This window comes from Chinchilla lanigera, unplaced genomic scaffold (assembly GCF_000276665.1).
Source record: "Chinchilla lanigera isolate Chin_1 unplaced genomic scaffold, ChiLan1.0 scaffold00003, whole genome shotgun sequence".
Taxonomy (NCBI): domain Eukaryota; kingdom Metazoa; phylum Chordata; class Mammalia; order Rodentia; family Chinchillidae; genus Chinchilla; species Chinchilla lanigera.
The window spans coordinates 8271261-8342188 of record NW_004955404.1 but is presented as its reverse complement, the minus strand read 5'-3'; the positions used below and the strand labels follow the sequence as shown (position 1 = coordinate 8342188).

At 42.1% G+C, this 70928-nt stretch overlaps 3 protein-coding genes across 6 annotated transcripts in view; all 3 read left to right on the top strand.

Moving 5' to 3' along the window:
- The window catches only part of Bivm (basic, immunoglobulin-like variable motif containing), a 31159-nt gene extending 16265 nt beyond the window's left edge, over nucleotides 1-14894 (top strand). For 2 of the 3 annotated variants that reach the window (XM_005374026.2, XM_013515915.1), the window contains exons 7-10: nucleotides 8264-8396; nucleotides 10222-10308; nucleotides 11615-11711; nucleotides 13214-14894. In XM_005374026.2, coding sequence (XP_005374083.1) covers nucleotides 8264-8396; nucleotides 10222-10308; nucleotides 11615-11711; nucleotides 13214-13507 — 611 coding nt within the window. In that variant the 3' untranslated portion in view covers nucleotides 13508-14894. The remainder of the gene's footprint in view (nucleotides 1-8263; nucleotides 8397-10221; nucleotides 10309-11614; nucleotides 11712-13213) is intronic. The other variant, XM_005374027.2, reaches the window with a different exon arrangement.
- A 5789-nt stretch (nucleotides 14895-20683) lies between these two features.
- Ercc5 (excision repair cross-complementation group 5) lies at nucleotides 20684-47683 on the top strand. Its single transcript, XM_005374021.2, has 15 exons — nucleotides 20684-21164; nucleotides 26564-26739; nucleotides 28077-28192; nucleotides 28789-28875; nucleotides 29904-29964; nucleotides 32415-32558; nucleotides 34280-34487; nucleotides 34798-35913; nucleotides 37862-38106; nucleotides 38412-38531; nucleotides 38669-38882; nucleotides 40090-40234; nucleotides 44486-44686; nucleotides 45288-45372; nucleotides 46948-47683. Exons 1-15 carry the CDS (start codon nucleotides 21077-21079, stop codon nucleotides 47536-47538), a joined length of 3597 nt encoding a protein of 1198 aa, XP_005374078.1. The 5' UTR covers nucleotides 20684-21076; the 3' UTR covers nucleotides 47539-47683.
- A 5863-nt stretch (nucleotides 47684-53546) lies between these two features.
- Nucleotides 53547-68252, top strand: LOC102028261. 2 transcript variants are annotated; one of them, XM_005374020.2, is made up of 5 exons: nucleotides 53547-53795; nucleotides 54759-54838; nucleotides 63978-64144; nucleotides 64805-64922; nucleotides 67369-68252. In XM_005374020.2, the coding sequence occupies exons 2-5, from the start codon at nucleotides 54817-54819 to the stop codon at nucleotides 67770-67772; spliced, it is 711 nt and encodes a 236-aa protein (XP_005374077.1). In that variant the 5' UTR covers nucleotides 53547-53795; nucleotides 54759-54816; the 3' UTR covers nucleotides 67773-68252. The 2 variants fall into 2 exon arrangements, with proteins under 2 accessions (XP_005374077.1, XP_013371361.1); XM_013515907.1 differs by lacking the exon at nucleotides 53547-53795 and adding an exon at nucleotides 54361-54522.
- The last annotated feature ends 2676 nt before the right edge of the window (nucleotides 68253-70928 follow it).

Below are 70928 nucleotides of genomic sequence, written 5' to 3'. Positions count from 1 at the left end.
AGGGGGAGGAGTTTGAGGGCATTAATAGCAAGTGTCTTTTACTGTGATACATTTTTTATTTGAACACTCACTGTATTTTCTGATAGCACCTCATATTGTTAAAGAAAAAACTATTGTAGCACTTCATGAAATAGAAAGATGACTTTGTCAGTATTGTTGCAGTAAGGTATTGTACTAGGGATGAGAGATCTGACTCAACCACATACAACGAAGACAGCTGGGAATTTGTAGTTGAGGAAAAGAACCGGATGTGAGGGAGATCTGGCTGTGACATCGGTCGCCCCGTTGCTCGCCAGGGTTGATGTGGCTGATCTGGCTGGCTAGGTGGCTGTGCCCTTCCTCCCTCAATGCCCCACGTTCATCCCTCCAAAAGCTGCATGCTCCAAGAGGACAACAGACCCCGTTGGAGGAGGACCGGTCCTCGGTCCAGGGTATATGAGTAGCTATGCTCCCCTACTAGAACCTCCAAACAAGCTCTCAAGGAAAAGAGGGACGGGGTCAATGGATGTAAAATTGCTAAGAGGGGACATCACAGGTGGGAAAATTCTTGCCAAAATGATATAACAGGCTTTCTACATCAGACAGGCCACAAGCTTAGACATCAAGGGTGTGTGTGTGTGGCAGATGTGGTAATGGGTTTAATTAAAACTCACAGGGATGAAAGACTCAGTGTAAGCTGACTCAGCAGGATTCTTGCTAAAACTAGATGCAGAAGCCCAAGGTTGAGGCCTTATTGAGACGAGGGCTCAAAGTTTGGTCAAGGAGAGAGTTATCAAAAGAGGATACATCGTTTACCAAAGTCAAGGGCAGAACCTAGAGTAGGGTAGCTTTCTATTGATCTATGTCAAGTAGGTTTATGACAGTGGCAAACTTGGAGAGTCCACGTTGGTTTTTATACATACAGTACTAGTTTTGTGACCTTGAGCATGTCATTTATTGAGTCCCTGTGAAAGCCTTTTTTCTTTCTCTATTTGCCGCAACTCTATTGGACACTGTGAAGAAAAGAAGACGTTTGTCATACACTGAGCATCTTGTGTTAGGTGGAATAAGTGGAAGCTTTTTATTCTTCCTGACTGAATTCTGTGTGTTCTCATGAGATCTGTCTGTTCCTGTGGAAAAGACAATTTGAAATATGTGTTGGTATTTTTAAAAAATTTTTAAGGGGGCTGGGGATTTAGCTCAGTGGCACAGCACATGCCTGGCAAGCGCCAGGTCGTGAGTTTGATGCCTGGTACCGGAAAAAAAACCAAAAAAAAAAAAAAATTTTTTTTTTAGGAAGATCATTAGTATCGCAATGATAGGGCTATGAAAAAATTTTTAAAAAGGTATATTTTCCAGATTGCGAATTTTCTCTTCAGCTGTGTCTGGTTTGCTTTTTATACTTTCTGTTAAGTTTGAGATTAAAAAGAAATTGTTTCAATCATACTTTTTCATTCAAAATATCTATCTTGCTGACCATTTAAAAACAGGTGCAGACTGGAGGCTGGAACTGGCTTGTGGTTGGGAATTTGCCAACCTTAGATCTAGTTCATGAAGCCTAAAGACCTCAGCATGGTACTTAAGGACTGGTATTATGATACCCATCCCAGCCAGTTCCTGGTGGGTCACACTGGGCTGCTCTCTCTCTCCTCTCTTCCTCACAAAGTACAGGTCATTTTTAGCACTTGGAGCCCTGCTTAGGGACCCGCCTGCTGCATAGCTGAATGTATGGAATGTGGAATTGCTTACTTGGAAAGATTCTCAATCATCTGTTCATCTTGGTTTTAATGGGAGGGAGTATTTTTCTTTTGCTTGCCAGGCAAGATTAAATCCTTCCATCCCCTTGTTAGCACATTTGTGTGTGCATCTGTTAGGATTTCATTTCCTTGTCAGTTACTCTTGGCATACCAAATGGTTTCTTCCAGAAAAACCTGAGCGCCCTCCCTGCCTTGAGGCCAAGGCCCGGCTTCTGATCATGTATGTATCATACTGCATGGTACTTACATGCTCATTAGGAGTTAATTTAAGGAATCCTAGGTTGAGGAAATGAGGCAGGAGGAATTCGGGAGATTGGGGTTAGGAAACTTATAGAAGAGCATTTTGTTTTTCTCCATCCAAAAAGCCAGCATCCTTTCTTGGGAAGTGCTCCTTGTCCTGAAGTAGAGAAGGACCTCTCTCTTTAGCTGATCTTTTCTTCGGGCTCCTTCCCGCTCTCTCTCCCTGCACACTCTCAACCATAGTCACCTGCACTTGCTAGCCCTGCCTTCACTTTGCATCCGAACATGTGACGTCCTGCGGTCTCTGGGAACCTCTTGGTTGGTCGCTTCTCAGATTTCTAGATGTGATATTTTTCTGAAGGCCGAGGCTTACATTTAGCAATGACTTGACCATTGCCTTCCACATTACTGGTGTTCGTTATAAGGTGAGAAATGCCTCCGAATCACTTCTTAACCGCTTCATGGGACTGCTCACTGGAGTGTGGGAAAATGTATGTTTAGGAGAGCAGAAGCGATGCAGTGGTTGTCACATGTAGTGTCGGGTATGACAGGAAGCCCCTACATACGGTTCTTGGGCTTGTGTCCAAGATTGCACAATGAGTAGGGCCCTGGGAACACCGCAGCAAGACCGCTTATTTCTTTCACTTGCTTGTCTTCTGCTTGCCGACCCTAAGAGGATTTCAGTGGAGAAGTTCATGGTTTCCTGTTGTATTAATACTGGTAGCATCAGGACAGAGTGGGAGGATAGATGAAGAGGTCAGTGAAATGAAAGAAAATCAAGGGAAGCATGAACACCCAGATACACTAGAATACGAAAGAATATAGGATATCCATGAAACTCTCGGTATAGAGAAAACATCAACTATATAAGTTTAGCGAAATTCTTGAAGTAAGAAAATAAAGCTGGGTATGTTGACACATGCCTGTAATCCCAGGACTCAGGGAGGCTGAGGCAGAAGGATCACAGGTTTGATTGAATCCAGCCTGGGTAACTTAGTGACTTATCAAATCATTTTCAAACTTAAAAATTAAAGAAGAGCTAGGAATGTAGCTCATTGTGAGGACCCAGGGTTCAGTCTCCACTACCACAAAAAAAAGATGGAAATATAAGTTTTATTAATAGAATTCAATAAAATAGTAAGAGAGCTCTGGAGAGAGTTAAACCACTATTAGGAATTTAGGAACAACTTGGGAACCACTACTTTGGAATTTGGAAAGATTCTTGACCAAATGTCCTGCACAACTTTAAGGTTTTATATTATTATATAATAATATATTATACATTTTTATATTAATACATATTATAGAATATATTATATATTATTATATATTCTATATATGAATTATATTACAGATTCTTGTTTATAGATCTTTTGAAGATCTGTACTTTATTTGCTTTCTTTTCCAATAGTCTGGAACCTTCCCGATTCTTCAGGAGTTACTTAAATAGCGTAATGATTTGACATACGTGCTACCCAGTTGCCTCAGTCATACAGGATGTGTTAGGGTGTGTGGCGCTGGGTCCCACTGACCCCTTCACGTTTATATTGGAACTTCCAGCACACATTGAATGTTTTTTTCATGTAAGGAGTGGGATAAATTATCTAGTTCTCTTGCTTGGCAAGGGTATGATGATGGTTTCTGTAAATTACCTCAAATAAGTTTTAGTAATATGTTTTTTCCAGTTGTAATATCTAGTTGTGCCGGGCGTGATGGTGCACTCCTTTAATCTCAGTACTCAGGAGGCTGAGGCAGGAGGCTCACTGCAAGTTTGAGGCCAGCCTGAGCTACATAGCAAGACCTTGTCTCTAATTAATTAATTAATTAATATCTAGTTACATTTTAATTTCAGAATACTTGAACTCCTGCTATCTTTCTATCTGTATTTCCTGAAGGGTTATTAATTTGCTCACTACACCCTAACTCTGTGGTCTTCTTCTCTATCAGTGCTCTCCACCTTGGAAGCATTTCCTGGCCTCTGCAGGGAATGTAGATGCCTCTTAAATTGTAAAGCACTAAATATTTATCTGTCATTTGGCACCTGATAAATTCCATTTTACATGTTGTCATTTGAATGTGAGTGCCCAGCCCCGTGCCCAGGGGGACCACACCAAATAGCCCTTGGGTGCCATGCATGGTGCTCATGAGCTCACACATGGAAACGAGCATGTTTTCTCTCCGTGTGGAAGGGAGAAAGACTTGCAGAGACAGAATTTCTTCATTTGGCTCTTGGATGTCCAATAAACTCAGCTCCCTTATGGAATAAGAAACAAAGTCTAGGGATTTTGATAAAATTTAACTGAAAGCTGGCTGCTATGTTTTTTACGGTGGAAGTGGATGCTAGAAAGTGACAAGATTAGCTACCCATTTGGGTCATTTGAAATTATTAGCCATCAGCACTGTGCCAGGGAAGTCCAGATTCACTCTTTTATCAGCTAGCTTGGAGATTGTACTTACATTTAGACATGTAATTTTTTGTTCTTCTAGTAGGCGTTACAGTTCACTACTTTCGCTTAACAGAGAACACCAAGCCTTGCCTCACCCCTGCTAATTCCCACATCCCCTCCCGTGACCACAGCTACCAGCAAACGGCAGCACCTCAGCATATAGCAGGTGCACAGGGCATTAGTATTGTTTCCCTCGTGCGCTGGTCCCTTCACTTCCTGTTCATCACAGTGCCAGGTAAGACGTGGAATGCCAGGTCACACCTTTCCTCCTTAGGAGCTGTCTAATGCTCGTCTTCTCTCAACCGTGCAGCAGGCTAACTTCCTTTCCCTTTCACGCCACTGTGAAGATCATGGCTCTGCGACTGGTTGTGGTTGCCTTGTCACTTAAATTTCTGATTTCTTAGATATATTCTGGAATAGACTGAACTTTGTTCTGAAGTTAACTTCCACCAGTCACCCATTTATATGTCCCCTCATAAGCAAAATCACTTTCTCACATGATTACCTTAACGAATTAAATGTTGTATTTACTGTCTTTTATTTCAGAGGGTGATCTTTTTGTGACTTTGTCCTGAAATTGTGGGGGTGCCCTACGGTAGGCTTCTCTCTACTATTGTACCCTGTGTTCTAAATTAGGTGGTTTGCTGTTCCCCGACCGCATCCTTCCGTATTGCGTCCTTCCGTCTGTGGTTTTGCATCCTCCTCCCAGCCTTTCCTCTGTCTGGCTTGTTGAAATCCCACCACTTCGTTAAGCTCCATCTTGAATGCTCCCCCTTCTTGGTTCCTCAGACCCGACGTGCACTTCCTCCTTTGAATTCTGTCCCCCTTCTGTGGCACTGTCCTATTCCACCTTCTGGTACAGTCATTTGTTTCATCTTCCCCGCTAGAACTCGTCTTTTGCTCTCTTGCTGTATCTGACATCATTACTAGGTGCTCATGAATTGAGTTACACAAAATTTTCCTCGAGTAGGAGAGCACTGGCTCTCAAAATGTGGTCTGTGGACCACACTGGCATCAGCTGGTAACTTGTCAGAAATGTGAATTCTTGGTTCCCTGCCCTAAACCTACTAGGTCAGCCACACTGTGGGGGAGGAGTACTGACAGTTTTTCATTTCACAAACCTTTGTTTGCAACTTTAGGAATCTTCCGAAAGATGGTATCCAACCTCTTTACCAAGAGTGTGGGTTTCCACCGGTAGGATAAACAGTGCTTTTCAAATTGTGCTTAGCTAGATATTGCGGCTTCTGTGGGCCTCAGGGGCCAGCAGGGGTGAGGGTGGGCACTTGGATTCCTCACTTGCCTTTTGGCCTCAGCAGCTCTGCTTTGATCCTTTTTGTGGACTAGACTGCTGTGTCAGTTTTCTTTGGCAGAAGGAGGTGCATGTCAAGCTTGAAAATTACTGATCCAAATTAGCGCAAACCTCTGGCCATGAGGCAGGGGCCTAAATTGTAAATAAAATTTTATCAAAACACAGCCATACCTGACTTATAGGCCTACAATATCTACCTTGTGGCCCTTTAAAAATAAGTTTGCTGACCTCTAATCTAGGCCAAGAAGATGATGTTATATAGTGTACCTTGAAGTAAGGAAAAAAATCCCTGAGTATTTTAAGCCCATATACAGTATAATATGTATTATCATAAATCCTACAGATCAATATTGCATCTATCATATATGGCAGTAAACCCATGAAGGTTATTCCACAGAAGAAAAATTACCTAAATCTCGTAGAAAAAGAAGTGGTAAAAGGATATTTGTAGCAGACAGATACTGTGAATATTAATGAGAATTATCTCATTTGCCTCTGAAAATATTCTAGGACACTAAAGTAATTACTATTCATAGTCACATTAAAGAAGTTTTGAATTACATTTGATTTAGGAAAGGAAGAAAGTGTGAAATACAAAAAAATTTGTATTGAAAAATTATGATGGGAATTTTTGTTTTCTTTTGTTTTTTGAGACAGAGTCTCACTCCATAGCTCAGGTTTGCTTTGAAATTGCTATGTAGCCCCAGGCTGGCCTCAAACCCGATGTCATCCTTACTCCACTTCCCCAATGCTGGGCTTGTAGGTGTGCACGACCCTGCCCAGCCATGCTCAAAGTTCTTTTAATGAAAATTTCAGGGCTAAGGAGATAGGTCAGTGGTAGAGCGCTTGCCAGATATGCATGAGGCCCTGGATTTGATCCCCAGCATCACAACAAACAAACAAATAAACAGAAAAGATTCACTTAGCAAGACCCCGTCTCAAAATTTAAAAAGTGAAAAGGACGGTAGCTGTAGCTCAGAGGTACAGTTCTCCTTTGTTCAATCTCAGTGCCATAAAAATGTTTTACAAAAAATTTTTCTGTATCAATTATGTATATAAGCATCTTTTGTAATTATTGCATTTGTGAGGAGTCTAAACTCCACATTTATATTTGTTCATTATCTTTGGACCTACCTACAATCCAGTTCAATTGTGGTGATGAGATATTAATGCCTTTTAAAACTGTAATTCTTAAAATATTCCATTTAGAGTTGCCCACGGGTGCCAGTTTTCAGGCTGTCAGGAATACAGCCAAAAACTACAGAAAGACTTAGCCGTTATCATTATGAAGTAGAGATTTTAGTGGAAAGGATCTGACTGTTCAGGGCACGCAGGTGGCAGACCGCGAAGTAAGCAGCTATGCAGAAGGTCTAGCTGCAACTCTGGAGAAAGAGTTTAAGCCAGGAACGTTATTATCAGCATGGGCAAAATCAATTGTGTGTGGCTGGGGGGACCTGTCTCTTGGACAGCCATGGCTGTTCTTAGTGGTCCTTTGCTCTTTCAGGGCCAGGAAGTCAATCATTGTAACTGTAATTTGCAAGCTTTTATCTACGACTTTTAGGATTTCTTATTTTAATGGGCCGCTTGTTAATGAATAATTTAATTTCTTCCAGGAATGCAAGTTAATGAAACCTCAGTTAATGGCTTTGAATACTGATTGCTAGTACAAACTTGTTTCTTATGGTAATCCTTTTGAAATTACTTGACAACTATTTTAGCTGTGGGAAATGGACAAGGAAGAACGGTTTACGGAGGTTGTAGTACTCCAGCCTGGGTCTGTAGAGATGTTCTTACCACTTTGTGAGCCGCTTTTTGGTCTACGTCACAGTTGTTAGAAAGTGTGTGTTAGCGGGGGAAGTTGCCATTTTTGAAGCTTATTTATAGCTCTTTAAATTTATACATATATATCAGTGGTCTTTAAATTGGGTTGTAATACCCTGTACATATTATACTTTGTTTTGATCTAACTTAAAGTTCTTACTTTTTGTATATCTTTCACAAAGACTTACTGGCATGTAGCATGTTAACACAGCTTACAAACAAGGGCCTAGGGGCTGGGGATTTAGCTCAGCAGCAAAGCGCCTGCCTGGCAAGTGCAAGGTCGTGAGTTCGGTTCCTGGTACCGGAGAAAAACAAACAAGGGCCTGTGTTGAGATGCTTATTCAGGACTTTTAATGACAGATGTGCACACTCAAAAAAGATTCAGACTAGTGCTATAAACACAAGATATTAGGTTTTATGTATAATAATTAAATTTTTATAGACAGCTTTGTGTATTACTAGAACATTTTGGTAAACATGGACATATTTAGGTTTTTTTTTGCTGTTTAATCTGATTTGTCTGAAGGGTAGAGCTGAAAATAAATTCATTAATATTTTTTGTACGGATCAATGGCTTCCTGTTTTCCCCCAGCGGTGCCGGTGTGTCTCAAGTAACGTCTTTTCTGTCTTCCGGTCCCTAACTAGTTCCCTGTGTGAAACATGGCCAGCGCTTTATGGGCCCTCTGTTTGTTTGGTTTTGTCTTTTGAAGCTTCCGGAGCCTTGTCCAAGTTAACACGTGGATTGAAAGATGAATCGCTGGCTTATATCTATCATTGCCAGAATCATTATTTCTGCCCAATAGGCTTTGAAGCAACCCCAGTTAAAGCTAATAAAGCATTCAGGTAAGCATCTGTGTATTTTATGTGGGTACTCTGCCAGGAAAATGTGCAGTAGAAAGAATATTAAAAATGCTTGAAATCTCCTGGAAACTGGAAAGCTTGATAATCTACTTTCCTTACATCAAACTATGCTTTAAACATTATCGCTTACTCTTTTGCAGAACTGCATTTTGTTCATTGTGCTTTAACAAATAATCCACTTACAAAGTACTGTTGAGTCATGATGTACGACAAAGCCATTTAAAGAATCTCTTTTATGTCTGTTATAAAACAGTTGCGAAGGACTTTACATGCTGTAAGTCAGGGTCCCCATGCAGGGTCTCACATGAACAGTGTGTCAAGGAGATTGCCACAGCTGAGTAAATAAAAAGCATCTTCTCTTTTTGGGGTGAAAAATATGGAACTTATCAGGGCTCCCACTTTGTCCTGATTTTAAGGGGGCTCAGAGCCAATTTTTATTCCTAATGTTGGGAACTATATCACTTTCACGTTATTTTTCTTTTTTTGTTTAACCCAGTTTCTGTTTTATGAACTACGTATCAGTACATACATGCAGACTGATCTTTTTAAAAGAGACAGTTCCAAAAAGAAAACCTAACACTTGGAATACTTTCTTCTTCCTTGGCAAGCTTTTTCTTTTTGTGATGGTTTGAGCAAATGCCAGGATGGTTAAAAGTACAATGAGAGTGGGGTTGGGGATTTAGCTCAGGGGCACAGCACCTGCCTGGCAAGTGCAAGGTTGTGAGTTCGATTGCCCGTACCGGAAAAAAACCAAAACCAAAAAAAAAAAAAAAGAGTACAATGAGAAATGTTCTAGTTAAGAGTGGGTGGAAACAAAAGCCACGAATACTTTGTTACTGTCAGGCAAGGCCGTCTCACCCTGCTGAGGTTCTGGTTTGGTCACACATGCATTGGTGGGGTTATTGAGAAGAGGAAGGAACAGGTCAGTGGTCAGTACTGCCTCTTCAGGGGAGGCCGAAGTCCAGTTGGAAGAACATGGCTTGGTCAGATAGGGTGAATTCTCTGCGTCTGGAGGCCACGGGTTCTTCGAGTGCCACTCAGTTTCCCGGGAGGGTGAGGAGAGGTTTCCTGAGAGGGGAAGGAGCAAGCTGGGAGAAGCAGCAAGCTAGCTACTGTAGATTTGTGAAGGAGGAGAAGAGGGAAACTACTTGGTCTCTCCAAATTCTGAAGTGCTTTGTCCATTTCTCTGGAGGTGGAACTTCAAGTGAGGTACATTATTGATACTTTTAGCTTCTCATCCTGGGGCCTAGCCTTATTTCGGGCATCAATCAAACATAAACATAATTATACTTCTATTTTGTTCCTTAGAGTTCCTCACCAATGCTTATGCCTAAGAAGCACCTGAGATTTAAAAAAAAAAATGCAAATCCGAGGCTCATTCTTGACCTATTTAAGACTTCCTGAGATGGGACTAGGGCATCAGTGTTTGGAAGTTCCATCAGAGCAGTCCTGTCTTAGGGTTGTAGTTTTTGGATACCTTTTGAAAGTTCTTGGATATACAGTGAAAAATAGAAGAGTAGCTTAAGAGTGTTGGTAGCATCTAGGATTTTTATGTCTTGTACGTGAGGATCTCTGGGGTGGTATATAAAAACTTTTTTAGCCATAGCTTTCGAATAAGGAATTCAGGCTTACATTAATTTACGGGTCTCTTTAATGACCTCGAGAAGTTTGCCCAACCCTAAAGTCTAGTGTCTGTTCTAGAATAAATGTCAGATGTTAGTATGTCTTTTAGTAATATATAGTTGGGGCAGTATACTCAAGGGAGTAAGTGACCTTTACATTTACTGTGAATGTATTTTCTATTTAGTAGGGGTCCTCTCTCACCACAGGAAGTAGAGTATTGGATCTTAATTGGAGAATCAAGTAGGAAGCATCCTGCCATTCACTGTAAAAAGTACGTTAACTTTCCTTTTCTTTCTTTCATTGACGTAAGATTTAGATGCAGTGAAATGCACAGATCTTGACCAGTGTCAATAAATACATGTATCTGTGTAGTCATTACCCCATTCAAGATTACCACAGAAAGCACAGAGCACCCTCATTCTCTGTTCCTACCCATCCCCGTAGGCAACCTGTGTTCTGATTTTTTGTCATCATAGATTTGCTTTGCTTGTTCTTGAGTTCCACGTAAATAAAATTATATTAAAAAGCTTTGTGTCTATTGTTTCATTGAAGTAATACAGCTAGGACTTTGCTTTCCCATTAAAATTTCAGAAATTTGCCAATATCTGCTAAAAATCTGTTGAAATTTTCACTAAAATAGAATCCATGAGATTCATAGTTTAGTTTGGGGAGAACTGACATTATAACAATATGGAATCTCTGAATCTATGGACACAGACCGTATCTCCACTTTTTTTTTTTTTTTGGTTTTTTTCCGGTACCAGGAACCGAACTCACGACCTTGCGCTTGCCAGGCAGGCGCTTTGCCGCTGAGCTAAATCCCCAGCCCCGTATCTCCACTTAATTAGAACTTTCATTTCTCTTAGCACTGCTTTGTGGTTTTCAATATAGAGTCATAAATATCTTTTATTAATTTTTCCTGTGTGTTATATTTTTGGTGCTACTGTGAATTTACTTTTTTTAAACTTTAATTGTCCACTTCTTGCTGTATAAAAAAGCCAACTCATTTTTCTATATAAACTTTACATCTTTACCAAATTGACTTATCAATTTAATACTTGTTTTGTAATAGTCTCGGATTTCTGTACAATCAATATATTGATGGAGATATGTTGACTTTTAATTCTTTTACAAATTTAGTTAGCCATCATGGTGCGTGTCATTAGTTCCAGCTACCTAGGAGGTTGAGGCAGTAGGACTGGTTAAAGCCAGCAGTTAAAGGCCAGCCTGGCTAACAAAGCAAGAGCCCATCCCAAATAATCTACTTGATTATAATTAAGTAGAAAATATGGCATGCTGCTGCTTGAGCCTGCAGGATGTTATCAAATATATGGACATGTATTTATTTTATAGGAAAAGTAACCAATTGTAAACAGAGGAACTTGACAATAGCTGGATAGACACAACTGTCATAAAACAAGTTTTTAAGGCTTAGTGGATGAAACAATGCTGAGATAAGAGAATTATCTCCAATTACCACTTGATAAAATGGTAGCAACTTGCTCTTTTGAAAAGTTCCATTACACTAGTACTATGAACCTAAAGAAAATTGTGCTGTATCTTCTTCTTAACTATAGATGGGCAGATATTGTTACTGATTTAAACACTCAAAACCCAGAATACCTAGATATCCGGCACTTAGAGAGAGGACTGCAGTTTCGAAAAACAAAGAAGGTAAGAACACCATTCTGTTTGAAGGCATTTCCTACAAGACCAAAATGCAGTATTTTACTCAGTACTCTTTAGGTTGTAAATTACAGAAACCTAATTTAAACTATTTGAAACAGACAAGTGAAACTTATTATAAGAACGTAGAGCCATTCAGAACTCAAGGAAAGTAGCCTGGAGTTGGAATGGTTTGGTACCTACTACTGGAATAATACCAGAAGTCAAGAAGCTAGTAATCTCTCTTACTCTTATAGAGGCTACATGTTGTTCTTAGCTCTTCTTTTATCTGGTTTTTGCTTTCTTTTTTTTTTTTTTTGGTATTGGGAATTGAACTCAGGACCTTGCACTTGCCAGGCAGGCACTGTACCACTGAGCTAAATCCCCAGCCCTATCTTGAGGATTATGATCCTTAAACTTACGATTTCCTTTCAGATGAACAGACTGAGACTGATCTGTCTTGATTCAGTTTCACAATCTTAATCCAAGTAGGGCCAAATTAATGGTGGCCATGTGTACAGATAAGTCTGTAGGGGGAAACTTGCAGAGAAAAGTAGATAAGTGGTAGGCACAAAGTAGATGTCTGATTCATACAATTGTATTAATGTAAGAATATGATTTTTTTTGGTACCAGGAATCAAACTCAGGACCTTGCGCTTGCAAGGCAGTTGCTTGTACTGCTGAGCTATATCGCCGGCCCACTAACGTAAGAATATGAAAAGAATAGAGGAAGAATGATCTTGCTGTTTGAACTAGGCAGATGCAGTAGTGAGAGTGTATGTTGAAAATGGGTTGTAGAGAGGCATATATGGAAGACAGAAGTGCTTTGGTATTCTTACCTTCTTTGTTATATTTTGTAGAAATTTTCAGGAAAGATGTATAGGATAGTGAGCTCTGATAATGTCTAAACAGAGAAGTACTGCTTTCAGGCATGTAAAAGAGCATTAAAACAAGGGAATTCTGTTAGCTTTCCATGGGTATGGCAAAATACCTGATGCAAATAAATATGAAAGGAGGAAATATTTATTTTGGCTCATGGTTTCCGGGCTTTCTGTCCATGGTCAGCAGGTTCCATTGCTGTGGGCTTGTGGGAAGGCAGAGTGTCGTGCTGGCAGGGCAGAACATCATGGCAGAAGGGCATGACAGAGGAAAGCTGCTCACCTCATGGCAGTCAGGAAGCAGAGAAAGAAAAGTCCAAGAAGAAGGGCTAGGGACAAAATACAGTCCTCAAGGTCATGGCCCCATGATTTAACTCCCTTTGACTAAACTCTACCACATAAGTTTCCATTACCTCCCAGTAATACCATCACATGATGATTTTGTCAATAAATTAAAGCATTGATGAAGTTAGACCCTGCATGATCCAGTCACCTCCTGAAAGCCCCACCTCTGAACATAATATAGACTTTGGAGGGATATTATAATCAAAGCCATAATAGGAGTCCATAGGGACCCACAAATTTATACACATTTCTTTTATTTTCTTCACCTAATTCTTGTTTTCTTGTTAGGTTGGGGGAAATTTGCACTGCATTATAGCATTCCAGAGACTTAACTGGCAAAGATTTGGCCTTTGGAACTTTCCATTTGGAACCATTAGACACGAATCCCAAGCTCCAACACATGCGCAAGGAATTGCCAAATCTGAGAGTGAAGAAAATATCTCCAAGAAGCAGCATGGGCGTCTGGGCCGGTCCTTCAGTGCAAGTTTCCATCAGGACTCAGCTTGGAAAAAGATGTCTAGTATCCACGAGAGAAGGAACAGTGGCTACCAGGGCTACGGTGATTATGATGGGAATGACTGAATATGGCTGGGTACTGACAACTGGGGTTATCCATGCAGTGATTATGTACAGGACTACATTATGACAGTAGAAGATTTTACTGAGTCTACATTAATAGGAATGGATTTTGTGGTAAAAAAGCATAACCTTGTAGTTTGCTAGTAAATAAGCTTATATATGATTATGATGAGTGATTTCAGATATATAAGCAGATAAGCACAGATTATTGCCCTTTTAAAATGAAGAGTATATAAGCAATCTGGACAAAACATTTCATCAAATCAGATAAAATTACAGCTGCTTCTAAACAAAAACACAGATTCATTTAGCACCATCTAGATTTGAAATACTTAAGCATGAAGTGATTTCTCATGACTTAATCCCTAGACATTTGGTACAGATAGTTGTATTCCTAAGATCAAGATGTAAAGCACCATTTGCTCTTAAAAAAATGGGGGCTGTCAATTCCTAGTTTTTGATCATGGTTAAATCTCATTTTAAATTATTTTGTGAGTCTAGTAGTTCTTTCATTTATAGTATCTTACTTGCCTCATATATTTCCTGACTGTTGCAGGATTCTCAATAAAGAGGCAAAAGAGAAAAGACTCAAGAGAATGATTTTTTTCTATTGGTGCAAATGGGTAACAGCTCATTGGTTCAGATATTTTTGACATTGTAAACTTGGTATGTTAAGAGTGAATATTGACAAGAACCATTGGTCTTGAAAGACTTGTGTAAGGTTGAAATAGGAATAGAGTGAAAAAGCAAGTTTTCCATACTCATCCTTATTCCATGCCGTGAGATCTTCTGATTGGTCCCTTCACTGGAGTCCTATGCTAACAACAACATTGAAGATGCATCACGAATGCCCAGGTTACTCAGAGGGCAACTATCCGTATTACAAATGCTGAGCAGTTTCCTTTTTTGAATCATATAGATAATTAGTTTGAAGTGAGTGTTAACTATTTCAGAAGTGTGGATTTCATATACTTGAGCTCCTCTCTAGCTGCTGTCAGTTTTTCTGCTGCCAACCTGTTACTCACAAACAACTTGGATCTCTTGTTCTTTCATTTCAGGGCCTTGTTCTAGGACTCAAATCAGTAACTTGGTAACTACAAGGTGCTGAAAATGTTGGTAACCATATTGCAATACACCTCGAAGAGAGGATTCAGATTTTTATTTTTAAAATGTGTTCCTTTTTTTCTCTTGAATTTTATATCCATTTATCCACTCATGTCTAGCCTACAGAAAGGGGTATATATTATGAAATGGTCATTTTTCTGAAGAGAATATTTTGCTTGAAATGCAAATGACTGAAAGAGATTTGTAGGTGGTTGATTTTGTTACTTCATACTGGAACTTTTAAAAAGTTTTCATCAAATAAAGTTTTGTTTTCTACTTTTAATGATGTGGGTGTTAATGTGCATTTGTTTTAGGTGGGGAGTAACTTTATAACTTTGGAGTATATAATTTTCAATTCTGCCTTTGTAGGAACCAGCCTACAAGTTTATCCCCGATCGAGGGGTGGGGGGTAGGTGAACAAGAACAAAGGATAAAAGGGGCACAGAATTAATGTAGAATGTGGAGTCAGGGAGCTTCTTGTCTCTAGTGGACAAAAGACCTCTGAGCATCTGGCCCACCTCTCTATTTATTTATTTAGACGTGAGAGCAAGCAATTAGGGTATCAGAAGATTCATCTGCCTCTTGTTATCTATAGTATATGACCAGGTAAACAACAGAATCTCAGCTGTGTTGACTCTTTCCTGGACTTGCAATGTGCCAGCATGCCTACATGCTATTTTTCTCCTTTGTGCTCACGGAGAAGGTCAGTTAGGCCTTGATCCTCATTACTTGGTCTCCTACATCTCTCCCTTTTTGTCTTTGTAATAATAGCAGCAGAAATGAAGCAAAGTGCAGTTGCACCTGTTTCCTATGTTGTTGGGTTCCTCTCCGAGGTGGTCTGCAGACTATCAACAGAACAGTAAGACAAATTGTCATGAATCCTATCAATCCTTACACGCTTTGATATTAGTCATAGCAATGAGGATGTTACAAGCATTCTCAACATGTTTTTCTGCCTCCTGGATCGTTTTCTTCAAATGTCATCTGGGAGAAGGCTCTCCCTGATGAGGAGAGCAGAGGAGTCAGGTTCCACCATGGGCAGGTGGGAGGCCTCCTCTATGGTCCCATGCTCCTAGAGGGCATCCACGCTGTCCACTTCCTGCAATGACACAACAAAACTTCCATGCCAACAGGGTAACCGGTCTCCTTTCCATTTCCCCGTCACCAGGGACCACCATAACTCTTGTCCTTTCTCCTTTTACCCTACGCTTTTGTACTTACTTTTGACCAATGTAATTCTGCCAAGGTGCTATCTATATCACCAACATGATTCAAACAATTAAGTGTAAACATTGTAAGATCAAAGTGAGATTGTGGCTTATTATGACCTATTCCCCCTTTTTGTTTTTGTAATTGCTATTGTAATGTAAAATACGCATGTTCAACAATTGCTTGTCCTTGTGGATTGGAAGGAATTCCACTAGAATGATTAACATTCCACTGTTGTAAAATTTTTTGAAAGCTTTTGCTTATATAGGCAGGACCATTATCTGTTTTTATTTTCTTACAGACTTCCATTTTTTCAAATGCCAAGAGATAAATGTTAACTGTATATGCCCTGCAGTCTCTCTTCCATGGCAGGTAGAATGTCTAAAGTCAGAGTAAGTATCTGTACTAACATGTGCATACTGAAGTCTGCCAGATTGGGACTTGTGCCACAACTATTTGCCACAGCTCATCCACCTGAAGGCCTCAGGGACCACAGTCCTCTGATGGAATTGATATAGGTAAACCTTGACATTCTGGACAAGATTGTACAATGTGGTGTGCCTGTGATCTCAAAAGTTTAAAGGCAGAGGTAATGGCATGAGTGTTCTGATGGAAATAAGAAAGGGAAAGTCCCACCTGTTGAAAAGTCAAGGTGCTGAGTCTATTGGCATAATTTCATTCTGCTAGTGGTCCAGGAAGACCAGAATATAAGCATATATGACCTATATAGAAAGGGGCGTCCTATTTTGAGTGGCTTTCTGTAATTGTAAACACAGACTGAATAGAGGTAGACTCCAGGTGCCTTTTTTTTTCTTTTTGAGACAGGGTCTCATTATGCATTTCAGGCTGGCCTTGAGCTCAGAAGTCTGAAGACATTTTTTTTTTAATTTTAAAGAGAGTAGTAAAAAATAAAAAAGAATAATAGCAACATATCAACATCACAGACATAAACAAAACAAAGCAAGAACACTAAAGTGATACAGGGTTTCAAAACAAAATGATAGGAATTAACAGTGGTTGTTATATCACCTATTGTTATCTTCAACGACATTGCTCAGATTACCAGATGTAAGAATTGAGGATTGTTCAAACCATTAAAGAGAATAAAAAAATAATTATTTTTTTTCCTGAAGACTTTTTATAAGCTGGTTATTGAGACAACACCACCCAATAGGTTGGCCTTTATTGTTCACTACTTGACCAAGAAGTCCAGTGGGAGAGTGTGGAATGGGCAACAAAATCAGCATAAGAGGCACAGTTAGAATGACCTGGAACACTCGTCTATTTGCCAAAGTGGTTTCTATCACCCAGAGCTCTTCAACTGCTTTAGGTGTAAGAATACAGGGAGAATTACAATTTTGATCTTGTAATGTTTTACATAGATTGCTTAACTAGTATGTAGGTATTCCTAGTTTTGGGTGAATCCAATTAATGACTCCCAATAAATTCTGGAAATCATTTAATGTTTGTAATGAGTCTCTTCTAATGTTAATTTCTGGACTTGAACTGCTCATTCTGTTACCAGAGTTCCCATGTAACTAGAGGGGGAGATAGTTTGAATTTTCTGTGGGGCTATGCATAATCCATTTTGTACCAAAGCCCATCTAGCTTCTGGAAAAGAAGAGTAAGTTGTTGCCAGGAATTGACAGCAAGCAATACATCATCCAAACAATGTATTATATAGGCTTGAAGGAACCTGCCTCTAACCAGATCCAAAGCCTACCAACAAAATACTGATACAGCGTGGGACTGTTCATCATCCACTGTGGCAAAACAGTCCACTGATATCAGCACATAGGCTTGATAGTGGCAGGAACAGAAAAAGTAAAATGAGGTTGGTCTTGCAGACTTAAGGGAATGGTAATAATGCAGTCCTTAATATCAGTAACTACCATAGGCCAGTCCTGTGGAACTACAGCAGGAGAGTGCTGCAAAGTGCCCGTAGGATAAATATATGCAATAGCTTTTAAATTCTGAAACAGCCTCCACTTTCCTGGTTTCTTTGTTACAACAAAAACAGGAATATTCCAAGCGCTAGTGGAAGGCTTAATATGTCTCACCTTCAACTGTTCTATTAATGCTAGTAAGCAATTCAGCTTCTCTTTTGGTAGGGGCCATGGATCCACCTAAATAGGAACATCAGTTTTCCATTTTAATGACAGTACAGTTTTGAGATAGGGAGGAGCCACAATGATCCCCATTAAAATTTGTCTCATAGCCAGGATCTTCCCTTTCATTCCTCTAATACATTTCTATGGGTCTGGGATTGTCTGGTTGATTTTTTTCCCCTGTTCTTGTCCTGGAACATATCTCATACCTTGCATCTTTCTATCCACATGTGGGATTGCCTCATTAGTAATTTGAATCTGCCATTCTTTCAGTAGAACCCTGCTCCACAACTTGACTGAGATCTCTGCAATAAAGTGCTGAAAGACTCCCATAAAGCTATTAAGACTTACATAGGGCAGAGGTGCAGGACTCTGCATGACCTGCCTGGGTGACCCAAGTCCCATCAAGGAGGTGGCTGCTGCTCAAGTAGACCAGGCAGATGACCTCTGAGATGAAGCCATCACTAAAACATCTGCACTGGTATCCATTAATCTTAGAAAATATTTTCCTTTAATTTTCACAGCATACCTGAGCTGTTGGCTTGTGATGCCTTGAATAAAAAATACTTCTTTATGTGATGTACTGCCAGATCTTTTTTCCCTGAGATCTGTTCTTGACCAGCAGCTGTAGCTTTGACTATAAGTAAAAGAATCAATTGGGCAATATAATCTCCTTGTCCAAAAACAAGACATCATAAGCCTCAACCACAACCTGTTTTTCTCTCAAGTGGTTTGAATCAATAACCTCAAGAAGTACAACACCCTGTAGGTTCAACCTACTTTTTCCTAAGACTAACCCTACAATATCTAAGGGAAGATGTCCCCAGATTCCTGTGTGGATTTTAACAGTTTTAATTTTTGTCTGTCAAGTTCACCTGTTCAGCAGCAGAAACGTATAACCTTGGGCTTCCTGAGGTTCTGATGATAAGGGACTCAACAATCCACTGGAGATCCGCTGAGGATTGGGGCTGTAACCCTGCATGGGAAATTGTTGTTTTTTGCGCCTGGGGCCAGGCCCACATCCTGTTTTCTGCCAGTGGGAAAATATTTAGAGTTATTTCAAAAATATTTAGAGTGACACTGATTAGTTCAGTGACCTTCCCTCCAACACCTAGGGTACAGGCCTGGCAATTTCCCCGTGGAGGAGGGATGGCTGCTCCCCCTTTTGTCTGGGGCTGAGTACACTGTTTATGACCATGCCCTGTTTTGCCACAATTAAAACATTTTTGAAGAAGTTTGATGTTTAAAAATTAAACTAAACATAGCTTGAGTAGACATAGAGGACTTATGACTTTTGGTACCCACATCCCAGCATACTTTCAAATAGTTTCCAAGATTTTTTAGTCACTCAGATGACCCCTAACCTATGTTTACAGCTCTTATTAGCATTCTCAAAAGCCAGCTGCAACACAGCAATCTCTGCACCTTGGGCATATGGTATCTGTCACTGGACAATTTCCTGTAATCTGGCTAAGAAGTTGGCATAAGGTTCCCATGAGCCCTGAAGAATGTGTAAGGATGGGTGGGAATACCTTCCTTAGGAATAGTTGTGCAAGCTTGTGTCATCATGAGAATCAGTTGCTTATAAGCTTGCTCTGGAAGAGTCAATTGCTGGACTAGATGTGAGTATGGACCTGTTCCCAACAGCATTTCCTTAGTAACCTCAGGATGTTCTGCTCCTTAATAAAGTAGACAATTATTTTACTTTCAGTAAAATACAACTTGAACAATTTCTGTGGATTACTTTATACATGAGCGAACTGCCAAAAATAAATCTCCCAAAATTGTAAGATTCATTACTGATCAACATGGCTACCATGAACCAGCTATTTGGACACGGAAATGGTTTTACTAAAAACTGTTGATGCATTTCTATTACAAAGGAATACTTTAAAGCGACCTTTTTACTTAGTTTGAATCTAGTTTCAATAGTGTAGGGTAAATGTGAACAAATATACGTGCTAATACTATCATTTTTTGAGTAGCTATAGTGTTTTGCACACATTACCTCTAATCCTTACCTTAAGAATCTGAAGGATGGGGGGATAGCTCAGCGGCATAAGCGCCTGCCTGGCAAGCACAAGGTCCTGAGTTCGGTTCCCGCTTCCACAAAAAACAAACAAAAAAACTATAGAAGTCTGCAGTGTTGGTTTTGTGCTGTTACAGATGAAGAACAAAACTTTGGGCAAGTGTGCTTTCAGCAGTGCCAAAGACGATAATTAGATACGGCCGAGATTTGAATCTTGAATCATTACAAGCCAGGTTTTCCTGGAACTACTCTCGGAATTAATTTCTTGTAATTTCTGACCCCAAACTGTGGAAATCTACGTTTTAAATGCTAGGTAAAACTAAAGAATATTTCAAGGGTAAAACTTTGAATTGTATTATTATCAAGCTACTATATGCTACTGCAGTAAACAATGTAAAAAACACCGAAAAAGAGTCCCAACTGTTGTATCTTTACGTGTAACACAATACTTAGCCGCAAGTCTTCACACCTAGCAGCGCAATGGGTAGACGTGATACTGAAAACACGGGTAAAACTCGTCACTTCAACAAGAAGACCTTGTGTACATGCTTTTTTTACTCTTTTAACAGCAATCAGCGTGCAGCAAGGTGACAGCTCACACATGCCAAGACGCAAACACCGACCTCTCACTCCTTACTTGCACAGCGCCGCAGGCGCAGCGAATATACGTCACCACGTAGGGCGCGACTTCCTTCCTGCGCATGGTGTTGGACGGAAGGCGAGAGGTGCCAATCCGTAGGGATTTGCGGACCAACCGGGAATGCAACTGGTCTGAGCTGTTTCTAGCTGTTCGGCTAGCGAGCGCTGTCCTCTCCTCCCCGCCTTCTGTCAAGCACGCAGTTTAAACGCTCGGGCTGCAGCGCTGGGCGGGGCCAGGCTGTGCTCCTCCCCACCGCCGGCCGTCCGCGGCCCGCTCTTTCTTCCGGGAGGCGGAGTCATCGCCCGGGCAAGCGCCCGGGTTCCCCTTCCTGATGCCCGCGCCGAGGCCGGTTGCCCCCGTAAGGCCGCGGGTCCTCTTGCTTCCCGGCCCGGCGCCGTCTCCCGGGCCCTGGGCGGCGGTGCCCCGTGCGCAGGAGTTAGGAGAAGCGGCTCCGCGGAGCTCGTCGCGGGCAGCCCCGGCCGATGGGGGTCCAGGGGCTGTGGACGCTGCTGGAGAGCTCGGGGCGGCAGGTCAGCCCCGAGGCGCTGGAGGGCAAGATCCTCGCCGTGGGTATCCTCCGTGAAAGGAGTCTGGGGTAGTGGCCGGCTCTGTCAGTGCCGTGAATCTCAGACTTACCCCGGTGGCAGCTCAGCAGTGTTTTGTTTTAAATTATTTTTATTAGTATGTATTTGCAGTACATAATGATTTCATTCATCTCGGGTATTTGGTACAGGGATGTAACATAGCTTAGCACATCTTGGTTGTTTTTACTTTCCTTTCTCCTTCCCTTCATCTCTGGGTTCTCCTCCCGTTTGCAAAAGATCTGTCCTCCTGCTTGCAATCTTTTATGAAGCCATGCGGTATTTAAGCGCGTGTCTCCGAGTTACTTAACATTCTCGTCTCAGGGTGGATCCACTTTCCTGTAAATGCCTCAGCTTTGTCTCGTGCCTGCTCCTGTCAGTGCTGACGCATTTATATTTCTCAAGGAAGAGGATAATGTCGAGAGGTGCTTGACTTTATTTGCTTTTTGAAGAGGTACAATAACTTTTACCCTTTAATCGCGGTTTTTGATTAAGTTCATGTGATAAAACTTTGAAAAGGTTTAAAAAGATATACGTTGTTTTCCTCCCAGCCCCAGCTGATGGGCTTCTTAAGGTCAGTGCTTTGTGTGCACGTTTGGTGGGTTTTGTGTCATTGGAATTAATTTTTTTTTCACCGTGAAAACAATACTCTTTTTTGAAGTTTGGACTTTTTTATTCGTGATATAACTCTCCCATCCCTTCGGCTGGTTACACAAGTTTCCTAAGTGGGGACTAGAAAGTTATGTAAATACAGTAACTGCTCTGAGCGTGCGTCCCGGAATAAAATACTGGCGTGCATGTCAGTTCGGCAAAGAAGCCGTTGACCGAGGAAGCACTGTTAATTTTTAAAATGTAAGGGTTTTTTTTTTTTTTTTGCCAAGTGAATAATTTGCAAATGTATTTGTAAAGTTTTGTATTTAAAAGTTTTGTTCAGAGTACTTTCTGTTGGGGAAAACGAAAAGTATTTTAAAATCCATGAGCTATGGCGCCCTCTAGTGCTGTCTGGGTATCGTTGCACTGTGAAGGTTTTTGACAACTCCGGATAATTTTCGGTGACAGGACCCTTGAAACTTCAGTAAAGGTTTAGGGTCATTTTACATTGAAGCTCTGAAAAAGCATTAAGAATTTGTAAAACCATTGAGATGACACTTGAAATTCAGCATGCTAGTTTTTTTAGGAGGTCAGAGTAAGGAAGGGTAAACCATGTAATTTAGAGTATCTGTTATGTAGAGAGCTCAAAGAGGCCCTTTTGGGATGGGATGTCATTTTTATGAAGCTATTAGGCTTTTCTGAAAGAATGAATGGCTTATCTAAAGAGGACTGTCAGAGATGTTCTAGCTACAGTGATAACCTCACATATATAATATCAGGTTACTTACAATTGATTTTTCTTTATTTTGTCTTTATGGGAATTCAAGCATCTAAATTATGGGTTTTATCTTTTTGGTCTTTTTAAAAGACTTTACAGTTATAGCAGGCTCATAATTTGTTTTTGGACCTCTAAAATAAAGTGTTTGGTGTTTGCACTGTGTGGATAGCTGAGTCTCTTTATACAATTAAGTATCTTGAGTATTTATTTTATACAATTAAATATCTTAAATGTTTACTTTAAATATTAACTTTAATTTCTTATGGGCCTTGACATTTGTGAAATGGATTTAACTATAATAGGAAGATACTACAATAAACTGTGAATACAGATGAGGATTTATTAAACTTTAGGTTACCTAACTACACGATTAAGGAAATTACATTTTTTAAAGTGTTACTGACTGTTCGTGTCTGAACTCCGACGTGATGTTGGGCCTTGCTGCAGATTTTAACTTTTCTAGTCCTTCAAGAAATGTAAAATATTTGCTTTATATAAACATAGTGAAATTAGAAAAGTCAGATTATATAAATATTTTCAGCTTGCCTGATTTTATATGTTTTTGTAAGAATTTTCAAGCCGGAATTCCCAGATTTCACTAGGATTTGGGACTACCTAAGATTAATTAAAAAAAATAAAAACTCCAACCTTAGTCTCCATGGTATAGTATTTAAAAATGTTTTAAAGTTAGTATTTTAGTCATATGGGGTTTAGTAATCTGTGTTTCAAAAGCTTCATATCCTGTTTTAATAGATAGTAAGGTTGAGAGCTACTGATCTGAAATTAGATTTTCTCTAGTATAAAGTTGAAAATAGTGGGCTATGTAGAAATTTATATAATCTCGTGTTTTAGTTACTTTTCTCATTGCTGAGACAAAATACCCAACATTCACAAATTAGAAGAAGAAAGGCTTATTTCAGTTCAAAGTCTGTAGAGGTTTCAGTCCGTAGATGGCTGGCTGCGAGGCAGGGCAGCATAGCAGTGGAGAAACAGTCTATGGCAGAGCAGGCAGGAAGCAGGAAGCCCGAAGCAGCAAGCAGCAAGGCAGGAGGCAACAGGCCACAGGCGGAAGCAGCAGTGAAGCAAGCCTGCTTTGCCCTTTTATCCCAGCTAGGCTTTTGGGTGGTGCCTCCCACACCCAGGGTGGGCCTTTCCATTATCTACACCCAGAGCTGTGCTAATTTCAGTAGTGGACTAATTTGGTTCCACATACCCTCTGTCCCAGTATCACACACCCTGTATCTAGCCAGCCCCTGGAAAGCCCCACCTGTGAGTGCATGAAGCTTTGGGAGAACATCTAGATACAAGCAGTAAGATCCCATATGATCATGTAGCAAGGAGAAACAACCTAAGCAGAACGTTTACCCAGTGTGGTATGAATCTAAGATAACACCAGCTCCTGTCTCTAAGGACCTGATCACTTCTGGTGTCCACTACTACCATCTACTTTTGTGTGGGCTGTTACAACTATTTTAAAACTAGTTTTCTTACCAGTTACCCCCGGTTTTCCCTTGGGTGATCCTTTACAATGTGGAGATCGCCCAGCTGACGTTGTGCCACACACACCTCAGCTCCTGCCACTCACCTTCTGCCACACAGGCCTCGAGCAGGAGTGGATTCTGTCCAAGCGCATTTGCACTTCTGCCCCTTTCCTCTAGATCACTGTTGTCAATGCAGATTTCTCTTACTTCTTCAGAGAGACCTTCTGTAGCTGAAGAGCCCTCAACTTCCAAATATTTATCCTATTATTTTGGTGCTTTTTCTGTATTAGGTATTTTTTGGAAAGATTAGCAGAGAAAAGAGGCTTTGTTTCTTATATTCAACTGTATGGACAGACACTTCTATTTCTCCCTAACTGGACAGTTCTTATATTTCTATACATTTTAGGAGTTCTGAGAGAATCTTGAATATTGAGTGGCAGAGTTATGTACAAGTAATGCATTGTTATGCAAAATAGTCAGTTAACAGTTTAATAATTTTGGGAAACATTTATTTGATTATATACCTAAGTTTTAGGCATCCTGGGGTTGTTAAAAGGCATATAACAGAAGCTAACATAGTTTCTCAAATACATTGTATGAGTAATAGGAAATTCTGGGTGTGCTTAACATGACATAAACCTGAAGATATTCACTGATAAAGCTAGTCTGAAAGTACAGACAAACCAAATTCTATGGGGAAAGTCTGTTATAATTTAATATGTGTGTGTGTATATATATATATATATATATATATATATTTATTTTTTAATTGTCTTCCCCATTAGAAGGCAAGCTTTTCAAAGATAGGGACTCTTTTGTGCAACTGTATTGTTGGATGCATTTCCGTAGTTCGTGGATATGCCTGGCACATGGGACAGCTCACGTGTTACAGGAATAAATATAACAGTAGTGTGGCTTCCGCTGCTTGTTTTGTTACATGGTATATACTGAGCTAATTGTTTAGTATATGTGCTGCCGAGCGAGCACAGTACACAGTTAATTGCTGATGGGCCTAGAGGATTTATGGTAGTAAAAGTTAGGCAGTATACATTTATTTAAATATTAACTGCCTCATTTAATACCAGCTGTGTATTGCCTACTGTGTGGTAGGTCCTGTGAAAGGGAGGGAGTGCAGGAGTGTGTGGGCTGCAGGAACCGTGGCACTCACAGCTCGTTTTTCCCTCCACTAGATCGTCAACTCCAGAGACAAACACTGTCCTGTTCAGAACTACACACTGTCACCCCAGTGTTTAGAAAAATTCCTACCACATGATAATATTATTTGAATAGGTCTTAATCTAAGCTGGGTGAAAGACCCACAGGCTGAGACCGCAGAGTAGGAGATAACCAGAGGACCGTGTGTGATAGGCCAGGAGGCTGGAGGGCGCTTTGCGATTCCAGGGTTTGAGGAGAGTCTGCTGGCTGAAAATGTGTTTGGAGAAATGCACAGGGGCCAGGTCACCCTGGGCTTTGTAGGCCGGAGGAGGAGCTTCGAATATGACCCCAAAGGCAAAGGGAAACCGGAGAGGGCTGTGATTAATTAACTATAGCGCCTGCCTGGCAAGCGCAAGGTTGTGAGTTCGGTTCCCGGTACCGGAGAAAAACCAAAAAAAAAACAACAAAAAAACAAAACAAAAAATAAAGTGTTTGAAGTAGAGCTGCCAGGCTTTCATATTGTGGGGTGAGGGGAACCCTTGGCATGACACCCAGAGTTCTGGCTCAGGGGATGGGAGGGACGGGGGCTGAGCTGAAGAAGACACCAAGTTAAGTTTGGGTCTTGTTAAGTTCGAAGTGTCTGGGAGGTGTCGGCTGGAGCTGTCCGATAATAGGCTGTCCTGGCTGGGGAGAAGAGGTCCTGAGGAGGATCACCAGAAAACACCTGGGTGATCTGAGGACTTGGCCAGGACTGAGGGCAGGAAACCCAGCGGGGTGCTGGGGTGTCTTCCTTCCATTATTTCTTCCATTTCCTCCCCGTCTGTCCCTCCCGCCCTTCCTTCCTTTTTGTTTTTAAGAGCTCTTTGGTGTTCCAGTGAATCAGTATACAGTAACTTAGTTTTTAAAAAGATCTGTTACAAAGCTTTTAAATTATTTTTTTACATTTTCTTCGCTATAAACATATATCCTTGTAAATACATCTTGCTGTAAATCCATAGTGATTTCCTGAGCATGTATACCTGGAATGGAATTCTTAGATAAAAGAAAATGCAAATATTTAAGTTTTTTTTTGCTATGAATTGCCAAATTGTCCTCTCGGAAAATGTGTACTAGCGTACTAATTTTTTAGAAGAAGAGATTCTTTCCCATTACGCCTTTGGAAGGGTGTGTCTGTCTTGCATGGTTTTAAAATTCAGTATGCAGATTGCACCAAGGGCTAAAATGGCTACTTGATATTCAGTAGCAGGGCCCTACATTTTTTTCAATTTCGGATGAGTGGTGACATGCGCAGTGTTTAGTGTTCGGGACGTCAGCATCAGGGAATGGAAATTGTGAGGGAAAGGGAGGAAGTTCCAGAGTGTTTTCCTTGAACAGTTCTCTCAGATATTAGCATTTGGTTAAACCAAGCACTTAAAGGAGTCCGAGATCGCCATGGGAACTCCATAGACAACGCTCATCTTCTCACTTTGTTTCATCGGCTCTGCAAACTCTTATTTTTTCGAATTCGTCCTATTTTTGTATTTGATGGGGATGCTCCACTGTTGAAGAAACAGACTTTGGTATGTATCACTGAATTTTATTTTCTCTTTAGAAGTTTAGCTTGAATGCTCTTTATTTTGTTTTCATGGTGCTGGGGATTGAACCCAGGGCCGTATGCATGCCAGGCAAGCGCTCTACCTCTAAGCTACATCTCCTTTTAGAACTTTAGAAACCAACTTATTTTAATACATAGCCACTTTAGTTTCATCTGCTTTTTAAAATTTAATATAAACAGATTTACTTTTTAAAAGATATGTATATTATATGAGAGACATCATGGGAGCAATAATAAGAAAATGTAACTTTTAACTAAAACTACTAGAATTCTTACAATTGAGAGTTTTCCCTGTAGAGTCTGTTTAGGTATTTCACATGTATTCCGACTATGCCTCCATTGCTTATAACGTTGTGGGAAACCTATTTAGGAAGTGTCTCCCTAAATAAATGTGGGATTGACTATTCTTAGGGATATAAACCTTTCATTGTTTTAAAGGTAAATTGGGTTTTAGGTGTAAAAGTGCTGTGTGGTACCAAGTAATGACCAATGTGGGTTCTCCAGGAAGTCAACTGGATGTGATAGAAAAGAGTGAGAGTGAGTCTCTGTATTGTTCTGAAAGTAGTTTTTAAAAACATTCAAGCAATTGAAATGATTGCATCCTTGTGGATACATGACTTTTGTATGTTGAAAAGGTCAGCTCATTGCTTTATAATTGCACCAGGCATGTAATATCTAATGAAGTGGGGACATGGGATAAAAATAAGAATTTGTAAATGCTTGGACATAAAAATGTCCAGACTTGAATGTTGTGGTTTGCTGTGATCTGAGGGATTCTCCTTATCAGGCAGGTTTTGGAAGGAAAAGAGGATATCCTGGTGATTTGTGTTACATTCAACTGTAAACACAGAGGCTTCTATTTATCCCAGATTGGGCATTTCTTATATGATATTTCTACAGATTTTAGGAGTCCTTGTGACAGAATCTTAGATGTTGAGGGATAGAGTAATATACAAGAAATGCATTTTTATAAAAAAGCACTATGAGCTAATAGCTTAAAGAATAAGTTGATATAATTTTAGAAAACTCTTGCTTGACTATATGCCTGTTTTAGACTTTTGGGGATGTAGATATTAAAAGACATTTAACAGAAACAAAATAAATTATTATTTGCTCAAACATTGTGTAAGTAATAGGTAGAAAATCTGGGTGTCCTTAATATAACATAAACGTTGAGATATTTATGGATATAACCATAGTGTGGAAATGCAGATAAACCAAATTCTGTTGGAAAACAATCACTGAAATGTTTTTAACAGAACACTGCCTGGAAGTCACATCTTACACATTTCCTGTTTACAGGCCAAGAGAAGGCAGAGGAAAGATTTAGCGTCCAGCGACTCCAGAAAAACTACAGAGAAGCTTCTGCAAACCTTTCTGAAAAGACAGGCTATCAAATCTGCCTTCAAAAGCAAAAGGCAAGAGGAAAATGGCATTAGTTTCAGAGACTAATGTAAAAGCATTTCATTTTTTTGTGAGAGAACCCTGGTTCTCTTTCCCTGACGTTAACTTTCAGTAGGAGCATAGAGAGTGAAACGAGAGAAGGAAGCAGGATGTCACTGGATCTGGTAATTTGAAATTGTGAAAACGCCCTTGTGTAAGAATCAACTTTGCTGATAGATAAAAGGTGTAGTGCTTCATAGTTTGTCCTCCCTCACCCTTTGATGTATAATTTTTGCAGGGCTGGAGATTGAACTGAGGCCTTGCACATGCTAGGCAAGCGCTGTGCCGTGGAGCTGCTGTACTTACGCAGCCTGACCTTTGACTTTCGTAGAGCTCCTTCTGCTGACGGCAGTGGAGGCTGTGGCCAAGGCTCTGAGGAGCCCTGTGAATTTCTCTAGGCTAAACTTGCTTAGCTTCTGCGGCAGTGGTCCAGGCAGTGGTCCAGGAAGAGCGTGGCTGGGAGGGAGAGAGCCCCTGCCCTTGAGCAGGGCTTGTGTAACCAGTGGGAGAGGATCATTGATCAAAGTACTGTCGCATCAAATCTCTGTTTAATGTTATATGTGCTTTTCAGAGGTGAAGCCCTTCCTAGTCTTACGCAAGTTCGAAGACAGGATGACATCTATGCTTTGCCACCCTTACAGGAGGAGGAAAAGCACAGGTAAATGTGTATGTAAGAAAATTACTTCAGTCCTTGTGGTATTCCAGGAGGTAAGCCTCCGTGTGCTATCTGTGTGCGGGCCTTGACGGGATGTGTTAGTGCAGCTGAAGTACCCATTGTTTGTACCCTTTGGAGTATTTTTCAGACACTACATTTTTTATTTTCCACTGTGGCTTTGTGTGTTGGTGATTTGTGATTTATTGTTCTTTTTCATACCAAAAAGCCTCTGCTGACCGTGTGGGTTTAAAATGCAGGAAGACACGGATTCTAGTTGTTCTTACACTTTGTGTGTCCTTCCCACCTCTACCTGCCTCTTAGCTCGGGGTTGTCTTTCCCGGCACCACGCTGGAGACACCCCACACGCGACCTTGCGCTGCATCTCCGAGGCGCCGCCCGCCTCAGCGTGTCCTCCGCCCTGTGACACTTGTGAGTGACTTCTCCCTGACAGGTCCAGTCTCTGCTTTGTAGAATAGAATATTTTTGAAAACCACGCCTGTTCTTGTCATTTCCTTGCTTAAAACCCTTCCCATCTTCTCGTTTCTTTAGGGTGAGGCTTCAGCCACTAAGTGCGCTTCTGCACCTCGTCCCTTAGTTTCTGTACACCGTCTCCAGTCAGGCTTTCATTTCAGTGTTTCCAGATAGTTGCAGAACTTAGTTCTTCTGATGGGCAAACTTTCCTCCGTGAACCTTTGCGTATCCTGCAACTAGATCCTGCACTTACTGGTAGCTGACTTCAACAGAGCAGCTGTGGGAGAGTCCAGAGAGCTTCTTGACTCCCCAAACTAGGGGCAAGTGCCTCGCCATCCTGCACCTAAAGCAGCCGGGGCTTCCCTTGGGCGGAACCTCTGAGGCTGTATTCTGATTGCTTCCTCATGCGTGGTCCCTACCAGGCTGTGACACTACTGGTGACATGGGTCTTGCTGTCTGCCTCTTGTGGCCTGTAACCAGTAGCACCTGGTACTCTAGATGTAGTTTTGTGGGCAGTCATAGAGTCAGAGGTAAATTGTGAATATGTGCTTGACTTTCAGTTCAGAAGAGGAAGATGAAAAAGCATGGCAAGAAAGAATGGATCAAAAGCAGGCCTTACAGGTATTTAAGTACTTTTGGAATTGAGAATTTGTATGTTATTAGCAATGAATGGCACGAAAATGAATAATATCAGTGAGGTAGTATGAATTTATGAAGGTCCCAATAAAAGTAAAGACATGCCTTTGCATTATGTATTTGTATATGGGTGTGTATTGGTGTGTGTATATGACACATGGAGACGGAATTTGCCGTTATGCACACCTGTACAACCAAACGGTTTTCTTTTACAGTCAACCGACTGACGAATCAATAAACAAATAGTGATACATGGTTGTGGGAATATAGGAAACGCACCACCTGTAAATAAGGGCTACAGCATGTGGGTGTATTTTAGATCATCCCCTCTCATGGTTGAATACTCTGTGCGGGTGTGTGTGTGTGTCTGGGTCTGTGTGTATGTACAGATGTACACATGTACATGCACTTGTCTTGGTACCTTTTCATCGCCGGGACACGAAATAGACACTCAGAATTTAAAGAAGAAAAGGGTTATTTTGGCTCATGGTCTGCAGAGGTTTAGTCCGCAGTCCGCTGGCCCCCGGGCAGAGGCAGTGGGAAGCAGACTGCCCAAAGGGAGGAGGAGGGATAGGCCCTGTTCTGGCCACGCCCCCAGCGAGCCACCTCCCCCTACGGGGTTTCTCCTCCCGCTCTCGCCCATCAGTGGGTGCACGCAGCATCACACACCCATGACCCAGTCACCTCCCACAGCCCCGCCTGTGAACACGTGAGGCTTTGGGGAGATATCTGGATAGAAGTGTGTGTGTGTGTGTGTGTGTGTGCGCGCACGCGTGTGCGCTCGCCTGTGTGTGTGTGATAGTGGTCTCTGACAGTGTCCCTTAGTAGAATAACATGCCATTTTCTGTCATCCTCGTCACAGTCCTGTGCTGATGAGCTCAGGGAGCACGTCTCCCGCGGAGTGTCTGTGGATACGGGCAGAAGTGCGCAGGCGCTGGCACGGCTTCGCAGGCTTCCCCACCCTGCTGGGGAGCGATGCTGGCTGCCAGTGAGACTTCGGCCGGCCGGCCACCTAGCACTTGCGTGTGGTCTCCCAAGCCCTGCTGGGTTCCACGGGCAGACGTCCCCGGAGGAAGTTCCTGCCTGAGCTGTGCTGCCTTGCTAACCTCACTTTGGGAGTTGTACAGCGTCCTTTCCAGGACATTCTGCTGTTAGAAGCTAGATCTTAAGGCCAGCGTCTGTTTAAGAGAAGAAAAAAATTAGATAAGATGTCAGAGAATCTGTGGACGTGTTTTAAAACCATCACCACACGTATTTTATTTTTTAATATTTATGTATTTATGAGATAGGGTCTTCCTATATATCTCAGGCTGGCCTTGAACTCCACTGTGTAGTCCAGGCTGGCCTCAAACTCATGGCGATCCTCCTGCCTCAGCCTCCTGAGTGATGCGCCACCATGCCCGGCTACTACACATACTTAATGAATGAAGTTTCTTTACAAACTAAAGTTGTACTGTGTCTACGATTTTTTGTAATGGAAATTTTTCTCAAGTGTCTTAGTGTAGCAAATAATATTCCGTGATTCCTAATTTCGTTATTTTTAGTTAGTTCATATTGCTTTGAGCAGTCTGGTAGGAGCTATTTGAGCTAAAACCTCAGAGTCCTGCAACTCAGGCTCTGCTCTGTGTGTGTGTGTGTGTTGGGGGGAGGTTCTAGTGTTTGAACCCAAGGCTTTCTGTGTTACTAATGCAGCAGGTACCTCAGTCTTTGTTCCAGTGGCACCGGGTTGATGAACTTAATTCATTCCACGATTCTGGTTGCAACTGAATTACGAGCAAGTGTATGCTGGCATGTGTGGTGGTGCATGCCTGTAATCCCAGCACTCTGGGAGGCCGAGGTGGGAGGCTCATAAGTTTGAGCCCAGCCTGGACAACTTAGTGATACGCTGGCTCAAAATGAAAGATAAAAAGGGCCGGGGAGCAGCGTATTGGGAAGGCCTCGAGCCATGCGCTTGCTGTTCCTTCCACTTGGGACACTCTGTCCCCAGGCAGTGTTCTGGGCGGCCTTCCAGTCCCTGAGTCCAGGTCCTTTTTCTAGTAGGGCCTTCTCTGTCATTCAGATACTTTCTTGTTCTTTTAACCACTCTTCCCAGATTAACCCGTGTGATTTCATCTTGTTTGTTCATTTGCCTACTTGTTAGTCATGAGCCTTCCTCCACTGCTGGGTTAGGACTCTTCTGCTCCGTCCCCCTGGGCCCTGGCGCCTAAAAGAGGCCGAGCCCTTGGGGGTGCTGCTTGGTGCTGGTTTTTTTTTTGTGAAGGAAGGAAAGAATGAAGGATGCATCCCCCACTCGGCTCCTTCACTTTGTGCTCCTGTGTTTACTTGTAGACTATGGAGAACTGTTCAGGACATGAACACAGTCCACATCCGTAACAGTGACTAGGGTGCAGTGCATGCAGTACAGCTGTCACAGCGTTGTATTTTAATCTTTACAGGAAGAGTTCTTTCATAATCCTCAAGCGATAGATATCGAGTCTGAGGACTTCAACAGCCTGCCCCTTGAAGTAAAGCATGAAATCTTGACCGATATGAAAGAGTTTACCAAGCGAAGAAGAACATTGTTTGAAGCAATGCCAGAGGTGAAACATTCAATAATACACATGTACATTAATGCTTAGAATTAAGAATCTCACCAGAACTTTTCATTAGAAGAGCTAATCTATAAGCAGTACTTATATAATATCTCACTTTCCAGTAAAGAGCATTTGTGTATCTCAGAGGTCCTTTGAAGCATCCTTATTTGTAGGTTTGAACTGATAAAAGCTGACTCAAAGAACTCTTCGTGACTTTCCACCCAAGACTAGGTCTTGTCTTCTCTGTGTTGGGGAACCTGTAGTGTTGCCTCGGGTTCTCAGGCCTGAACAGGCCTGGCTTGCTCACTTGCGTATCGTCAGCAGTGCGCTCAGAATCGCCCACACAGTAAATGCTCGATATGTGATGAATGGTTCAATTCTTCAGTTAGTTCATAAAACTAATTGTAAACTATAAGATACATTACCTAAAAAAGTTAATGGCATGGTGAAATTAAAACCCAGTGGAAAAGTATGTCCTGGCCTCGACCTTCCGACCTTCTCCTATAGCTGTAGAGCTGCCGCTGGGCATCCATGTTCCTTCCCTCTTCTGGACAGCGGGAATAGAGCAGCTTCAGGTTGACCTGATGGTGGCTTCACAGCCGCAGGAAGCTGGAGTGGGGCTGGTGTGTGGGATCCGGCCTCGGCGAGCAGGGTGGCCTCGCTGCCTACCCTTACTCAGTCTGTGCTACTGTGCATCACACACCCTCTTCAGTTGCTACTGAACGAGTTCTGTTTCCTTTGCTGTCGCCACCACTTACATTTCTAATATAGTTTCTTTTGATCTACTCTAGGACGTTGTGTGAATTTTGCAGACTTATTTGTAATGAATTGATGTAGTGTTTTTTAAAATTTTAAAAACTTTTGACTATTTCTGAAATTGATACTGGAAATATCAGAAAGTCAGACTATCCCATCATCGCATCCTTCTATTTTTCCATGTAGAATGTGACGACAAGAAGATGCCCAGGTGCACAGAAATGCTATTCTTGTGTCTTGATTTTACAGGAGTATATTTACTTTTATTTCAGGGGAAAAACTCGACTCCTTGCACATTGTGTAAATGGGATATTGATCGCAGTAGTGATGGAGAGTAATAGTGATAATGATAGTAATGATCATAATAAAATAGGCCCAAAGAGAGCAAATCAGTCTCCTTCTGATCCCAGATCTGCCACTTATTAGCCACATATCTCTGGGGTTACTTAACTGATTGAAGTCTTGATAGCCTCATTTTCGGATGGATATAATGATGTGTCTCATTGAATGACTGTGAGAATAAATTGTGGTAGTTTATGTAAAAATACTTAGAGGAATGCCCTTTATGGGAAGTGCTGTATAACTGTTAACTATTAGCATTAATAGCTCTGATAGCTGTGATTTATGGTGTGTCTTCAGTGGGCCAATGGTGCATACTTAACTTGCATTCTAGAAGACTGTATATTAAAGCTATAATCAAATATCATAATACTGCCACATATTATGTGCTTGAGCATATTTTTTAACATATGATTAAAAAGACAGCATTCATGATTTCTTTTGCTTATGTCTTCTTGTTTTAAATACTTTTTTAAAAAGCAGTTACACTTTTTCCTCGTGTTCAACTTTTACTTTTATACACTAAGGAAAGGAGGCAATTATTTTTTTTTTTAATCCTCTGGAGGAAAGGTGGAAATATGGTAATATTATTTGTGTTCAGTGTAAGACAGTTTTATTTATTTTGCCTATAGGAGTCCAATGACTTTTCACAGTACCAGCTCAAAGGCTTGCTTAAAAAAAACTATCTAAACCAGCACATAGAAAATGTCCAAAAGGAAATGAATCAGCAGCACTCAGGACAAATCCAGAAGCAGTATGAAGACGAGGGTGGCTTTCTGAAAGAGGTGGAGTCCAGGCGGGTGGTCTCCGAGGACACCTCCCACTACATCCTGATAAAAGGTAGCGGGCACCATCGTTTATTTGATGGTTAAAAACCAGCATTATGCCATGGCTCTGAATTCGGTGAAAGACCACCTCTGGATCTTATTAATGGAATTCTGCTTATGAAACAATAATTATATATAGCTGCTCATGGATTAACTGTGATGGTACCACCCTGCTTCAAAATTAGCTAATGACTGAACTCTCAGTTCACGATTAAATGCAATTTAAAACTCTATAGGACCCAGTATTCTCTTGTCCGTCTTACCAGAAGTAGAGTGTCACACTGTAGACCTGCGTAGTGAGAAATGTTTTAATTTTTCTTAAGGTATTCAGGCTAAGAAAGTGGCCGCCGTGGATGCAGAGTCACTTCCTTCTTCCAGCAAAATGCACAGTGAATCTTCCGACCTGAAGTCGTCTCCTGGTGAGAAATCGAAGCCAGAGGAGGCGGCCGAGGCCACGCCTCCTTCTCCAGGCACTGTGCGGGCCCTGCAGGCCGCCCTGCTGGGGAGCAGCTCAGAAGAGGAGCTGGACGGTGGGCCGCGAGGGCAGCGCCGTGCCAGGGCCGCTCCGGCTGCCGCGGGTGACGGCTCCGTGTCGCCCCGGACGCTCTCGGCTATCCAGAGAGCTCTTGATGATGACGAGGACGTGGAACTGCACGAGGGGGACAGTGTGCAGGCGCCAGAGCCGGGAGCGAGGACACAGCCTAGGAGGAGTCCTGGTGCGGAGTGTGGGGAAGGACATGAAGGGAGAGGTGGAGCAGGAGCACTGGTGACCGCGGCTGCACCTGCGACCGGCGTGGGCTTTGAAGAGGAGCCCATGGCCGGCAGCAGTGGTGGAAAAGAGCTGATAGACTCTGCTCCTTTGTGGAGCACTGTCGTGCATCAAGGGGGCGGATCTCTCGTTCCAGTAAAGCCGGCGTCACCCACTCAGGTGGTGAACGAAGCCTCTCAGACCAGTGCAGAGTCTGCGGTTCAGGGGAGCAGAGGTCCTCTTCCTTTGGGGCCTACAGAGGGTCCACACAGTGATGCCCCTGCACTCCCCGGAGGCGGGGAACCCACACGGGTGCCCCCCACAAGTGCAGATTCTGAGTCAGGACCCGAGGCACACACTCAAGAGCCCGTGCCGCAGGCAGACCTCGGCCTGTCTGTGAGTCAGCGTGATTCCTCTGTTCTTCCAAGTGATGATGGCACAGAAACTGGACAGAGTCCTGCTCTGAGAGTCACCGGCGCGGGGATTTTACAGGAAATGAGCGCAGCAAGCATCCCTTCAGGGGCAGTTGCTGACTTAGAAGATGCAGGGCCGTCTAGCGCTAAGGAACATGGGAGTATCCCAAAAGCCACTGAAGAACCAGAGGAAACTGAACTTGCAGGCCAGGAGTTCGTTCCGGTTTCAAAGTCCTTGGAGCCGGTGGAAACAGACTCTGAAGAAAGTGAATCTGATGGTAGGTGATGTCTGCTTCGGGGTGCGGACTGCAGGGTTCCATCTCCCCGGGACTGAGAGAGCCTGCAGCTTAGCCTGTGCCCACTTGTTACAGACAGGGACCAGGCGCCAGGGGAGGTGACTTCCCTCCCCAGGGGCAGAGCAGGGAGCGGGACCTGGTCTTCCCTGCTTCGCTCTTGTTGTCGCCGACTTTAAAGGGAGAGAGGGCCCTAGTTGAAGAAGGTGAAACTTTAGCCTTTAACAAAACAAAACAAAACAAAACAAAACAAAACAAACCTTTCTGTTTTGAAATAACGGCAAGCTTTCAAATGTAGAAAGAATATCTCACTGGGTGGCATTTTGCACACTTATCTGATTGTCTCTGTCTCTGGGGTTGGCATGCTTTCTAAACACGTGCACACACAGAGACACACACGCACACACACGCACACAAGATCTGTCTCCTGGTATCTGTGAGGTTTCCGTATTCTCATGTTCCTGTTACCCCATTGGCTTTTTTTTTTTTGTTTGTTTTTCTCCGGTACCGGGAACCGAACTCACGACCTTGGGCATGCCAGGCAGGCGCTTTTGCCGCTGAGCTAAATCCCCAGGCCCCTGTTACCCCATTGGAATGAGTATTTTGTGGAAAGAAATTTGGGGGTTATGAAAACCGTGCTGTGCAGAAACAGCCCCACCCCCGTTTTACTGTCCTATGGATGGTTTTTATCTGAACTAATCGCTGTTATGATGCTTGCCCAGTGCTGGTTTTGTAGCTCATCATTCCTTAACTTCTTGCTGGTCAGCGTCCTACTGTAAGGAAGATCTTTCCTTTCTCATTTCTTTCTAACCAGTGTGGACTCGGAATTCTGGTTTTATCCAGCGAGTTACACTCCGACAATGCCATAACTCACTTTGCTGCTCTCTTTCTCTGAGCTTGGCCGGTGGGGTCCCCTCTCAGCTGGTTCCTGTGGCTTTTGACATTTTTAACGTGATAATTTGAGCATTTTCTTGACTTCTGGCCAGGATGTCCTGGACTTATCTTGTATTTACTCTGTCCCAGGCCTGGCCTCAGACATTTCACTGGCAGCCTGGTTCTTTCAGTGGAGCAGGGTGTTCAGAAACGGTCAGCTGGATGCTGGGTGTGCTGACTGTGCGTCAGGGAACCCGTCTCTACACGCATGCATGCACACGTATACACACAGCACACACACTTATATCTATTTCTGGGTCTGTTTATATTAAGATCCGTGAGTTCATGTTGATACCTATGATTCAATCTGACATCCCGGGGTTGTTCTAGCCTGCTCCATCTTTTTACATTTTCCTAACAGTGGGTAATCCTTCCCCCTGTTGTTCTGTATATTTACTTAAGGGCTTCTTTCTTTATATCTAAACTTCTCCATCCCGCTCTGTCCTCCTTGGCCCCAGCCCTTTCCTCCGTCCTAATTGTCTCATTGCATCCAGCCAGATGGGCCTTACCTACCCCTTCCACTGAAGGGAAGGAAAGGAAACAATACTTATTTTTTAAAGAAAAATACAAGTGAGGAGAGAAGGAAAAGGGAAGAGCTCTTTCTCCTGAGTACTTAGTTGGTCTTAGTCTTTCAGTTTTATTCTTTGCTCTGCTTCTATTGAAATAGCATTAAAACACACTGAACAGCCTGCGTGATTATCTCTATACTTGTGCTTTGATAATTCTCCTTTTTGAACTCTTAAAACAATATTAGTTAACTTAGAACAGATTTGTATAAAGCTAGTATTGAAGTCTGAGGATTTGGTTTCTATTTTCAAAGGCAGTTATCTAGTTGAAAAGGCTTCTTGAAGTTACAGACATTAGTGATGAAATTTATTTACTAGTGGCACGTTACTTACATGTTTTCTTTGGGCGTACAATGTTTTCCAAGATTCTTCAGTACGTCCTCAGGATCACCTGCGTCAGCTGCAGAGGAAGTAACCTTATTATTCTGGTGCAGGGAGTTTCATTGAAGTGCAGAGTGTGAGCAGTGATCGCGACCTTCAGACCGAGTCCAGCGAAGCTTCAGAAGTCTCTGAACAGCATGAGGAGGAACCAGGAGGAACGAAGGAGGAGGAGCCCACTGGTGACTCCCAGCGCCTCCTACAGGACAGCTCGGGAAGCGAGGACTCAGACTTGAAGCCACATGAAGAAGCTGAAAAAGATGCAGATGATTCATTCAATGAATGGCAAGATATTAATTTGGTAATAATGTAACATTGTGTTTTAACTTTATTGGTAAAGAAGCCAAGATAAGTAGGTTTTGAGTGTTAGGCAGTTGCTTGAATATTTATTAGCTGTTTACAGTGCACCTTTCCATCCTTTCTGCCTGGGGCAGACGCCACTTTGCACATGAGTTAGTGAGGGGACTCGAAAGAAGTGCAGAGTTTTGCTGGGAAATGCACGTGGGACACTTCCTAAGGAGGAGAGGCTTACAAAGCACCGGCTTTCTGTACCCAGGGCACCTGACTGGGTTAACATACTTGCAAATGTGAAAAATCATGTTCTAGGAGGAGCTGGAAGCCCTGGAGAGTGACCTTTTAGCGCAGCAGAATTCACTGAATGCACAAAAACAGCAGCAAGAACGGATCGCGTCCACTGTCACGGGGCAGATGTTCTTGGAGAGCCAGGTGGGTGCCGGGCGCCGGCCGCCTGCCGGTCTGTCCCGGACTCCCCGGGGAAGGCCCTGCCTGACTGCTGAAGCCTGCCCCCTTGTGGTCAGGGCGGGTCTCACGTTTCCCCAGGGTCACGGTGTGTCTACCCACAGGAGCTTCTGCGCCTCTTCGGCGTTCCCTACATCCAGGCGCCCATGGAAGCAGAGGCCCAGTGCGCCATCCTGGACCTCACCGATCAGACTTCGGGAACCATCACCGACGACAGTGACATCTGGCTGTTTGGCGCGCGGCACGTCTACAAGAACTTTTTTAATAAAAACAAGTTTGTGGAATATTACCAGTATGTGGACTTCCACAACCAATTAGGTAAGACTTCTATGATCACTTTCTGAAATGTACCCTTGTAATTTGCCACATGAAGTTTTTTTCTTCCTGAGGAACTAATTCGATACTTAATGGAAACGGCACATCTATACAAGTTTTCAAAGAATTGCTTATATAGAGGAATAGGATTTTAAAATTCAACTGAAGAAATTAAAACCTCAGTACCTGTTGGCCTTTTTTGCAGTTTGATCATCTGATTTGGTTAACTGACTGGTTACCAAGATTTCCAGAGTAGACCAGGGGTGAGAGAGAGAGGAAGCGGGTCAAGTCCGTCCTACTCACGGGCCTGCGCTGGTATTCCTGGCCTTGATCGCCTGTTCTTCCGTTTGTCCAGCAGTGTATGAGCGGCCCCTGTGTGCCAGTCATGGGAAAGCAGGTCCAGTAAGAGAAACAGATGATAAATAAGTACATCAGTCATCACTGGACAGTGGGCACTCTGTATTCTATAGGGAAATACAGCAGGAAGGAGAGAAGCGAGCTGTAGTTGGGAATGTGTGCCGTTTGCAAGAAGGGCTTTCTTCAGCGGTCACCTGAGGGCCGGGGCCTTAGGGCGGTGGGAAGCCTATGCTGCAGATCAATGGCTCAGCAAGGTGCTCGTCACCAGGGAGACGCACGTCAGCCTGGGGCAGAAGCTTGTGTAGTGTGTCCCAGGGAAACGAGGGAGCCAGGTGGCGAGGGGGAGGAGGATGGAAGAGGTGCTCTCCCAGAGTGCGAAGGGACTAAAGTCAGGGTGAGGTGGGCGGGGCGTGGGGTGCAGAGGAGGGGGGAGGAGCCAGATTCTGAGCAGCTGGCGGGGTGACCCTGCCCTCTGTGAGACAGGGAGACTGAGGACAGCTCGGAGTGGAGCAGCCAGAGAGGCAGAGCTCAGGTCTGGATGTGTGGGGCTGAGGGCCCGCTGGGCGCGGAGGTGACCGCTGAACGTATGTGACGGTGGTGTAGAGAGGTCCAGGCTCCAAAGCTAACGCCGGAGGTCAGCACACAGAGGGGAGCTAAACATGGATGTGACATGGATGAAACAGAATGCCATTTAAAAATAATCTAGTTTTGAATCACAGAAGAGCTCTCTTTAGCTACTGGATGAGGATATATATATATACACATACATAGCTTATACAATAAAGTGTTTATAAATGCTGTATAAAGATCTTCATCAGATAAGCATTAATAGTAATAATGGTTACTTTCGTAGGATTGGACCGGAACAAGTTAATAAATTTGGCCTACTTGCTTGGCAGTGATTACACTGAAGGAATTCCAACCGTAGGTTGTGTAACTGCCATGGAGATTCTCAATGAATTCCCAGGACGTGGTCTGGACCCCCTTCTAAAATTCTCGTAAGTTCTTTCTCGTTTCTATAATTCACATGCTTTTATAAATATGCTAACAGTGCAATGGCAGGCAGAAACATGGAAACAACACCCAGGATTTGGAGGCAGATTTATTTAGTCAATGGGCACTGACTGGGATCATTCCCAGAATATCAGGCCCTCATCTCTGGTGGTCTAGGGCTTATATGAGATAAGCAAGCAGGAAGTACAGAGGCAGATTGCCTTGTCAATTGGGGATTGGTGTATACTGTGCATCGTAGTGACCAGCTAGGCATCACAGAGACCAGCCATTTCTAAGACACAGGAGCAACCAGGACGGGCACAGGAACTGTCACCCAGGCAACTAACAGACTGAAGTGCACTGGCTGGGTGGGGCATCTTCTGTTACAGTAGAACTATTTCTTAAATCATGAGCTGTCACTAATCCTTACTCGTTGAGAAAACAGGAGTATGGTTGAAATTCCTGCAGTTCGTGTGAAATCAGACTCAGTTTCCTGCGTTAGTTCACAATACCTGCGGTGTTGATAGCAGCGTCTGAGTTGCCATTTCATTCACTCAGATGTTTCTGAGTAGCTTCTGTGTGTCAGTCTGTGCCCACCAGGAGCTGCCCGTGGTCGTGGAGATGGAGGAGGGAGTTTTATCAAACTGTTCTGTGTGTGGAGCATTCTGAGAAAAGTCAGCCAGAAACGGATATGGAAGTACAAGGCCAGGAGCTTTACCTCTGCCCGCTGTCCTGCTTCTCACACTGTGAACACTGTGACATGGCCAGTGGTAGAGTCTCAGTCTGTCCAGAGCCTAGCATTGTGCTGTACACTTGCGTACAACTTTTTGATTTTGGAGACTGTGCTGGTGAGAGTTATGAGTAGGTCTGAGAAGTCACTACTTCTCCGTGATACAGCGCTTGCCTTGACCTGCCTGGGGTTCAGTCCAGGAACTGAAAATAAAGCCAGAATTCTTTAGGTTTGCCCTTGATGGCATCTTTTGTTTGAAGTTTGAAATATAATTTGCATGCCGTAAAATTTACGCTTTTGTTTTTATTTTTTTTCAGTTTTTATTTTTTTATTAGTCCGTGCTGTGGAACGTCATGATCACATTCCCCATGGAGAGTTGGCGCATGCGCAGAGCGCGTCTTAGTTCTTTCACTCCCCCTCGGCACCGGTCCCTCCCCTCCGCCCACCTCATGGTCCCTTCCTTTTTGCAGTTGAGGTGAAAAAGTGTCTGCTATATTCCATTAGGTGCAACAGCAGGTTAGAAAACAGTATCCAGGGCCTCATCGGGTTTTTATTTTCAAAAATGCATTAATGTATAGAGATAGGAAGAAGCCGTGAATGGATAGCAATGTTAAGAAACGGTGTTCACATCACTGTTTTCGTCTGTCCCTGGGAATGAGGTCTGAGCACATTTTTCTTTTTATTTGAGTGTTTTTTGACTGGTGCAATTATAAAATGTCCTAGGTGGAAGAAATGAAGAATTGCTAGAAATCTGTGAGGTGATGGGTAGGTTCATTAACTTGGCTATAGTAATCATGTGATTTTGTGTGTCAAAACATGCTGTTGTGTACCTTAAGTAGACATCACTTTTGTCAGTTATATTCAACAAGTGTGCAGCTCAGTGGTGTTTAGTATATTCGTAAGATTTTGATGCATCTTTTGACAAGCAGTTTGTGATGAGATACCCCGGTAGTAACTGATTTCATTTAATTTAGTGGTCAGTTTCATCTCCAATGCTTAGAAAAATGCAAGGACAGTCTTGTCTGAGGGCGCGGTGGAAAGAATCACTGAAATGGAATGAGAAATGATCGTAATGACCTCCATCCAGTCTTGGCCCACATACCAGTGTCTCTCATTGAGTAGTACTGTTTAAAAGTCTCTCTACTTATACTTCCCGTGTGGTTGAAGGAATTTATATACTATGGATAAGTTATTGGGTAGCTCATAGATCACTGTGGGTAAATAACTTGAAAAACTACAAATAACTTCATTATGCAGATGAAGTAAATGCATAATAGAAAAATTACAATGTATGGATTAAAGGTTACATTTAACATTTTGTGTTACATAATTTTAGATTTCTATATACATTTTGCTCTAATTATATATATTAATATACGTTGTATATATATGTGTTTATATATATATATATATATATTTTTTTTTTTAGCAAGAACGGTATAATGCTGTGTTCTTTTTAGAGTCGGCTTCCCCACTTCCTGCTGTCCGTCTCCTAGCTCCTGAGGCCAGGCAGGTGCGGTCCTCACCGTGCCTGCCTCCGGAGGCCTGGGGAGAGGGCGGCACTAAGGCCCGGAAGGGCGGTGCGGAACCAGAAACCCGGCGCGCGTGTCGCCTCGCTCCCTCTCCCCTTCTCCGCGGCAGGCCCTGGCTAGTTGGTCACCGTTCAATGTGGGGATCCTTGGGACCAGCAGGCTGAACTCGGTCTCACCTACATGGCGCACTCTTTAATAGAACTTTATTGTTACACTGTCTCCGAATGTTTACATTTAGGGAAATTTCACACACAAATTGTCGATTCTCTTGAGGGCCAGAGGGGAGCTCGACGTAGTGGACCCGAGTTCTCAGGTAGCTCCTCAAGCGGCTGGGTGAGTGACAGCAGTTCCCCTCCGGGTGTGAACCCCTGAGGCTCTTCACGCTGGTCACCACGCCCCGCTGCGTCCCCACAGCTAAGCAGATCGGCACACACCAGCTTTTTTCATCTCACGTCGGGGTCTGGCCCCCTTGCTTTAAGGAGTAATGGTTTCTGGTTTGATGAGCTCACAGTGTGTTGGGCAGATTCCCCTAGCTGTCGGTCATGAGTACGGTCTCAAAGACGAAAATTTACAGGTGAAGTGGGGGAGGATTATAGGTGTTCCCCCAGTGCACTCTTGGAAGCTGTATTGTGAAATCTGTGTTTGAAGAAAAAAATATTTTTTGTTTGCATTTATACAACAAAGACTGCGATTGGTTTTTTGAACACAAGATGGCACTCTTGCACCAGTGAAATGAAGCACTGAGCGCTCTGAAACAAGTTCCTCACAGTGCTAGTGTCAAGCAGTGGGGCCGAGATACAGGAGTTTCCCGATAGGTCCCACTCAGTGCGCGGATGGGAGAGGGTTCCATTTCTGCGGTGCTGTTTGTTTTTCCCAGTGGTAGTCTTTTTGTCTACTGTAGGTGCGTTACAGTCTTAAGCCTTAGTGGCATCAAGTGGCAAGAGTCACTGATTTTGCTCGTGGATGTGCAGTTCGGCCAGGCCTTATGGGTGTGTTTTCTGTCCCCTGCTAGTTGGAACAGCTCGGCTGGGCTCCAGGTGTTGCCCAGGATGGCAGAACACATCGGCCGGGTGGCACTGTCACTGCCGTCCCGGGCAGAGCAGGCTGAGGGGCTGTGGCCGCTCCCTGTGGACTGTTCATGTACTCGGGCTTCTGCAAGGCCGGGCGGCCGATTTCGAGAACAAATATTCCAAGAGACAGGGAGGAGAAGTAGAAACCATCGTCTCAGGCCTGCACGGCACCATGTACCGTGTGCTCCTCGGCCCATCAGAGCCCGCCTCCCCTCCCTTCTTGGTGGGGGGAGTGCCAAAGGTACACCGTTTTCTCTAAACTACCATGGTGAAATGGAGTTAGAGTGAAAGATGGGTGAAATATAAAGGAGGAAATAAGCAGCTGTATTCTTGCTTGGAACATTGCTTGGCACATAGGAAAATAGTTTCTCTTTGAAATGTCTGTTTACTTTTTTCTTTTTCTACATACATGCTTTCGACATGCGTACATGATAATGTCTTAGTTGACGTTCCTGGATCCATCATTTAATTTTACTGGCGGTAAATAATGCAGATACATTATTTCCATGTTACTGCTGGGAGAGCAGTTGTGACTCCTAAGGTATCGGAATCACGAGTGAGTTCTCTGAAGAGGGTCGTCGTCTCAGTGTACCAGCTCCAGCTATGAAATCCTGAGTAGTTCTGTTTCGGTTCGGTTTCTTCGTGAGCTGAAGGCGATGGTGGGGTGCTGCCTGTGTGGGTGCTGGGCCCATCAAATGTTTAACACAGTGCCAAGGGCAGAGTAAGCCTCCAGTGAATGTTCACCGTCACGTGCCTGCGGCCACAGTACTAAAGATAATGAAATTAGTTTTCAGTACAGTGTGTAATTTGGTTGGAGTTAGGACTTGAGTCTACATATCAGAGCTTTGTGTGCATCTCTTTATCTCCAGTGATGAATGATAATGTCGTACTGCTCTATACGTAATTGTTTCTTTGATGTTCTAGAGAATGGTGGCATGAAGCTCAAAAGAATCAGAAGATCAGACCCAATCCTTATGACACCAAAGTGAAAAAGAAGTTGCGGAAGTTGCAGCTCACACCCGGCTTCCCCAACCCAGCGGTCGCGGACGCTTACCTCAGGCCCGTGGTGGACGACTCCAGAGGGTCATTCCTGTGGGGCAGACCTGATCTCGACAAAATTAGAGAATATCCTTGACTTCTTAAAACATAAGCGGACACGGAGCCATGTACACGGGCAGCTGAAAACTTACAGAACGCCTCTCCGTGGTCTCTCAGCTGTCTAAGGCCCTGCCTTCCTCCTCACCTGTCTCGGAGGGAAACAGTGATCGCATCGTAGGTGCAACCACACACTTGAGTGTTGCTTATTCTGAACAATAGAGAAAACAATTAACTTTGGCCTTTCATTACTGTTCTTTCAGTCTGTGCATTTAAGTAATCATTTGGATAGTAGTTTAGAAAGTTATAATAGAATTACTCTAACTACAGTTGATTTTTTCCTCTCTAAGAAATACAGAGGAGATCTATTTTAGGTTAAGCTTGTTTTCCGTAGTCACTAGGTTTTCATGCCTAAAATGTTGAATAATTTCATTAGAAGTTTGAAAAGGACATACTGCATGACAATCATGTGGGAGTCATTTTTTATTACTCTATTTTGACACTTTAATCTTTACACATGTGGAAATCTTTGGAGATACAGGGAGTGGAGTCAAGAGTGGGTGCTTTGGGCCTGTATTTATCACTTGTTTAAAAACTTTCAAAAACGTGTATAAGTCTTAACTACCTGCACATTTTGTCAGCGGTATTTCGGCTGGAACAGGACTAAGACAGACGAATCTCTGTTTCCAGTCTTAAAGCAGCTGAGTGCCCAGCAGGTAACCGCGGGGGCTTTTCGCAGCTCAGGGAAGAGCTGGCTTAGTAAGGCGTGATTGGCAGCTGTTCAAGACCAGTTAACTCTTATTTGGGGACATCAGCATACATTTTGAAGCGATGATATTTGGGATGAAGGACAGAGGAAAACAGTCTTCATTTCCGGTGTCCCTCTTGGGGCTGGACTCAGGTGTCCTCTTCTGCCCACCCTGCTTTGCCAAACACCAATCTAGTAATCATCTTCATAGCAAGGCATTTCTGACCTAATATATTACCCCTTCGGAATTATTTTCATTTCTTAAAACCTTAGGAATCACTGTCGTCTAATCATTAAAGCTTCTTCACGTGCTGGCCCGGTGTAATTTACAGTTTGTAACTGAAACTTGAAAAGTAGAAGTTCACTTGGCGGGAGAGGTTTTGAGAAGAGCAGCCCTTGGGCTGAGCTGCCTTAGCCAGCTCTTGCCTTCCTGCTGTGCTCCTGCTCGCCTGAAACAAGCCCCTCCCCGCCTTCTCACTCAGGAGCTAGCCACAGAACACACACACAGAAGCCATTTAGCCGAAGTAAGGCCGTACCTGCTAAGATAAATCAATTTCTATTAAGTTGGATTCATTTTGAGGAAAAAAGCCGCACAGAACTGAGATAAACAACATTTCCAGGAATTTCCCCCTTGTTCGATGATTTTTATCTACTGGAAACAAACCAGCTGAGACTGAGAGCTCTTTCTTCGTGACTGATTGCTCCTTACCTGCAGATAAACTTCATTGTAATGCTTTCCCCCTTTTTATTACAGGACTTATTATAGGCTTATTTCTCCAGAATTAGAAAAGTAAAGACGATACATTAAACTACCTACATGCGTCCTTTAACACAGGTGTTAGCATTTAGGCTTATTTCCCCACATTTATTTGTTAGCACACCTAAGTGCAGCTTTGCATAGTTAATTCCTCTCCTTCTTGCTTATTAGCATGCATTTTTTCTGTGTATTCCATAGTTTTCATAATTTCACATGACTGTTTTATGTTTTATTAAGGAAATTTAAAGTAGTTCAGTTTACTGAACCTTTAATTTTAGGTTTTGACAGTGTCAAAAAATGTTCCCATATGTAACTATATTTTTTAAAGTATCTCCTCCAAAGTGGGTTTGCTGGACAAAGGATATGAATATTTCTTATGGTACCTGTATATGCTGTGAGCTTGCCTGAGTGTATTATATGTTTTTTTTTTTTAAAAGCAGACAATATGACTTAAATACACACCCTTTGAAATTTGATTGCTCCTAAGAAGGTGATGTATTCAGTGGCAGAAAAATATTTCACACTCTTTGAGTACCTAAGAAGAGATTTCCTGCTTGAGATATGAACTAAGAACTTACTTGCTGGCCTTAACAGAAGAAGTGCGTTAAGTCTGACTTAGAAATTACTGAAATTTACTGTCTTCATTCGCTGGGAGAGAACTGGCTTTTGGGGGATAATGAGTTACTGTTCTTTACACTAGTAATCCAGAGTGAACGGTCAAGGTTGAGCTTGTTGATTTGGCTTAGAAACTTTACTTGTCTGACTTACCGTTTTGTTTCATTTTAGACACAGCTCCGAATTGATTCTTTCTTTAGAGTAGCTCAGCAGGAGAAACAAGAGGCCAAACGCATCAAGAGCCAGAGGCTCAGCAGAGCTGTGACATGTATGCTGAGGAAGGAAAGGGAGGAAGCAGCCAGTGAGGTGGACACAGGTTCTGCTGCCATGGAGAAAGAGCCTGAGAGCCTTGACGAGGTAAAGGGACAAACTCGGCAGAGACACCCAGCACAGAAACCGAAAGAGGCGCCAGGCACGAAGAGACAGCGGCTCTCAGAATCTCAACAGGAGAGTCAGTGTGGGGGGTTTTTGGGGAAGACCTACCTCTCCGAATCACCGGGTGCATCTGCGGGTGAAGATTCTGGGAGTTTACCTTTGCTGAACGTACGGAGGAGAAAGGCAGCTAAAGACTCGAGAACGAGCTCTTCAGCTTTGCGGAACTCGGTGCAGGAAGCCCCCACGCAGGACGGCGGTGGGACCACCAGCAGCTCTAGCGATGACGAGGGAGAGAAGGCCAAGGCCGTCCTGGTGACCGCCAGGCCTGTGTTTGGGAAGAGAAGGAGGAGACTGAGACGTGCAGGAGGAAGGAAAAGGAAAACCTAATTCAGAAATCTGTATTCCCTGTGATGACGTGGGACGACATTTTGTAATGAATTTTGTTGTGAGAACAGTATAAAATTAAGTGTCTTTGTATAGTCTTTGTACTGAGTGTGTGATATTTTAATAAAAGAAATAGATGCTAAAGTTAGTTTTATTTCACTGTGTTGTTTTTCTGGCATTTTCTACTTCACTGAGTATTTCTTTGCATTCACAGGCTTTGTCTTCATGGTTTTACAACGTCTTATGCTTTCTGACCGCATTAAAAAAAAAGAATTTGTATTGATCAGCACTTCCTCTCAATATGCGTTCTGTGTGACTCGCACCTAGACAAGAGGACAGAGACTCACATTTTTCATTCCACAGGAGTGGCAGTTCTAGCAACTAAGTAAATTCCTGCCCCCTACTGCTTGCCATTTTCCCTCAGGCTGTACTTAGAAGGATAGCAGGAGGAAACCGCACTGCTGGAACATATCTGAAGAATATGTTTGCTGTGGTTTTAGCAAATAGTTAGGAAACCTAAATGGGATACATCCTCCTACCTGGGAGCATTAACTATACGGGGACCCCTGTAACGTAGTATTTGGCTTTTAAGCTACTTCAGTCGTCAGAAGCTGACTTGTGCGTAAACGCACTTGGAGGTTCAGGGCTGTCATTAAACTGGTAGATGAGTACCCATTTCAGGAGTGACTCGCAGCGCTTCATTGTTGACACAGGTGTCCTGATTGCTCCTGCGGAGTCCTCCCACAAGAACTACTCCCAAACTACCGGTTGCTTAGAATTAGGAAATAGCCAAGGATGGGACTGCCATTCAGTTTGAGCCTGGGGTCCTCTGCCCTGGAGTTACGTTAGCTTTCTGTCATTGTGACAGAACACCTAAGAAAATCAGCTTAAAGGAGGGGACATTCATTTTGGCTCATGGGTTCAGAGATTTCTGTCCATGGTTGGCTGGCTCCATTCCTGTGGCCTTGTGATGAGACTTCTGTCAGGTTTCAGCCTGTTTAGCCTGTGATTTGATTGGGTGGGGTCTGGCCAGTTCCTGGGAGATCTTCAAGGGATCTTTTCTCTTAGTGCAAAGTACTGTATCTCAGTATCAAGGCAGGGGCAGTGTGTGGTGGAGCAAAGCTGCTTACCACATGGGAGGCCGGAAGCAGAGGGAAAGCCAGAGAGGAAGGGTTGGGGACAAAATACACCCTTGAAAACCACACTTCCCAGTGACCTGCCCCATCTATTAGGCCCCACCTCCTAATAGGTCCACTGAGCTGGGCACTTAACAGTTAATCTACTAGTTGAAGTTAGAGGCTTCATAATCCAGTCACTTCTCAAAAGCCCATCAACTAGCAATGAAGCCTACAACACAGTGAGCCTTTGGGGCACGCTGTGGATCCCAATCACGATATTCCACTCCTGCTGTCACAGTGCAGAGTGCAGTTAGTCTGTTCCCTACAGTTTCCAAAGTCTCAGCAGTTCCAGCATTGCTCGAAAGTCTAGTCTAAAGTGTCCTCTGGGACTCAAGGCAACTCTTAGATATGAGTCACAGTAAAAATCAAAAAGCAAGGTACAGACTCCCAGGACACAATGAGACAGGGTGAATATTCCCATCCCCAAAGGGAGGAATGGGGGCATAACAAGAATTGGGCTGAAGCAAGACCAAAACCCAGCGAGACAAGCATGAAAGCCATAGCTCCATGTTTGGGATCTGGGGCATGTGATGGTGTGGTGTGGGCTCCAAAGTGTTTAGATGGCCTCATCCATATGGCCTTACTGGCTGTAGCAGGTGTGACCTCCTCGGCTGGGTGTGCTCACTGCAGCTTTCCTTGGTAGATACTCCATGTTCTTGGCATCTCTTACTTCCTGAGGACTTCATTGCAGCATTGGTCTCATTCTCTCAGCTTCATGCACCACCTTCTTAGGGACTTCCTACAGTGACTCTGACTGGCCCTGTCACACATTGCTGGGTCTCCCAGGCCTGCTTTAAAATCTGAGTGGAAAGCTCTATGACCCTGTAATTCTTTCTGCATGCTTGCAAAACCAACACCACATGGATGTTTGCAAGGTCTGTTGTTAGTGGTACCAGTAGTTGGGCCCACTTGGATCATAGTTGCTGTGGTCTCTGGGTATTTGGGCAGCTTTGAGGTAAAATGAGTTGTGGGGAAACAACTTTCTAGGTGGCCCTGTGGCAGAAGAGTGCCCTGATGCCCTTTTCTCAAGCGATGCCTTTCAAACGAGTTTACACTTACACGTTTAGCCTGTGATTTGGTGGTGCTGGTGGTGGGGATCCTGAAAGGCCTTCAAGGACTCTCTTATCTCAGTGCAGAGTAGCCCCCCCATCCCAGGCTGGTCTTGAACTTGTGATCTTCCTGCCTCAGTCTGTCAAGTGCTAAGATTACAGGCACGTACCACCATATTTGACCAGTACTTTCTAATGGTGCTAATGCTCCAGCAATCACACCTTCCTGAGTTCCAACTTTACTTGTACTTATTTTCTGAACAGCCTGTAAATTTTTCAAATCTTGTTCTTCTGCTCTTTGCTCATGAGTCTCACTATCAGCAAATGGCTCAAGCAGCCAGCAATATCTGTACCACAGCCTGAATGCTGTGTTGCCTTGAAATTTCCTCCACAAGATTACCCCATTACTTTTAAAATTGGCCTCCCACAGAGACTCAGGACATGGCCAAGATGTAGACTCAACAGTTGGGCCAGTCTGAGCTGGTGAAGGAGTTGCCACGATGAGGTTATTCAGAGCTCCATGTTCAGTGATTCCCTAGGTGGTTTTATGTGAGTTGTCTACACTGGGTGGACCACGACACCCATAATTCAATCTGCTGAAAGGGGGGAAACAAAAGTTCAGGCCAAGTGGAATGTCTTACATCAAGGGGGGCTAGAAAAATCACTTTTCCATTTTTTTTGAACCTAAATGAGCATATGGCTATATGTAGTTCAGAAATGTAATTTCTACCTGGTTTGTGTGCCTAGGAGGAAGGGGGGAAGCAGATTAGATTATGAGAAGCATATGCTATGTGATATTTCTAGAACAGTTTACCAGTACAGTATGTTCTCTTTTTAAACCTGATGACCAAAGAAAAATCTAAAACTGCAGGAACAAGTTTAGAGATACTAACTTACTTGGCCGAATCTACCCACCTAGGAGACCTTCCCAAGATGGTGGAACAAGGCACCCAGAACTCCAATTATACAGAATTAAAAGAAATGCAGTATATCTCCCTGCTGAAGTGAATGACCATGGGAGAATGCTGGAGTTCAGTAGTGCATAGAGCCTTGAAGAAACCCAGAGATGTTGGATTGTAGTTTTACCAGCTTGCCTTTCTATTGGATGATACTTGGCAGCAGGATTCGTTGTAGATTTTTGATTGTATGTCTCCCTGATCAAACTTTATTCACTGGCTGTGGTACTGTGTGAGTTGGGCCTTTTCCCTAAAGTGAAAATGACCATGAGAGGTAAACACTTTGCATCAGTTCAGAACACCAAGGCAGCCATGACAGCACACTAAAAACACCAAGAAGTACTTCCAGAGCTGCCACAGAAGCTGGCAAGAGTGAGAGGATAAGTGTGTACAAAGTAAAGGGGAGTATTTTGAGGGGAAATACTACTGTGTCTTTTACTGTAATAAATACAAAAATTAATCCTTCACTAGTGTTTGATCATGCCTCATCTGTAAAGAACTAAGGAATTTAACAAAAGAATAATCCAAACAAAATATACAATTGATCTAAACAGATACTTCTCAAAGGAAGCACACAGAGTTAATAAATATGTGAAAAGTGCTCCATGTCTTTAGCCACCAGGGAAACGCAAATTAGAAGTGCACTAAGAGTCCGTCTCACGCCAGTTAGAATGGCTACTATGAAAAAACTGGTGAAGAGGTGGAGAAAAAGGAACCCATAGATTCTATTGGTGGGAATATAAGTAAAACTTATATTAAAGTAAAACTAATTTGGAAAACAATAACTAAAAAACTGAAAACTAAAAAGAGAACTGCCATGTGATTCAGTCATCTCATGCCTGGCTGTAGGAAATGAAGCCAGCATACGAGACCTGCATACCCATGTTATTGTGATGCTATTCTTGATAGCTGAGATAGCGAATCACCCCACATACCCACCAACAAGTAAGTAGATACATTTCATATAAATATATGTATGTAGCCGTAAAGAAGAGCGAAAAGCAAGTTGAGGTACCTTTAACTTATTTAGCTCATGGTCATCCTATCTTTTTTCTAAAATTATCTTCTAAATCAGTAATCTTTTCATTATATTTGCCATTCAACCCACGTGTTGAGTTCTTTGCTTCATTTATTATTTTTCAGTTCTATTTGGCTCACTTTTATAGATTCTAGTTTTTTGCTGTAATCATCTTTATCTGTTTTTGATCATCTTAAACACAGTTACTTAAAGTCATATCAAATAACTCCAATTCCCAGTATGGATTTCCTAGCGTGCCTGGTAAATTTTGACTTAATGCTGGACATTATGTACTCAAAATTGTAGATGTTCTAGATCTCCCTCTGTAGAGGCTCCCAGAAGGCATTTTAACAGGTAGCAAGGGGAAGACCACCTCAACCCAGTCAGGACTAAGCAGATTCAAATCTGGTGTGCAGTTTTTGAAAGATTCCAGTTTCCATTTTCTCCCCATTCCTAGAAGCCAGTTTTGCAGGGGAATCAACTGAAATTCTGCAGCGTTTTTCTCTTCTTTTGAGATTTGCTCTGCTATTTGCCTCCATGCTTTGAAAATCAGCCTCTTGTAATAGACAGAATAATCAGCAAATGCTCTGTTTTAAGGTCAGTGCTGAGTGTCAGGTTTACTTGTTTGTCTTTTCTTTCTGGGATCCTGGGCCCTCAATTCCTGGTTGCCCTGCCAGCCCCAAACACTCTCCTTTTATGTCCCTGGGTGAGTGAGTTTGCCTGAAGCTCTGAGTTTTTTAACAAATGTCCTCTCTGCAACCTCTTAGCCTCTCTCTCTCTTTCCCTTCACCAGCAATCACAGTAGTGCATGGAATTCTTGGCTTCCTTGATGGCTCTGATATTGTTTAATAGAAGCATGTGTGTGTGTGTGCTTAAAAACCTGCTTTTCTACTTTATAAAAGAAGCACAATTCACTGTAAGGTGCTTAGAGATGAAGGCAAAGTCTCTATATAATTTTTCCACTTTTCAGAGTAACTGAAATTATCATTGTCATCATATTTGTTAAGATGATTGATTTAGAGATTCTGCTTTTTAAGAAATCCAGCATTGAAGATTGCATAATCTTTCAAGTAACTCCTTGAAAAAGACATAATTTTTAGTCATCAAGTAATTCTTTATTCTTGTTTTTAAAGAGAGAATATCCTTTGATAGGATTTTGTACTTTGTAGAATGTTTTAAACCTACAGTATTCACCGCAACTATACTATCATGTGCATTTTATATCTCTGTTTTATAGACAAAGAAGTCAAGACACATACTAAGCAAATCTCATTATTGACGGGAATAACTATAATTAGACTTCCTGACTCCTAGTCCTGTCTAGTACATTAAAGTAATCGCAGTTCAGCTCTGTATTTACACCGTGGTATGTAAAGTGGTTTTGGACTCACACTCCTCCGATTAACTCTGCAGTCTTGGCTGGAACTTTATGTTAAGGAGGATGTTTTCAGTGACAAGTGTGTTCTGAGATGCACACCTCCACACACGGGCAGGTGCGCAGATGGACTTACCCTCCCTCGCCCCTCCCTCTAGGCTGCCCATTCAGAGTAGGAAGGAATCATGGTAATTTGATTCCCGGGTGCAGAGCAATGTTGCACACATCCTCAAGAATCCTGGATTCTAAAAGCAGTGTTCACACCTAGACAGGTGACATTGAACAGTACGTGGCTTCCATTTCTGAGGACGTCATAGCCATCGACTCTTAGAATAACTCTTGGCATTGAAGCTGAAAAAAAATTGGATTGCTTCCTTCAGTCTCCACTCACTTGCAGTGGTTTGTATTCGCTGGTTAACTCTAGCTCAATTCATGAGCTATCTGGAAGGGATATTTCGACTGTTCTTTAGCCCCCCTCGTTACAGGCATTCCAGCCTCACTGTTGCATAACCAGGAGCACTGAAGCTGCAGCTGTCAGGATCTTAATCCCTTCTGCTTGAATCTCCTGCCAGCGTGTACAGTAGTAAACCGTGTGCTTTGGTGCTCCCGTTTCAGGCACTACCAGAGGAAAACAAAAGTGGATGAGATAACTTTTAACCTTCTAGAACTCAACTACCCCATTAGGTATGTCCAGATTTAACATTTAATACATATTGGCCTTCAGGAAGACAGGTATAATAAAGACTGCTTTCTGTAATGGAAGAGATATTACATTGGGAGCAAAATGTGTGTCTCGTTATTGTTTTATCTGTGTGACCTTGGTGATGTTATTTAACCTTGGGTTTTCCTTGTTTGTGAACTGTACAAAAAATGATCTTGCTTCTAACTTACTGAGACACACTGTAAAGAAAAATGTGCTGGCTGTGAAAAGTATTTTGAGATCTTTGGAAGAAAGGAATGTTATATTAACTTATAGTACAGAGTGACTATTTGTTCTCTGATATCAAATTGAGAAGTACAGACAAAAGTTTTGTTTTCCAAAGGTTGAATAACAGCTCATGTAAGCTAATTCTGATGGCCTGTTTGAACGGAATAAAAGAATTTATTCCATCTTAGATGTTTGCTGGGATGGTGTGGACCCTTTAAGGCAGAAGTTACTACGCAAAAGACCATCTGGCAGTTGGGCTGTTCGACATTGCAGACTTGCTAATGACACATTGATGAGAACAAGTGAACTTTGCATTCATTGCTAGGAAGATTTATTTGAGACTAGTGTTACAGTTTTCACCACAAGGAGCAAAACCCATTTCTTACCAGTGTTTTAAAAATCACCTCTCAGACTGTAGAATTGCTGTCTTATCAGCCCGTATGATGCAGATGCTTGTCTTTATGACAGCGGAGGCAGTTTCTGGTGAGGAGTGTGTTCTCTTTCTCTAGCAGCTTTCAAAATTTCTGACTCTGAAACCTTTGTTCCAATATTTATTTGTACTAGACCGTATTTAGATGGTCTTTCTTAAGTCACTCTTTGTTAATATACAACAGCTTAGTACAGTTTTCTCAGCCCTGTCTGAAGTTTATAAGTATAAATACACTTCATACGTATTTTGAATTACTGCTGCTTGATATTTTGATGTATTATTTGCCTAGTCCTCAAGAAACGATCAAGAAAATATCAAAATATAGCCACCCAGTAATTCATCACTGCATGGATCCAGGAGGTCAAGAAGGTAAATGTTTTTTGTGTATGTGATTCAACCAATTCTAAGATAAATAATTAGACTGTAAAGTCTGACTTCTGCAGTGCTCATTTATGACTAAATACACTAGAACATTGCTTCCCTCTTGCTCAGCAGTTGGGTCAGGACTTTCAGTAATTACGTTTTATGTCCTGGCTTGTGTGCCCTAACCTCAAACATCTCCACTAATATTTCATGCCTACTGCTATCACACCAATGGAGCTGATGCTATGGTAGAGGTGATTGTGACAGACAATAAATTAAATATATAGACTATTTAGAGTTTTCCTTTGATTTGCAAAAATAATTGTTCCAATGTGCCGTACATGAAATACATGATTGTGATTTCTAAATTATTTTATTTCAGGTAAGAAACTGGGAAGACAGAAAAATATTTCCGTGTAAAAATTCTGAATGAATTTTTTTTTTTCTAAATGAATTTAGGCTGGAAAAACATCTTTCAGATGTGTTCATAGTCCATTTTGCTATTTATTAATTAGAGGAAAATATATAATATAATTTGACCTCTGGATAGAAAGAGAATTTAAATTTGAATTTGGCTACAAGTTTAATTCTTTAAAATTGACCCACCATTTTCACATAGCCTTAAATATGAAGTAGGACACTGCATGGATTATGTGATATAACTGTCCCCATTGTTTGGGACAGAAAGTGCAGACCTATATTCTTGGCATAGTCTAAAGAATCACCATGTCTTTGTAGAGCAGCTTTCATACAAATCTAATTGTTTTGGGTCTTTCTGTCTCTCCTTCCCTTTCCTCTCTCTCTCCCCCTTCCCTCCCCATCTCCCTCCCTCCCTCTCTCTCTCTCTCTCTCTGTCTCTTTCCCTATATTTTGCACTGTGTATGTTTTGTAAGAACTGCAGAGCTGTTTCTTCCCTCTTTGGCTACACCATGTGGCTTCTACCTAGGTGAGCGCATATTCAGGTAGAGAGAGCCGGGCACATGCCTAGGCTTGGCAGCCTCTCTGGCTCACACGGCAAGGGTTCCACTGCAGCAAGTTTTGCAAACCTGAAGATGTAAGTTGTAATCACTTAGAGAATGTAGCCATTTAGGTAATTTGAGCAAAGATGTAATTTCTGGGTGGTTTATGAATAAAATTACATCATTATCATTACCATTAGTAACAATTCTTGGTTTCTACTGTGTGCATGATAATTTGGCAAATTACAAAGAAAATGGAAGAAGTTCAAGGTAAGGTTGCGACAGAGCTAGTATTAAAATATTTTATAACATGAACAAACATACCCCATAATCATCTACATAGCCAATTAAAGCTTTAAAAATATGTTCAAAAGCACAGTGCTAAAGGGATTAAGTGTGTGCTATGGGCCCAGAGCCAGATGGCATTTCATTGGTGAGATTTCCCCCATGGAGAGGAACACTCAGTTCTCAAGTCCTGAGTGATACTGATTTGTCTTGTTCTAACGCTCTTATACTTAGTATCTTGTGTTTGGAAAGGATGCAGCAAGCCAGAGCTCGGCTCTCACATTTCAACACAGCAAGAAGATCCAATAACTATAACATGTCATTTATTTATGCACAGATTAAAACTAGCATTAGGGTGAGTACTAAAAATTTCTTTCTATATGTTTCCTAGGCTGCATTATCATCCATATTGTCTAAAGCTTTATCCAAATGATCAGTTGCAAGTATGCTGTGTTTGCCTTCTTCGTGCCAGCGGCTCCACGTTAGCTGTTAGCACATGCAGCCCAGGGTTATACGGTAGTCATCTCCTGAGGCTCTGTGCTTGGAGCAGATGCATCTTCACTCAAGGTTCTTCTGCACAGTGATGCCCAAATATGCCGTTTGAAGTGCTTTATTTGACAGCATACCTGCTTCCTTGTGTCAGTTTAGACCCTTCCAGAACTGCCAAAAATCAGATCGAGCACACAAGGGATTTATGTGGGGAAGGTGTATGGAGGACAGAGAAGAAAGGCACTGCAGCCTGCAGAGGGAGCTTTCAGGTTACAACACGGGCGTTAGGCCTGGGTGCAGAGACCGCTGTGTGGATTGGGAAGGAAGAACTTCTGGCTGCTATCCAGGTCTCAGCAGGTCTCAGGCAGGCCATGGAGAAGCCCTGAGCAAGAGTGGGGCACTAGAAGAGCATGCCTGATGGAAAGAGCTGGCTTCAGTCGGCAGCCGCAGTGGGGAAGTGAGGTCTCCCTGGAACCGCAGTTAGAGCAGCGGGCGCTGTTGGGCTACCGTGTGCCTTGCGGCTGGGTCTCTGCGGCTCAGTCGCCACTTTCATAGCCAGCACGTTATTCCACAGATTAACATGTATTTCCCTTTGCAGATTTGCCCCTTTGCCTATATGTTCTGTCTCTGTGTATCCTTCGCCACCCAGAAGTGTGGCTTCCTTCCAGTCTGCTCCCTCTCCCTCAGCTTCTTCATCTTTGCAGCCTGTTGGTTTTACCTCCTTAAAGCTTCCCTATCCTTCATTCCCTGTTTCCAGCTCCGATTGCCTTGATTCTGGTCTTTATTATTTCTTTTCTCTAGTGTTGTTAATTGCCTTTAATTGGCTGTGTCATTCTGGGCTAAGCTTCTTTACCCTATTTCTTTATCCGCAATGGAGCTTACGTGACATTTTTAAAATTCAAATCTTGTCACAGTTGTCTTTGCTTAAAATGCTTCAGTATCTCATTATTTCCTATAGGCTAAAATGGAGACTTAACTGAATGGCAGAAAGTATTTTATCTCATGCTGCTCACCCCACTTTTACATTTTAGTTCTCAGAGTTTCCCAAATTGGAAAATCGGTCAAGAGACTTTTGGCCAGATGGCCTTTGCACGTATCACTTTCTATGTATGGCATGTCATCCTTACTTTATTTGCTTGGCAAACGTATGATCATGAAGATTCAGATAATTCTCTGTTGAGTTCTCTGAAATGTGAGACTTTGCAGCTTTGAATTGTCTAGTTAAGCCACTGTTACAGCACTTATGTTGGTTTGTCTTCCTGTTCTAGCCCTTAGATGTTCAGTAAATTAGCAAATGAATAAATTTATCTGAGGACTCTTGGCTGGACTTAATTTGCCCATTAGCAATGATAATGTATTTCTGGTCACCGTGCAGTTGACTTCCTTTAGGACCTTGTATAAAGTTCTACTTAGAGCATCACAAAATCTCTTGGGAAGATTTTTATAAATCTTTCTAGAATTGGAATAATGAGCAATATGGCTTATATTAATAATATTGCCTCAATATATGAAGAAGAGTTTATTTGAAAAATTTTACCTTTAGTTAGAAAACCTATCAAATGGCCACCTGAGGTAGTATATCCCTTGAACTAGTTGAGGTACTATATAGCACCTATGGTTACTAATTTGAGAATCACTCATGAACACATTTTAAAAGTTTAAAAAGTAACCTGAATAAATATCTATTAAATAAGGCCAGTCTTCCACATATTGAATAAAAATAACTCTTAAATTTACCAATTTACTTCATATGTCTTCAAAACTTAGACCTGAATGTCAAGTTTGAACGGCATTTGCTATCCTCGTGGTGTAGGGGGGCCCTACAACACTACAACAAAAAGCACACAAATTACCACTTGGCCCCTCACTCATGACTGCAGCGTTCACTCAGACCCTTCCTGTCTCTTGTCTAGATTTGCAACAGCCTCCCAAGTAGCTTCTAGCACTGCTGTCTTTCAGGTGGTGCGACAAGATGCAGTTCCTCAATATCACACCTGTGTGTCAGGTCCTCCCCTGACAATCTTCCCAGTTTCTTCCTTACCTTCTACAGGTCTCCTCTCAACTTACTTGTTAAGGATGATTTTCTAAATGATCCAAGATGCACCTCGATCTTCTCACAGCTCCCTGAGGGCAAATGACTGTTCTGAGATCTGCTTCCTAATTGTATGAACTGGTGTTGCTTCCATAGCACTTTAAAGATGTCTCTTCTTAACACTTACCAAACATCACTGGCATTGGGTTCATGTCTTTTCTTCCATGATTCCAGTAGCAAAATTTAAGAGAAACTACTTTAGGTTTTTTTTTGTTGTTGTTGTTTTGCTTTCCACTTGAATCCTGAGGAGTATCAATAAAGATGAATTTTATTGGTCCTGTAGAGACATGAAATCTAGTGTTGTCTCACCTACATTAGTTACAGACTATACATTTCTGAAATGAAGCAGAATGACAGACAGAAGTATTTGTGGAATCTTCTCAGGAATATATTTCAACATAAGGACCCATGATCTCGACTTGCTGAGGTGTTTAGAATTGTGTATTTCAGGTCAGCCATGGCCAGGTAGTAATCCGAAAATATCTTGAACATTTTTTTAATCTGTAGGAATTTCTACAAAGCATATGACAGTCATCTTTGAATAGAAGATCAGTTGAATGGCAGTCTCTTTCACTTAGGAGAGTGGTTTTTACTTTGAATTTTGCTGACAGGCTTTCATGACAGCCCTCAGATAGGCACTTGAATTCACTTGTCATAGCTATTAAAGGGTTAGTGAGCCACCCCTCCCCTTTTGAGTGTATTTTTGTGCTCTGACCTTCCATTTATTACTGTTCTTACTGATCTTAAAGTTGTAAAAGAGAAGAATGTAGACAGAACCTCTGTTTTGGAAGGCTTGCTGCAATTCGGCTCTGAAGTAAATTCACATTGAATTTTCCTCAAGCTAATCATCAATGTGATGTGGCAGAATCTTGCTAATTTTCACTTCATACTTGAAATGCCTTTAGTTCTCAGGAGAACAAGAGCACCTGGTAGATTTTAAATCACTGTCAGCAAAGATGTGAGAACAGGCAAATGATGTTAAGACTTTCGCATGAAGAAGCATTAAAATAGATAAGCCCAACATAGCAGCATGATTGCAGTTCTATGTCTTGACCATGTTTTATTTACAACCTTTCAAATAATATTGAAAAATTGAAAATTTTCAATATTAAGTTCATCAAGAAAATAATATGGTAAGGTGAGAGTAGATAGCTTTTGTTGAAAAGTATGGATATCAGGAATTTTCTGTTTTTCACATAGGGAACTCAAGATCCAGTTTTTTTGTGTAACATTACTCAGTGTTCATTAATTGTCCTGGACTTGAATAGTTAAAAACATGGAGACAGTATGTGTGGAAAAATTATTCCTTAAAAAATATATATTAGAATTCCATTGCATGATGATGTTGTTAATTTTTGAAGGAAATTGTTCCTTAAATCTTGACTAAAACCCAAATGCTACCTGCTAATTAATTAATATTTTCAGCATTCCATCCCATACTCTACAAATAATTAAGCACACAATTTAGGGAACATGTTCTTTGGAGATTGTGTTTGGAGCATAGATTTCTCCTTCTTATTGCAACAAGGCTGCTCTAGGGATGTCTTTGTAAAGTGTTCACATCCTATTAAACTTTAGGTGAGAGAGTCTTGCTATTAACCTTGAAGTGGTGGTGTTAATGCTAAAAGTCAATATTAAACATGCCTTTTGATTTAAATAAATACTTACTACTGTATTAAGTGGATTGCTTCAAAATCTTTAAACAGAAGTTTTTGCTGGGAAAGCCAATATTTTAAGATGGAAATAATTGTGTGTGTGTGTATTTGATTTTAAAATCCCACATATTATATCTAGACAAAGTGTTACAATTTTTTGTTATGAAAATTTTCTCTTAAGCTTCATAGATTACTTCAAAAGAAACAGTTTTATCATTGTGAGCTTATAAAGACCATATTCCTCTTTAAACAAATTGTTTTAAGTAGCCAAATTCTGTCCATTTTGGTTTCAAGATAAAAATTATGCTAATTTTCATGAGGGTTACTTCTTATGAAATGCCTGTGACATTCATATAGTACTTAGATGCAAAAAGAATACATATATATTATCAATTCAAGTTTTTGAAACTGATAATATTTTCTGTATAGTACAAAACATTCTAGGAGTATAATTGGTTTTTAATTACCATATATAATTGATTGACTTGTGCTTTTAGAGTCTATATGCAATTAGTAGCGGTTATATTTGTTTCATAAAATGTCTTGGAAGATCCTTTAGAATGTGTAGATTTCAATTATCCCAGTATATTCAGATATGACTTTAAAACTTCATTTCCTTATGAAGGTAAACATGTGGTCATTATCAAAAGAAATGACTAGCTCTCTTTATTCAGAGAGACAGAGTCAAAAGCCAGGAATTCATTTGTCTCTTACTTGTTGGATGGAAGCACTAACCCGGCCAACTAACCTTTAAAAGAACATGCAAAGTCAGAGATGTCAGATTGTACCAGTAAATATTACTGGCAAAGTTTTTATATCAAAGACTGGAAGTTCAGGAGATGCTCTTGGGATTTGGTGTGCTCTAACATCTATTAATCCCTGATACTTTAGGTGACTTGTCAAAGAAGTGCTACATTTACAAGGAGTAGGCAGGGAGACCCAAGAGGACACCGTCAGTTAAAGGTCAAGGAAGCAATTAACGTTCTAAAGAACTTCACAGCAAACGTTGCCCACCCGCTCCTTCAATCTTAGTACAAGTGCATATAGTGAAATGAAAGTTAAAGTTCAAATGAAACATATTACCAATATTATTTGGTTCTTGGTGCTCTTCCTGAATGTGAATACTCAGTCATTTAAGCAGTCCAGTGAAACATATTAGAGGAAATGGCTATTGCTGAAGAACATCAATTTTTTAGCTTTCTGTGTTCTCGGCATCTTTTACAGGTCATTGTTTGCGAAAGTGTGAGAGTGGAGTGCTGGGCTGTAGCTAAGTTGGAGTTCTTCTGTCTGGATCCTAAGTAGGACGCACACACAACACACAAAGCACACACATCTCTAATCTCTTATATTTCCCAATATTTCAAAGTTGTAAAGCCTCTTGTGTTCCCTGCAGGCTTTGTTGTTTTGGTGGGAATACCCAAATTGTCCTCATACAGCTGAGTTTCAAGGTTTCTCAGTTTCTTCGAACCTTCTGAAATGGAGCTTCTCCCATTACACATGGGACCACCAATGTGCTTTGCCTAGAACAAAATAGAACAGAGTCTGTACTACCCTCATTTTAGAAGCTATGGTGTTAGCACAGCTTGGGTGTACTAAATTTTCTGATAGTCACTTATACTTCTGACTCATGGCCAAAGCTCCCTGCTGCATACCAAATAGTGCTGATAAACTCTAGCTAGATGTAGAACCCATCAAGATACCTTGCATTACATTTTGTTTTACAAAATACTCAGTACTTCCAATCACATTTATGTTACCTAGAAATGTGACCATATCTTAACATCATCGGTAAGTCAGACCATGAGTAAAAATGTTTATCATGGCAAAACTGAGAACATACCACTTATTAGAAAGTTCCCTGACCCTGAACATGCCCCATCTTGTCTGACTGGAGGCTAAGCAAGGTTGGTCATGGTGACTGCTTGAATGGGAGACCATTAACATGGTACAAAGGTCTCTGTAGGTAGGAATTAAACCAAAGTGTTTTGGGGGTACTTTGGAAAAACTTACTTTGCCTCCAATCCAGTAATTCTTCAGGAGAATATCAAACGTATTGCTGAGCTCCAGATAAATTGTGGCTGTGTATTTCTACTTCTCTGTAGGGTCAGGGTCATGTGTGGTTGGCTGCCACATTCCCAGCACCTGGCATCAAACCCAACACACACCTGCCTACGGTACTGCTTGTTGAATGAGGAAATGGAATAGGTAAAGAACAAAGGTTGCTTTGGCTTAAATTTTGAAAATGAGTCTTTGGAATTACAAACTGCTTTTCCTTTTAGGGGGAGTTTTCATCTGTTTATTTTTTCTTTGCACTCATAGTCAGTCTTTCTTTGCCATCTCCTCTTCTGGAGGACCCTAAGCCTGGATTTCTGAGTGCAGGGTAGAGAAGCAGCTGGCAGGACTCTAGCCTAGTCTGACACAGCAGAAACAAGACTGGAAGGATCAATGGTTTTTAAGGATTGATGTGATAAGTAACTTCTCCATTGATGAAAATCATGTGCTAGATCAAAGGTTAAACCTAAGACAAACTTTTTCTATGAAGACATTCCTGAGTGGCCTCATTCACCGTGGTTTCCCTTTTCCTTATTGAATATAGAATTTTTAAGCCTGCATCCCACAAGGCAGGATTTGATTGTATGGTCATCTTGTTCTGTCTCTCAATTTCATGATCAAAATTATAAGAATTACAGCAATAACAATAACAATAACAGTGTTTGAAACCTATGTAGCCGTCAGTGCGTGACTCAACGTACATTTTCTCGGCTCCCAACACTTTTTGTTGTAGGTTTTTCTGTCTTTCACATTTTGCATAACTAGTCTATACATTCTTAGAGACAATTAGTTTTTTTTTTTTAAATTACCACTTTTAAATACTTTATAGGGAAGACTTTGGAACAACCATAAAGGAAGCTCAAGATTTGGCTCCTACATTTATAAGTTACGCAAAGTTGGTCATGTTAATAGAATTGTCTCAGTCTTAGCTTCATTATTTGTGAAAGTGAAAAAGAAGAATGTCTATTTCACAAGGTTGTTGGAAGAAGTGAAATATTACAGCATGTTTTGCACGGCCTGCTGTGTTAAGAATGTGCTGAGTAATTGGTATAATGTTGCTTATTAACCTTGTAAAATGTCACAGATGTTAAGGTGTCATGAGCTCCCTCAAAATAACGCTATTAGAAAGAATAATAATGATGCAAGGGTGTACTCTAGGGCGGTCTTAAATATCTTTAGTCTTCATAAAAGCAAGTCATAAGGAATAGACTACTATCCGTTACTTAGCTGCTGGGCACTGCACTGTGTAGTCACTATATATAGCCATGATCTCACACGCCATCACCAGCCTTTCTGTTATGCTGGGTGATCTGCTTTGTGATTCTGAAAATATATTTCTTTAAAAAAGCATATCAGTTATTGTGTGTTTCATTTAACACTGCAAAAATGAAGTGTTGATATCAACTCTAGTAAACATCAGAACAGTGTTGTCATTCTGATGTATAAAATGGTACCTTGCATTATGAGCTGTTTTGAAATCGCTTACCTTACTGCGTTATTTCACCTAAAGTCAGTGAATACTCAAAAGTCACCATGTAGAAATGCTGCATTTCCACCAGGTTCTTCTCTTTCACAGATTTACTAACACGATCATCGCCTTTCTCTCCTTTCAGAGACCAGAAAAGACCATGCTGACAAGCAAGTGGTCACAGAGATCATGGCAAGATGTTTTATTCCAACGCTAATAACAAACGTTCCCTGGGAAGGCTTCCGTTTTGTTGGACATGAGATTCGGATTGCTGAAGCCACAGACTGTTACGGTGCTGTTGTCTGGCCCTCGGTATAATTTTGCGCAAAATTTGCTTCATTCCAGTTGTCACGTTCTGCTTGGGGGAAGAAAACAGGCTTTTACTTTGTGACCTCAGACAACAGTCACATTCTGAAATCAGGCTATTGGGAAATTTCTTCAACCAGTTAATGATGTTTCTGACTATTGAAATTTGCAGGATAAGTACAAATTTTTACTCTTTCTTTTTTTGCGACAATGAGAGTTTAGAAGAGTAGACATTTTATTTTCCATTTCTTGGGAGCCATTTGAGTTGATCAGTTACAAAGAAATCTGTCTGAGTCTCACCTGCAGAACACTCCCAAAGGTCCCATTGATTTACCAACAATTCCATGAAGAGTGGCACGTCCACCTTTACTACCTTCGTCAAACTCACACACCACTTGGAAATGACTAGTGTTATTAGAAGTTACTTCCCTAAAGAAGATCAAACTTAAGCAACTGAACTCTGTGTTTTGGGTTATTTCTCCTTCCTCCCAGCAGCACTGGGAACCCATCAGAGGATGGACTTCTGATAGTAACTTTCTATAGTCATGGGTACAAATACTCAAACATACACTCTTGCTCACATGTGTTGCATTTACTTAATAGAGCTTGTTTTGTTTTCTGTTATTTTTTGCCAAACATAACCTTTTAAAATCTAAATCTGCCTAGGCCCTTGTTCTGTGCTACTTCCTGGAAACAAATGCAAAGGAATATAATCTGTTTGACAAAAATGTGATTGAAATTGGAGCTGGAACTGGGCTGGTCTCCATTGTGGCAAGTTTACTTGGTAAGTAGGTATATTCGACTATCATTAGTCACGTACCATTCGTTACTCTTACATCCAAAGTGCTGTGGCCCAGGCCTATTTGTAACTCTTTGATTATTTAAATGATTTTCATTAAGCAATTCTACCAGCATTAAAATCGCTTTGCCAGTTTCTTTCCAGAAATTTCTCTTAGTTGTATTAGCTATCCCCGTGGAATGCTGTCACAAGCCTTCCTGTGAAGACATGGGAGCTGTACTTAAGCATCCTGGTTGGGAGAGGAGCTGTGTGAAATGCTAGGCACAGCTATTTCTCTTCTGGTTTTTTTGAGACAAGGTCTCAGTATGTAGTCCAGGTTGGCCTTGAACTTGCTGATATAGACCAGGCTGCCCTCAAACTCACAGAGTGATCCTTCTGCCTCAGCCCCCTGAGTGCTGGTATTATAGGCGTGCACCACCATGCCCGGCTTAATACTAGGGTTTGATAGTCAATTGTTGCTGATTTTGAGGTATAGTACTTTAGATGTTAGCATGAATTCAACGTTTATAGGTAACTATAGATTATTTTTGACTTTTGAAGTCCTATGATTTTATGAAAAAGAATCTATTAAATAGAGAAAGAGTGCTAGAAAGCACACAAAACCCACATCTCTCCTTTTATTTTTAGGTGTTCGCTGTTGGATTTGTTTTCTCAGTTCTTTTCCATTTTTCTCTATGGCCCTTAGTTCTCTCATCAGATCCCGCCAGCCCTATGATCCTCTCTCTATGCCTGGGGCTGCTTCCACTCTGCTTTTCTTTGTTTTATCTGTTTCATTGTCTTAATTTAGCTGCCTTCTCTGATGGGCACTACCCAGATTGGTCTTGATTTCCTTGATCTTCAGAAGTGCACACCTGGCACTCTAAACTCTTGAGAGGAGTTCAAGTTTTAGCAATCACCACTTTCTAAACACTGAAGAGATGCAGGACCCCTGAAGTCCTCCCAAATGTTTTTTCTGAAAAAATTTCTCTGAGCTGATACTGCCTTCTAGGGTCACCATTCCACTTACTGTGGGTAGAGGCAGAGGCACGACTGATTTATACTGAAGGGCTCCTGATCCAGGAGTAGAATTTGTGTCTTAGGAAGTCATTTGTTTTATTAAAAATAATCGATCCCTTCAGCATGTTTGTCTGACCTGCCACAAACATCAAGATGGAAGGTGTGTTTCGTCAGTAGTCTGGAAGGGGTGATGCTCCCCATTCTAGACACAGGATTTTAACCAGTCAGATAGTTTACACTCCCTCTAAGCAAGGTATATTCCTTACCTTGGAATTTAAAAAGACTTGTTGAAAACTGTAGATTTATTTTATTTTATTTTATTTTTTTGTTTGTTTGTTTTTTGTTTTTTTCCGGTACTGGGAATTGAACTCACGACGTTGCACTTGCCAGGCAGGTGCTGTGCCTCTGAGCTAAATCCCCAGCCTCCTAAAAACTATAGATTTAGTCACAGTAGAATGCGAAGCCTCACATTTCCACAATTCTACCTATGATGTGCGTGTCTCCTGACCATTTTAGCACTGTCACAAAAATACTACTCCAGTCAGTGTTAGAAAAACTTGACCTTGTGGCTAACCCACGGGTTCTACCCTGTCCTGAGCCAGACTAGACTTCTGCAGTTCTTCCTTCCCATCCCTTGTCCTGTTCTGTGCATGTCAGAAGTGATGAGAGCAGCTGTTCCTCGCTTTATTTCTAAGTTCTGCTATGCGCCAAGCTCACTTTATGGACAAAATTTTATAACGACATTCCTGCCAAGTTTGTGCCTGAATATGACCACTGCTATTCACTTATAACTAAGAAGCTGTTTAAACCTTCTGCATCTAAGCACCCTGTCCTGTATCTATGCTCTTTATGATGTCTTTTTGGCAGGTAAATTTACATTTATAATGGGTTCAAGTTGAAAGCTTGGGCATAAATATGATTGGCATTATCCTTTCAATGTAATCATTGAGAAGTACCCCCCCCACCCCCCTTATCACACATTCAACCAGGGGATCCCCAGTGTTACATATACTCACTCAGTCTGGAACAGCTGAGGCTAAGAATTGTTTTAGGGCAGCACCTGTTATTTCTTCAATGACTTCAGATTATTCAAATGATAGTACCAAATATTTTGAATTTCTCCTTCTCTTGGTTATTTTTTGCCTAGCATGTAGTAGATACATTGAAAAGAACAACACATGGAAACAAAAGACCAGGAGAACAAAAAAGAATGCAACGATGTGTAAAAATATCACGGCACTCTAGTTCTTTCTTTTTCAAGGGGAGGTACAGAGCTGCTTTAGCCTGTGTGTGAGAGGGGTTGTCTTTGTGTGCTGACCAGTCCTTTCTTTTGGACTAGCGATTGTGCAGAATTGTACGAGCATGTTGGCGAGACACCCGATGGCTTGACCTTATTCTGTAAGCGTTACTAGTTCTACCAAACTTTGTTTCACAGGTGCTTATGTGACTGCCACAGACTTACCTGAATTACTTGGCAACCTGCAATATAATATTTCCCACAACACTAAAATGAAGTGCAAGCATTTGCCTCAGGTTAAAGAACTCTCCTGGGGAGTCGCTTTAGAGAAGAACTTCCCCAGGTCTTCCAATAATTTCGACTATATCCTGGCAGCGGATGTTGTCTACGCTCATCCTTTCCTGGAAGAACTCCTTGTTACCTTTGACCACCTGTGCAAAGAAACTACCATTATCCTCTGGGCTATGAAATTCAGGTTGGAGAAAGAAAATAAATTTGTAGATAGGTTTAAGGAGCTGTTTGACCTGGAAGAACTCTCCAGTTTCCCAAGCCTGGATATTAAGTTGTATAAAGCTATGAAGAAAAATCGGAGGAGTGCATAACATCCTCAGGTGGAAACTTGGAAATGCTAAGGCAATTTGTAGATTATTAGTTTAAAGAAACCTGAATAATCTGATGTACCACTGACTTTCCTAAGAGGAAACACCACCCCCCCACAAGTCTATTATGAGAATAGAAGGTAGTTTCCCAAAGTTACCTTACTCTAGGCAGGGATATTTCCTACAGGTGCACCTGTAGGATTTGGGGTATCTCAGTTGATCTCCATCAGCACTTGAGGTCTCCTTCTAATTACATGGTAGCAGGAACTTTTGGGAAAGTTGCACTACGTGGTCATCATCTGCTCTCTTCATCCCTTTATAGAAGCATGTACTATTATTATTTAAAAATCGTACAATTATTCCTTTACTGTGTAATTGCAAAATAATAGTTTTAACAAGGACATCTCCAAGATGACCACTGTTAATTCTTTTAAACACAGGGTTGCATGATTATCTCTTTAGAAATAAAAAAGTTGACTGTCATAGGATCTGCAGAGAAGTCTGTAAAGGCAGATATGAAGCAATGGTAGATGTTGTGCTTTTGTGGTTTCCAGTAGTGCCAACTTGTAGGTGGTCTATCACCTCTGCTGGGCGGGCTGGGGCTCCACTCTGACCTCTTGCAGTCAACCAAGCATGTGCACTTGGGGTTGTGGACAAGGACATTTACTGTGCTAGGTAAAAAGATGGATGGGAGCAATGTAAGAATAGTTGAGACTTTAGAGGAGTTACTGTTTTTTTACTTTAAAATCAAATAAAGTTAATTCATTTCACAGAAATGGAAAAAAAATACAAAAACTTTGGGTTGAAAGTACATGAAAAGATTTAGGCCTCTAATCTCAGAAACCAGGCCTATGGCTGGTTTTAAAGTTTAAAGCTCTTCTGATGAACATATATAGACCTAGATATTTGAAATCTTATGTGATTTTTTTTTTTTTTACACGGGCCTCAGAGATTAGAATAAAGTCTGAAGTAATTGAAGTCAATGCAAAAAGAGCAAACAGCTGGGATTTCGTATGTAACCGCCTGGGCTGTTGTACTTGGTAACTCCTGTGGAGTGTCACCAGCTGGGCTTGTTGTACCCTGGGGGGTGACACGCGCTTTCCTAGGACTGGTCCTCTCTACTTGACCATTGGCTGAGCTGAGCCTAGCTGAGAAGCTGATTTCCCAGGACCCCGTCTAAGCTGGGTGCAGAAACCCTCCGGGCTGCAGAAAGCTCTTGGTGTATGGGCTTTCTTAGGAGCATGTCTCAACAACGCTCAAGTTTAACATGACTCTTTGTCACAGCCTGTCACCTGTGCAGTCATTTAATTTTCACACGCATTCTGAGAAGAAGGTGGTACCATCATCCCCCCTTCAGAGACAGAGAAACAAGGCTGAGAGGCCTAAGCGTCCCCATCAAGCCCAGGTCTGTGTGAGGCCAGACCCTATACTTCTGCCTGCTCTGTCTTTATGTATTTAAAACACCAGTGTTCAAACTCCTCTTCAGAGAATGACTGTCATTTCTTCAAAAGGAAACACAGCCCCAGAAACATGCAAATTCATGAGGGAAGCGAGAACTGTTTCTCCTCAAAACTGTTCTCTTGCTTCTCTCGTGGGTGGAGCAGGGTCAGCCTGTGTGGAAGGGGCACATCTGAGCAGAACCGGAAGGAGGGGAGGGGAGAGGGCTCCAGGCAGGAGCAGCACCGTGCACAGCCCCAGGCAGAGCCATGCTTGTGCTCTTTAGGAAAGGGCAGAGCTCCTGTGCTTGCTGGGTGAGCAGGGGGTTGGTGAGCTCAGAGAGGCACAGGGAAGCGGGTCATGGAGGGCTTTGCTCTAAGCTGGCTCTGCAGCGGGCATGGGTAGGGAGTTCTGTGTGCAGAATGCTTGCTGGCAGTGCTGTTGGGATGGACACTTACGGGCAGGAGTGAAGGAATCAGAACAGAAGTAAGGGTCCAGGTGCAGAACCGGCTCAGCCTCCATTAAGCAGACCCCTGCAGCCCGGACCTTTAAGTGGCCTTTAAGAGTAGTCCTGACCCAGGCAAGGTGTGCAGGCCTGGATAACCGCGTGTGGCTTAGGCAGTGGGTATGGCTGCTGTCCTGGGATGACTCCTTGACTTTCCAGCTGAGGTCGTCTCTGAAGATGGTGACAGCTGTGGTCAGTCTGCCAAGAGCACTTCCAACAGCTGTGTTTCGGTCACTCTGAAGACTATCCGGGAAGGATGTCAGTGTCCACCACAGCGTTTTAGGCCACTGAAAGACCTGTGGCTTTTCCTCCAGTGAAATGAAGAATCACTGGGTGGTTTTGAGCAGAGGAGTGAAATGATGTCACTTCCGGTAAGGACCACTCAGGTGGATGTTTTGACATGTAGGGACTAACACGTAGGGACTGAGAGACCCTAACACGTAGGGACTGAGAGACCAGCTTGCAGGCTGTGGCAGCTATCCAGGCCCAGAGTAGGAGGTGGTAGCTCAGTCTACACAGGAGGTGGTGGAATCAGCCTGTTCTAGATGGGTTTGGGAGCTAGAGCCCCAGGCCTCCTGCCGTACTGAGTGAGAGAGGCTGACTCAGAAGTATCCAAGCTGCAGCACAGGACACAGTTTGAGAGTTACCACCTTAGAGATAGTTTGTGAAGCTCTTTCAGGGAGCAAGGGACAATAAAATGAAGACTGTCTTAGGTATTTTTCCTCTCATTGTTGAGACAAAAAGTTAAAAGGGGAAAGATTTATTTAGGTAAAATTTGTAGAGGTTTCAGTCCATAATTGGCTGGCTCCAAGGCAGGGTGGCATGGCAGACAGGCATCTCAGAGACGAAGCATTCATGATGAGCAGAAGGTAGCAAAGCAAGCAAGTGACCTTGGCAGTTTCTTTCTACCTGTTTTACACTCTATCTAGGCTATCAGGATTAGGGTGGTTACAAACCAATCAATGGACTGATTTAGTAACCACACGCCCTTAATTCCAGTGTCACACACTCTAGATTCAACCACCCCTGAAAAAACCCGACCTATGACTAAATGAAGCTTTTGGGGGACATCTAGACACAAGCCATACCAAGGACTCAGTCCTGAGGCTTGGGAATGTTAAGAGATTAGACACACGTGTGTTTTGAGATTTCTTTTGAGGTTCTGTTCCCCTCCTCAGTCACAGTCATACATGTTGATGCAAATTTAATGCCACACA

Bases quoted from the DNA above. Each gene is read 5' to 3' on its own strand.
- Ercc5 (XM_005374021.2), top strand. From the start codon at position 21,077: ATGGGGGTCCAGGGGCTGTGGACGCTGCTGGAGAGCTCGGGGCGGCAG. The intron at 26,740-28,076 runs GTATGTATCACT...TCCTGTTTACAG, and splicing joins TGTTGAAGAAACAGACTTTG to GCCAAGAGAAGGCAGAGGAA. The intron at 38,532-38,668 runs GTGGGTGCCGGG...GTCTACCCACAG, and splicing joins AGATGTTCTTGGAGAGCCAG to GAGCTTCTGCGCCTCTTCGG.
- LOC102028261 (XM_005374020.2), top strand. From the start codon at position 54,817: ATGGATCCAGGAGGTCAAGAAG. The intron at 54,839-63,977 runs GTAAATGTTTTT...CTCTCCTTTCAG, and splicing joins GGATCCAGGAGGTCAAGAAG to AGACCAGAAAAGACCATGCT. The intron at 64,145-64,804 runs GTATAATTTTGC...AAATCTGCCTAG, and splicing joins GTGCTGTTGTCTGGCCCTCG to GCCCTTGTTCTGTGCTACTT.